Consider the following 72,089-nt stretch of genomic DNA (forward strand, 5'->3'; position numbering starts at 1 on the left):
ACCAAATTTAAAGGGATTTCCTTCCCATCTGGTCCATGTGGTCCTACTCGGGCCATATGATTCAGATCCAGTTTCGAGAAGCGTGTCTTCACCATGGCCCAGGCTTCTCGTGTGCCTTCACGGCAGGCATACGTCTTCCAGAGCTCGAACCGGCGCTGGACACCTTTGAACAGGTTTGCCAGGCCCTCCATACTTTCTGGAGGGGTATCAGATGGCCATAACACCTTCACCATACTCCTCATGGCTTTCCGGGCCCGAGCATGCACATCGGACAACTCCTTTAGCATGTCGCCTTGAAACCCGGACACTTCCTCCTCTAGTCGGCCAGTTAATAGACCTGCTGCAAAAAAATCATTATATTCCGCATTATGGACTAAACATGAGTACCTATGGTGGTCCTGAATAAGAGGGGAAAACATACCGGACATGCCGCCCTTTAGCTTTTCATTTTCCTTCTGAGCGGCTGATAGCTGAACCTTCAAGCTCTCTATCTCTTCTGATTGTTTGTCCTTTTCCTCCTCAAGTTTTCTCTCCCTATACGCGCCCATCGCAGTCTCTTTCAATTTCGCTAGTTCGGCGGTGACTGCACTCAGTTGCGTCTAGTTTGTGTTTAGCTCCTAAGCTAGCATAGTGTTCTTTTCTTGTAGAACCTACAAAAATTATCGATCCTTAAATCGGTTTGCTTCACCTTTTCAAGTCTCGGGGGCTACTGGCATATGACATGCAAAATTGCGTCAAATTTTACCTGTATATTCTTCGAGAACAGCTGAATAACTCCACAAGGCCGTCTCGAGCAACTCGGATATATGCATCTGTCGATCTCAGTGCGGCAAATTCTTGTTCGGACAAGGCCGGAGCACGCATAGCTTACTTTAATCGATGGTGATTCATCACGCTCTCCACTTCGGAATTCATGACCGACACGTCATTCGAATCCTCTTGAGGAGGCGGAACGGGCGTGGCGTTGGCTTGCGTCCTAGCTGACGAGTCTTGCATTGGATTAGTGGACATTTGGCTAATCGGGCGTTTTCCCACCGTTTGTCATGTACTCCTCCTGAAGATTAAAGACAAAAAGGGGAGACTCTTAACAATCTAGACTCGTGCCTAGGCATGCATTAAAGCACACATACCTCTTGGAAGACTGTGAGGTCTCCACAGTACTCCCGATCCCTTTTCGTTTTGAATGACGGCCTTGTGTAGGGGCCGCCCTCGAGGAGATACGGTCCCTGGAGCGCCGATCCTGTTAAAATCTGGATCAGTACACCGGGTAAGGATGCAGACGAGGATCTCTTCTTAGGAAGCCTCTGGATACTCACGATGCAGAATGGGTAAAGGCGAGGGTAGTCGGCGGTGATGGCCACTTTCGAACCGTCAAAGCTCGCCTGATAGAATACCTCATCGTCGAATTCTATATATATATATATATATATGTATATCTAGATCCTCGCCAAAGCCAGGATCTTCATCACGATTATGATCCTCCGGCTGGGAAGCAGGACAATGGACGTCCTCGGTCATCCTCCTCCATGACTGGTTGGTGGAAACAAAAAGTAAATACGATTAGAGTCTGCAATGCAATGAAATAAGCACAAACGATCAAGATCTTACCCATTCAATAGGGGTGTACATGGAATAAGCCTCCCGACAGTTTAACCAAAGAAAATCTTCTTTTTCGCCCTTGTACAGATCGGCCAAAATTGAAGCCAGTTCGGCTGGGGTGTTTGGACCCTGCCGAATGTAACGGGACGCGTCGTCTTCTCCGTTGTAACACCATAAGGGAGTTACTCTGGATTGGAGAGGCTGCACACACCTCTTTATTGCAATCGCCATGACCTCAACTATTGAGAGTTCAGAGTGGGCGAGCAGCCTGACCTTGCTTACCAACCTCTTTATCTCTGCACTGTCCTCTTCCTTCGGACTTCGGGGACGCCAGTTGAGGCTCTTCTTTAGAGGAGCACTGGAAAATTCAAGGAGTCCGCGCCTGACTGGATCCGGCAGCAGAACATCGTCCATACAGAACCACTCCGAAGACCACTGCGGGTATGCCTCTTTAGGTGTTCCTACAGGGTATCCGGATCCGGCAATATGCCATACTTCGGCACCGCCCACTTCAAATATGGAACCCCCTTGGTGGCGGGGAATGAGGCATAAGAATTTCCTTCATAATCCAAAATGGGCCTCGATGCCTAGGAATAACTCGCAGAGGGCAACAAAGCCTGAGATGTGCAGAATCGAACCTGGGGTGAGGTTGTGCAGTTGGATGCCGTAAAATTCCAATAACCCCCGAAGGAAGGGATGGATTGGAAATCCCAGGCCCCGCAACAGAAATGGGACGAAGCACACCATCTCCTCCTTATTTGGGTTGGGGAAGTTCTCAGCCATCACGTCATTTCGTATTGAATATAATCCCGCTCGAACGGGAACTAGATCTGCGAGGGGGAGGTAGCCCTGCGTCTGGAGCCGGCTTAGTTTAAGATGAGGCACATAGCAACTCTTCCAATCACCCTCTTGAGGTCCATGGGGGCGCGAAGAGGAGCCTGGGGTGCCGACCATGATGGAAGGCTTTGTTTGTGGCTAGACTTGGCCGTTTTTCTTCTGCACGATGTGAGATGGCATTTGGAGATCCATATCTCCTTATATAGGTGCCATCCGAGCGTGGTGAAGGGCTTATTTCGAAAAAGCATGGACCACTCGTATTCTCCAGGCGCGCGAAAATCAAAGCGTCGACAGTGGGAATCATTAAAGACATCGAGGTTATCGCCAGATTGTCATTGGTACGAATTATAATGAAGAACCCGCCTTGCAAAGCCGAATACATGGGTTGAATATTACATAGTCATTGAAGGCAAGTTCGGGGGCTATTGAGGGAGTCCTGGATTATGGGGTCCTTGGGTGTCCGAGCTGTGTAGCATGGGCCGGACTGATGGGCCATGAAGATACAAGATAGAAGGCCTCCCCCCGTGTTCGGGTGGGACTCTCCTTTGCATGGATGGCAAGCTTAACGCCCGGATGTGTAGTTTCTTCTCTTTGTAAACCGACTCTGTACAACCCTAGGCCCCTCCGGTGTCTATATAAACCGGAGGGTTTAGTCCATAGAGGCTATCACAAATCATATAGGCTAGACATCTAGGGTTTAGCCATTACGATCTCGTGGTAGATCAACTCTTGTAACCCCTATACTCATCAAATACAATCAAGCAGGACGTAGGGTTTACCTCCATTAAGAGGGGCTGGGTAAACATCATGTTCCCCTTGTCTCCTGTTACCTTCGATCCTCAGATGCACAGTTCGGGACCCCTTACCCGAGATCGGCCGGTTTTAACATCGACAACGGGTGCTACGGGCCGACGAGCTGGTGCCCCGGGCGGAGCTACACGCTGATGTCTACTATGCAACTTTATTCTTGTAGACACGTGTTGGGCCTCCAAGCGTAGAGTTTTGTAGGACAGTAGCAATTTTCCCTCAAGTGGATGACCTAAGGTTTATCAATCCGTGAGAGGTGTAGGACGAAGATGGTCTCTCTCAAAAGACCTTTCAACCAAATACAAGAAATCTCTTGTGTCCCCAACACACCCAATACAATGGAAAATTGTATAGGTGCACTAGTTCGGCGAAGAGATGGTGATAAAAGTGTAATATTGATGGTAGAAATATATTTTTATAATCTGAATAAATAAAAACAGCAAGGTAGCAAATAGTAAACGGGCACAAAAACGGTATTTCAATGCTTAAAAACAAGGCCTAGGGTCCATACTTTCGCTAGTGCAATCTCTCAACAATGATAACATAGTTGGATCATATGATTATCCCTCAAAGTGCAACAAAGAATCACTCCCGTGTTCCTATTAGCGGGGAACAAAAGATAGAAATTGTTTGTAGGGTACGAAACCATCTCAAAGCTATTCTTTCCATTCGATCTATTCAAGAATCCGTACTAAAATAACACAAAGCTATTGTCTCCGTTCGATCTATCCTAGAGTTCTTACAAGAATAACACCAAAGCAAATTCATATTCATAATACTCAATCCACACAAAGAACTACAAGGAGACCCCAAAGTTTCCGTCGAAGAAAAGATAATAAAAACGTGCATCAACCCCTATGCATAGATTACCCCAATATCACTGCGGGAATCCCCGAGTTGAATGCCATAGCATATATCAAGTGAATCAATAAGATACCCCAATTGTCACCTCAAGTATTCATACCACAAGACATATATCATGTGTTCTCATCTCTGAATATTCAACCCAATAAGACAAAACTTCAAAGGGTAAAGATTCAATTCATCACAACAAGAGTATAGAGGGGAGAAACATCATATGATCTGACTATATTAACAAAGCCCATGATATAGATCACGAGAGAGAGAGAGAGAGAGAGAGAGATTAAACACATAGCTACTGGTACAAACCCTCAGCCCCGAGGGTGGACTACTCCCTCCTCATCGTGGTGGCCGCCGAGATGATGAATATGGCCACTGGAGATGATTCCCCCCTCCGGCAGGGTGCCAGAACGGGTCTAGATTGGTTTTCGGTGGCTACGGAGCCCTGCAGCGGCGGAACTTCTGATCTAGGTTAACCCCGAAGGGTTTTGGAATATTTGGGAATTTATAGTGCAAAGAGGGGGTGCGGGAGGCCACCGAGGTGGGCACAACCCACCTAGGCACGCCAGGGGGCCCTGGCGCGCCCTGGTGGGTTGTGCCCCCCTCGGGGCACCTCCCAGGTGCAGCTCTAGCCCATTGGGTTCCTTCTGGTCCAAAAAAAATCTCCGTAAAGTTTCGCAGTGTTTGGACTCCGTTTGATATTGATTACCTGTGATGTAAAAAACAAGCAAAAAACAACAACTGGCACTGGGCACTGGGTCAATAGGTTAGTCCCAAAAATGATATAAAGTTGCTATAAAATGATTGTAAAACACCCAAGAATGATAAAATAACAGCATGAATAGTTCATAAATTATAGATACGTTGGAGATGTATCAACATCCCCAAGCTTAATTCTTACTCGTCCTCGAGTAGGTAAATGATAAAAGAAATAATTTATGAAGTGTGAACGCTAGCAAAGTGCATAAGTTTGATCAATGATAATTTCAATCACTTTTCCTAGCATCATAGTAGCAATTCTTTCTTATGAAACTTCTCATGTTATAGTGGCAACCAATTCACATGTTAAGGTTCAAACAATGAATTCTCTTGAAACCCAACAACCTATGTCCTTAGTCACCAAGCAATTGCAATTCAACTTATTCAACAGAGTTTAAGTAAGAGCTCCACATACTCAACCATCATATAGTCTTCTATAATTGCTAACACTCACCGCATACACATGAGCAAAACATTTCAACCAGACACATAGAAAGATATGGGCTTATTGTTTTGCCTCCCAACGTATTCACCTCAAGGGTGATGTCAACAATAATAACTCATGCTACCCATATTCAACTGCACATATGTGCTTAGATCTTTCCTCACCACATGATGCTTGCCAAAAGAGAAAAATAAAAAGGAATAGAGAGAAAAACTTTGACTCTTTGCATAAAAGTAAATACTGAAAAGTAAAAGATAGGCCTTCACAAAGGGAAGCAGAGGTTGCCATGCGCTTATTTGTTTGTATGCTCAACCCCTTAGTGCAAAAGAACGTCATGTTGTATTGCCCCTTATGATAGCAACCTTTATTATGAAGTCCATCGCTTTTATTACTTTGCCATCACAAATTCGTACAACGCTCAATTTTCTCTTACACTAAATGATCTCACACTTTTAGAAGCATTTTTTATTGCCTTATTGCACCGATGACAACTTACTTGAAGGATCTTGCTCAATCCTTAGGTAGGTATGGTGGACTCTTCAAAATAATATTTGGGTGTAAGGGTTTTTTGATGCACAAGTAGTATCTCTACTTGGTGCGGAATTTTTGGCTAGCAAAGATGGGGGGCAAGCACCACATGTTGAAGGATCTATGACAATATAACCTCTATGTAAATATGAACAAACATAAACCATTACGTTGTCTTCCTTGTCCAACGTCAACAATTTTGGCATATAATATTTTGATGGGGGCTCACAATCACAAAATATTTCCATGATAGTGTGTTTATATGTGAAAGTTCCCTTCCTTATACTAATTATTCGTGAATTGCTTGTATGACCAATATTGTGATTGTTAAGCCTCAAAAGATTTCACTTTCTAAACCCAATGTGAAGCTACCACTAGGCATGATATGATTTCAACTTCATGACATTCAATTTATTCAACAATTTACTCATAGGATATAAGTGAAGCACAAGAGTAAATGACATAGAAAAGAGCTTCGTTGACGGGATGTGAATGTCGCTTACTTAGCCTCTCTGGCAACCATTTGAGGACTCTATTTTATTTAAAAACTTACAGATCTATGTATCTTATTAAAACAGAAAGCAAAACAAAATAAAATGACATTCTAACAATAGCACAACTTATGTGAAGTAGCAAAAACTTAGGCTCAACCGATAATTGTTGAAGAAGAAAGGTGGGATGCCTACCGGGGCATCCCCAAGATTAGATGCTTGAGACATCTTGAAATATTATCTTGTGGTGCCTTGGGCATCCCCAAGCTTGAGCTTTTGTGTCTCCTTAATTCCTTCATATCGCGGTTTTCCTAAATCTCAAAAACTTCATCTACACAAAATTCAACAAGAACTCGCGAGATAAGTTAGTATAAACCAATGCAAAAACCTTATCAGTCTCTACTATAGCAAATCACTAAAATTATTACTCAACATTGCATACTAAATGCCTCTGCATATTTAATACTCCTATCCTCAAATAGAATCATTAAACAAGCAAACATATGCAAACATAACAGCAATCTGCCAAAACAGTACAGTCTGTAATGAATGCAAGAGTATCAATACTTATTCAACTCCAAACATTATGAAAATTTATCACACTGTAGAAAATTTATCAGGTCTTAATATGCAAAAAAATTCAACATTTTATCATATACTGACTTTTCTATGGCATTTTGGCAACAACGGTAAACTTTCTGTTTACAAACAGCAACATGTATACTTACAAAATAAGCATGGTAAAGGCTATCAATGTCACTTTTATTGAAATAAAAGATGTAAAACATTATTCTAAATAACATCAAGCAAATCCTAACAAAATAAATTGACGCTCCAATCAAAACACATATCATGTGACGAATGAAAAATAGCTCCGAGTGAGGTTACCGATAATGTTGGAGACGAAAGAGGGGATGCCTTCCGGGGCATCCCCAAGCTTAGTTGCTTGGATCTTCCTTTAATATTTCCTTGGGGTGCCTTGGCCATCCCAAAGCTTAGGGTCTTGTCACTCCTTATTCTCCTCATATCGACATCTCACCCAAAACTTGAAAACTTAATCACACAAAACTTAATGGAACTTTGTGAAATATGTTAGTATGATAAAGAGCAAACCGTTCCACTTTTGGCACTGTAAAATACAAGATTCATAATTGTTCTCACACAATGCCTACTGTAGCATATCATTTTCACAATTTATATTGAGCAATATAATCCATAGAAACTACAAAACAAGCAAACTATGCATTGAAAACAGAATCTGTCAAAAACAGAACAGTCTGTAGTAATCTGTACTCAAACCATATTTCTACTACTCCAAATTTCTTGAAACATTAGGACCACATGATAAATTTGTATATTAATCTTATGCAAAAATAATCAACTCAATAGCACTCTTCTATTAAAAACTAGAATTATTTTCGTGAGCACAAAAGTTTCTAGTTTTCAGCAAGATCAAAGCAACTATCACCCAACAAGATCCTAAATGCTTTACTTGGCACTTTATTGAAACAAAAGCAATAAAACATGATTACTACAGTAGCATAATCATGTGAATACACAAAAACAGTAGGTAAAAGTGTTGGGTTGTCTCCCAGCAAGCGCTTTTCTTTAATGCCTTTTAAGCTAGGCATGATGATTTCAATGATGCTCGCATAAAAGATAAGAATTGAAATGTAAAGAGAGCATCATTAAGCATATGACTAGCACATTTAGGTCTAACCCACTTCCTATGCATAGGGATTTTGTGAGCAAACAACTTATGGGAACAAGAATCAACTAGCATAGGAAGGCAAACAATATAGAGAAGAAACTTGATATTATTGAGATATGTAAGGGCATAAGTTCCTTCCTCATAATAGTTTTCAGAGACATCATGAATGGATTCAACAATGTAGCTATCACATACGTCACTCTTTTCATGATGCACAGGCATAGAAGATTTATTACTCTTTATGGCATACATGTCATCATAATAATCATCATAGATAGCAACCTTATCGTCATATTCAATTGAAACCTCTTCCAAAATAGTGGATGTATCACTAAGTAAAGTCACGACCTCTCCAAATCCACTTTCATCAATGTAATCATCATAAATAGGAGGCATGCTATCATCATAATAAATTTTCTTCTCGGAAGTAGAAGGAATCAAAGGATCATATTCATTAAGCAAAGCATCCCCAAGCTTAGGACAAGCATTATTTCCAGCAAATAAATCTTCAAACATATCATACTCATCAAACATAGCATCCCCAAGCTTGTGGTTTTGCGTATCATCACAATCATTCTTATCAATAGCATGAATGACACCAATAGTATAGCAAACATTATTATCATATTCTTCCCAATCATAATCATCACAACAAGCAATAGGCATAACAAAATAATCATCAATATCATCATCCTCTATCAACATATTCGACTCACTTTCATGAGGCACGATGGTGATGAGAACAACATTATTTGGGAGAGATACCTTTTTACCTCTATTTTTTCTTCTTTTCTTCTTCTTCACCACACCATGTGTGGGTTAAATTAATTATTTCAAGCTTCTTGTTGAAGAGATTGATTGGATAGGAAGCTCCTCCTCGTTACCTGATTCATCATAATAAACACTAGGAGGGTATTGGGAAATATTTTCCCTTTCATTAGTACTCTCTTCATATTATACTTGTTTTCTTGTCTTCAGATAGTTGGCAATATAAGGATTCTCAATGCAATTTACCGTACAAAACATATAAATTTCCTCTAGATCAAAATCAAGAAATCTCTCGGGATTTGGAAAACCCTTAGTTATACGTTTCATTTCTTCATACCCCAAAAGAAGGCTAAGCTCTTTATGATGCTCAAGGGTAATCAAGTTATCACAATTTTTGGACATGATTTGATCTTGAAAGAATTTGCATTGGAGATTTAAATGACCACATTCACTGCAAAGTTCACAAGGATGGCGAAAAAATTACATCTTTCAGCACAATCATCTAGCCTCTCTTGCAACCTTTTCATTTCTAAATATTTATGCTTCTTACAAAATCTATCTTCCCTTTTTGGTGTGCAAAGGCACTCCCAATTCACTCCGCAAAAATTGACATGCTTATAAGAAACATTTTTGTCATGACTTGTGCAATCATCATTAGCATTTTGGATATTCAGAGAATTAATACTAACAACATTGCAATCATGCTCATCATTCAAATATTTTGTGCCAAGCATTTTATTGACTTCTTCTTCTAATAATTGAGCACAATTTTCCGAACCATCATTTTCAAGAAAGATATTATAAAGATGACCAATAACATGATGCAACATAAATTCCATTTTTTGTAGTTTTCTTTTATAGACCAAACTAGTGATAAAACAAAAAACTAAAAGATTCAATTGCAAGATCTAAAGATATACCTTCAAGCACTCACCTCCCCGGCAACGGCGCCAGAAAAGAGCTTGATGTCTACTACGCAAATTTATTCTTGTAGACACTTGTTGGGCCTCCAAACGTAAAGTTTTGTAACACAATAGCATTTTCCCCTCAAGTGGATGACCTAAGGTTGATCAATCCGTGAGAGGTGTAAGATGAAGATGGTCTCTCTCAAACGACCCTGCAACCAAATACAAGAAATCTCTTGTGTCCCCAACACACCAATACAATGGAAAATTGTATAGATGCACTAGTTTGGCGAAGAGATGATGATAAAAGTGTAATATTGATGGTAGAAATATATTTTTTATAATCTGAATAAATAAAAACAGCAAGATAGCAAATAGTAAATGGGCACAAAAACCGTATTTCAATGCTTAAAAACAAGGCATATGGTCCGTACTTTCGCTAGTGCAATCTCTCAACAATGATAACATAGTTGGATCATATGATTATCCCTCAAAGTGCAACAAAGAATCACTCCCGAGTTCCTATTAGCGGGGAACAAAAGATAGAAATTGTTTGTAGGGTATGAAACCATCTCAAAGCTATTCTTTCCGTTCGATCTATTCAAGAGTCCGTACTAAAACAACACAAAGCTATTGTTTCCGTTCAATCTATCCTAGAGTTCGTACTAGAATAACACCAAAGCAAATTCATATTCATAATACTCAATCCACACAAAGAACTACAAGGAGACCCCAAAGTTTCCGTCGGAGAAAAGATAATAAAAACGTGCCTCAATCCCTATACATAGATTAACCCAATATCACCGCGGGAATCCGCGAGTTGAATGCCATAACATATATCAAGTGAATCAATAAGATACCCCAATTGTCACCTCAAGTATTCATACCACAAGACATATATCATGTGTTCTCATCTCTGAATATTCAATCCGACAAGACAAAACTTCAAAGGGTAAAGATTCAATTCATCACAACAAGAGTATAGAGGGGAGAAACATGATATGATCCGACTATATTAACAAAGCCCATGATATAGATCACGAGAGAGAGAGATTAAACACATAGCTACTGGTATAAACCCTCAGCCCCGAGGGTGGACTACTCCCTCCTCATCGTGGTGGCCGTCGGGATGGTGAAGATGGCCACCGGAGATGATTCCCCTCTCCGGCAGGGTGCCGGAACAGGTCTAGATTGGTTTTCGGTGGCTACAGAATTTCTGAACTAGGTTAACCCCAAAGGGTTTAGGAATATTTGGGAATTTATAGTGCAAAGAGGGGGTGCGGGAGGCCATCGAGGTGGGCACAACCCACCTGGACGTGCTAGGGGCCCCTGTCCCGTCCTGGTGGGTTGTGCCCCCTCGGGGCACCCCCTAGGTGCAGCTCTGGCCCATTGGGTTCCTTCTGGTCCAAAAAAATCTCCATAAAGTTTTGGCGGTGTTTGGACTCCGTTTGATATTTATTTCTTGCGATGTAAAAAACAAACAAAAAACAACAACTGGCACTGGGCACAGGGTCAATAGGTTAGTCCTAAAAAATGATATAAAGTTGCTATAAAATGATTGTAAAACTCCCAAGAATGGTAAAATAACAACATGAATACTTTATAAATTATAGATACGTTGGAGACGTATCACATGCGAGCATGCTCTGGGAGCTGGAGCTGTTATGGAGGCGTTGCAGAAAGAATGAATAGGTGGAGTTGGAGCAAGGGCGTGATCAACTCAACGGGAGATCAAACGGTCCTAATCAGGGCGAATCTACGGCTTGTGAGGCGGTTGATTCTTTCCCAGGATCAGCCGGCTTACGCCTAGTAGTGGCCCAAAGAATAAACAATTTGCCTCCTGCGTGCACTACGGTTGCCAAGTAGGATCGTGCACGGTCGGCCAGAGACTTGTCGTCTGTATAGCAATGCTCTTTTTTCTCACTACCAATTGGCCGGCCAAGCACCACCTATTTGTTGCACGACGTGAGATATATTAGCTCCCATTAGGAGGCAACAACATCAATTTCACCTTGAGAACCTTTCGACTCAAAATCAAGTTAAATGAAGATTTCACTCAATTCGTAAGTAATTTTCAAAATTACCATGGGTTCTGTAATCATTGGCAATTTTATTTACAGAAAACTTTCGATCTATTCATGTTGAATCATATCAGTACATCGAACACCGAAAATAATGAAATTACATCATAATTTGTAGACCACCCAGCGACGATTACAAGGACTGAAGCGAGCCACCATCATGTCCTTCCTTGCCAGAGCCGGGCACAACTTGTTGTAGTAGACAATCGGGAAAGTCGTCCTGCTAAGATCACATAGGACCAACACACCAAAACAACAACTGCCGCCGATGACGAAAAGAAGCTTAGATCAAAAGGATCGAACTTGAAGACATATGAACAAAGAGAGGATCCGAGCAGATCCACCAAAGACATGCACCTACAAGGAAGACCTCCGCAGAAGGGCGCGAGGATGAGTGAACCGTTAGGTGTACGGACTGGCGACTGCGCTGGCGACCGCGTGCTTTCGCCGGTGAGGGTCATGGGTGGGGCTGCCCCGGCGGGGTGGACCTTGGTGAGCCGCGAGGCGGGGTCTCCCCAGGTGCGCTCGTCGGTGGCGCGTGCTGGGGCGTCGCCGGCGAGGGCTGGGACCTGCCACAATCGATTTTGGGCGCTGTCGGCGGTGGCTTCTGAAGATGAAGAAGACGGGGACGAGCTCGCGGAGCAGATGCGTGCGGTGCCGGCGGGCCCGTAGATTGGGGACTTCGTGGCCTTCGCGGAGGACGCGCGAGGTCTGGGCGCCGAACGCAGGCGGCGATTTGCGCCGGGAGGGCGCGGCCCCAGGTCCACGGCGATGCGCATTTGGCAACCCTCGTCGGCTCGGTGTGTGGCCGCCAGCGAGGGGGATGCGACCGACGCGACTCGTAACATCAGAACCATGGCGGCGGCGAGCTTGGTGGTGGACAAGGCGGTGCCGTCCAGGGAGGACTGGCCGTGCCTGCCTGCCCCCTCGTCCCCGGCGCCAGCGGCGGCGGCGCCAGGTGGTCGGGCGAGACCGCAGTCCCTGTTGATGCCTAGGGTTGGTGCGGGCGGGCCGTGCTCTGTTGGGCCTGGGCCGGTGGGCGTGTCGGGCAGTGGGTCGGGCGTGTCTGCCGGGTCGGGACAGGAGTTGGCCCCAATTCCGTTTCCGCATGGGCCCCCAAGGCCCGTTTTGCCGCGGTCTGCCTTGCGTCCGGTCTCTAGCTATATATGGCTGAGACGCGGCTGCCTGGACCCTAATTTAGGGTTTCCAGCCACTGCAAGTGAGGTGCAGCGCCTCGATCACTCCGCCCTCACACTCCAGATCTCACTCCCTCCTCCCCCTCTCCACAGATCCTTTGCGGCGGTGGTGATGGAAGATCGGTGCACGGACAAGCGCCCCATGGAGGTCTCAGATCCGGAGGCGGAGCGGCGTCGTGAGTGCGAGCTGTGCGACAAGGCTAAGAGGGCGATGCGGGAGCGGTCGGATGGTCGGGAGGCCAGGGCTAAGCGCGGCGGATCCCGCGACCAGGGCGGGCGCGAGGGGATTGGGGTCCTCCTCCCTCGTGGTGGATTCAGCAGCAAGAAAGAAAGAAACAAGAAGAAGAAGAAGAAGAAGAAGGTTAACCAGCGATGGCGCGAGCTCGAGAAGAAGCCGGAGGCGCATCCTTATTGTGGTGGGGGCCATGGTGATCCGCTGGCTCAGAAGCAGCGGGCGGCTGCAGATCCATTGGCGGTTACCTTCCCCTCCTCCTCCAAGGGCACGGCGGAGGAACCCATTCTGGTGGAAGAAGGGCCCGATGTGGAGTGCTTCAAGTGCGGCCGCCTCAGACACTATCAGTCCAAGTGCAAGTTCCCTCCCCTCTGTGTGTTGTGTAACGAGGAGGGACATGCGTCTGCGCACTGCCCGACGCGGGGTCGACGGCTGCAATTGCAGATCATGGGGAACGCTATCGCCGGTGAGGGCTTTTTCTACTTGGAGTTCGACAAGGAGGCCGAGGGCGAGCTGCTAGTGGATGCGTGGATTGAGAATGGGGCCATCCTATCGGCTGAGTCAGGGCGGCTCAATCTCCGCATCCTCAAGCAGGAACTACAACACATGGTGACCGGATCTTGGGATTGTCAAGTGACACATGTGGGCGACAATGATTTCTTGGTGGTTTTCCCTTCCACAGATCTGCTTCACATGGCGAAAATGAGTGGGAAACTTTTTCTGTCAATCAATGACATCACGACATCGGTTCGGGATATGCTTCACGAGGAGGTGCAGCCAATGGCCATGCCAGAGACTTGGGTGCGGTTGCACGGCATCCCAAAGAAACACAGGCGTGAGGATCGCATAAGGGAAGGGTTCCGGATGCTTGGCCGCCCGATTGTGGTGGATGAATTGTCCCTTATCAGGTTGGGGCCTGTGAGGATGAAGTTAGCATGCAAGGCTCCGGAGAAACTGAATGGATTTGTGGAAGTGTGGTTCAATCATGAAGGTTAACAAATCAAGGTGGAGCGCGAGGTACTACCCAAGCGTGGGGGAGAACGTGTGATGAATGGCTCTGATCCTCCCAACCCCCCGCCAAAAGACTCTGCTGGTCACGGTGGAGCTTGGCCATCGGGTAGCGCTCCGCCTAAAGGGGCCGCCCCTGGTAATGAACCTCAGGGCGAGGACCGGGCGCCCGCCAAGGCCTCTGACGGTGACACCAAGATGCAGGATACGGGCGAAGAAGGGGATGACATCCAACATGACTACTCTATTGACACGGAGACTTGGGACAAGCTGGGAGCGGTGTCCACTGATTCGGGGGCCTTGGGTGTGGCGACCCAGGACACGACGGTGAGTGTGCCACCCCTGGCCAGATCCCTGACGCTATCCTTTGACGAGTACGTATCCAACATCCCGGCACTGGCAAGGGCACAGACGGAGACTCAAGAGGTGGTTGGGGCCATTGTGGTTGCGGACCTGTTGTCTTCCCTTCCTGTGGCTCCGGGGACCGACAATGACCTGACCCCTGCCAACAAGCGTGGTTCCAATAGTGCGGGACGTCAGGCTAAGAAGACGGCTAGGTGGAAGCCGGCCCCCAAGACAGTGACGACGGTGGCGGTGGCAACACTGGGTGGCGAGCTAGGGGAGGCGTTGGGCAAGGCAGACGTGGGAAGCAAGGAAAGACGCTCCAAGGCTACTCCGGTGACACTGCAGGCCCCCAGCGCCCGCGCCAAGGCCAAGCTGGGAGAATTGACGTCGTTGGAAAGCGCTAAACTGCGGCTCGCTGACAAGAACCTGGAGGATACAGGTAATCCCCTACCATCTTACCGTATCTTGAACGCTTTTACGGATGAACAGCTTGCTAGCATTCTGGATGATAGTGGCGTGGAGATTAGTGACCCTTGTAGCGAGATTATTTCTATGGTTCGTGCACGGGAGGAAGCTCAGGCCATGCTTGCGGCTACGGCTGCTCGTGGGGACGAACAGAATCGGCGAGCCATCGTTCCGGGTGCGGATGGCAGGGAGGCATTGCCCGAGGAGGAGACAGAGGCTAGGGAGGCCTCTGTTATTCCTTCTTCCAGCCGGATGTCGGCTAGGAAGTGCGTGGCGAAAGCGGTGACATCTAGGGGGTGCGCCTGCGCAATCGTATCATTTAAATGCGTTATCTTTTTTGGAACATTCGGGGTTGTGGCCACGGGGGGCGGCGTACACAACTCAAGGAGTATATTGCCAGAGAGAGGATTGACGTGGTAGCCCTACAGGAAACGATCAAAGCTGACTTCTCGTTCCGTGATCTTCTGGCTTTCGATCCTTTACATCGTTTCTCTTGGCACTGGTTGCCCTCAGCGGGCCACTCGGGTGGTATCTTAATGAGCTGTAATAATGATATCTGTGATGTATTGCAATGGGATGTTGGTGTATTTTTTCTTTCTGCTACCATTAGACACCGCGTCTCGGGCCTTTCGTGGGTAGTGGTGTGTGTGTATGGGCCGGCAGATCACTCACGCTCGGCTGTTTTCCTACAGAAACTAACTAATTTGGTAGGGGCCAAACGAGCTATCAATTTGCCCCTGGTTGTCGGTAGGGACTTCAATCTTATTCGCTCGGGTGCGGACAAAAGCAACACCAACATTGACTGGACTCGGGTGTCCATGTTCAATGCGGCCATAGCGGCATCGGCGTTGTGTGAGACCGCTCGGACCGGTGCAAGATATACCTGGACAAACAAGCAGTTGTGCCCGGTCCGGAGCGTGTTGGATAGGGTATTTTTTACCCCTGAATGGGAGGTTTTATTTCCCCTATGCAATCTGGTTGCTGAAACTAGAATCGGCTCGGACCATGTTCCGTTGATATTTTCTTCTGGGGAGGAATATATTAGGCGAAGCCCCCGATTCTATTTTGAAACGGCTTGGTTTGAGTCCGAGGGGTTTGCTTAGATGGTGTCAGATCGTTGGGATATGATCTGCCACCAGCTTGGGCTGCAGCGGGGACCGGCAGAGCGCTGGAACTTGGTGGCAAGCAAGCTCAGGGCTTCCCTGCGTGGTTGGGGGGCTAACCACGGCAGGAAATCCAAGCGAGAGCGGGCCCAAATTGTTGAGGCAATTGCCGCGCTAGACTTGGAGGCTGACCGGCGCTCCTTCTCGGAGAGTGAATGGGCCGTTCGTTACGACTTGGAGCGCCAAGTTCCTGCCATACTCCGGGCCGAAGAGGAGTACTGGCGCCGCAGGGGCGGGATCAAGTGGGTCACCAAAGGAGACGCTAATACCAGCTATTTTCATGCTTACGCTAACGGTAGAAAATGAAGAAGTACGATCCTTAGATTACAATCCGAACAAGGGCTCTTACTCTCCAACGAGCTCATCGTGGCTCACATTTATGAGTTCTTCATCGGGCTGTTGGGAACGGCCAAGGAGAAAACTCTATGCCTCCGGGACGACCTTTGGGATCCTGTTGATCGGGTCTCACAGGAGGAGAACGATGGGCTCGTCCTCTCTTTCCTTCCGGAGGAAATAGACCGTGTCGTTCATGATATGAAAACGGGCACGGCGCCTGGACCGGATGGGTGGCCGGTGGAATTTTTCAAGAAATTCTGGACTAAGCTCAAATATCTTTTCTACTACTTAGTGAATGGCTTTACGCTAGGTACCGTTGACCTATCACGTCTCAACTACGGGGCTATTAGTCTGATACCTAAGGTTAAAGGGGCCGACGACATTAAGCAGTTTCGGCCTATCACTCTGATTAATATCCCTTTCAAGATTTGTGCAAAAGCATACGCCTACCGCTTGGCGCCCGTCGCTCAACGAGTGATTAGCCCTAGCCAATCCGGTTTCCTCAAGCAGCGTAATATCCTTAAAGGGCCGTTAGCGCTTCTCGAAATCGTTCATGAGCTCAAACATACCAAGTCTAGAGGTGTTCTCCTTAAGTTAGATTTCGAGAAAGCTTATGATCATGTGAACTGGGAGTTCGTGCGAGAGGTCCTCATCAAAAAGGGTTTTGATGTGGGCTTTGTCCACCGTATCATGCACCTTGTGAGTAGTGGACACACGGCTGTGACTATCAATGGTGTAATGGGCAAATTCTTTCACAACAAACGCGGCCTTAGGCAGGGAGATCCTAGCTCTCCTTTGATCTTCAATTTTGTTGCGGACGCTTTGGCGGCTTTGATCAGCAAAGCCAGGGCTGCGGGGCATATCAAAGGGTTGATCTCCCACCTCATCCCCGGTGGCGTGACTCATCTACAATACGCGGACGACACGATGTTGCTATTCGAGCCAGACGACCATAACATTGCAACAATTAAGTTGCTTTTGATTGCTTTTGAGATTCTTTCGGGTCTAAAGATTAACTTCCTGTAACACCCCGGGTGTAACTTTCCCTATTTGTACTCCAACTCTTACCGTTTCTGGCGTTAAGTTACATTTATTTCCTCGGGTTCAGGTCTTTGCCTCCGTGTGTTGTTGTCGTTGTCATGCATCTCATATCATGTCATCATGTGCATTGCATTTGCATACGTGTTCATCTCATGCATTCGAGCATTTTCCCCGTTGTCCGTTTTGCATTCCGGCGCTCCGTTCTCCTCCGGTGGTCATTTCTAGCTTTCTTTCGTGTGTGGGGATTAAACATTGCCGGATTGGGCCGAGACTTGCCAAGCGGCCTTGGTTTACTACCGGTAGACCGCCTGTCAAGTTTCGTATCATTTGGACTTCGTTTGATACTCCAACAGTTAACCGAGGGACCGAAAAGGCCTCGTGTGTGTTGCAGCCCAACACCCCTCCAATTTGGCCCAAAACCCACTAAACTCTACTCCATGTCCTAGAGCGTTCGATCACGATCACGTGGCCGAAAACCGCACCTCATCTGGACTCTCCTAGCTCCTCCTATGCCTATATATACACCCCCCATTCCAATTCGCGGATCCTCTCCCCCCTAACCCTAAAATTTTCCACCTCGCGCAGCCGGACGTTGTCCGCCCCGCGCCGGACATCGCCGCCGCCCCAACCGGGAGCCGCCACGTGGCGCTCCACCGCCAGCCGCCGCCGCGGCCCGGGATCCCAGGTCCGGCCCCCGCGGCCCGCTCCCGCTCCCCGCCGCCTCGCGCCGTCCCCGCCGCCGCCGCCGCCTCGCCGCCTGCCTCCTCCACCGGCCGCCGCCTCCCGCCGCCTGCCGCACTCCGCCGCCTCGCCGAGCCTGCCGGCCGCCGCCGCCCGCTCCGCCACGGCCGGGACGCCGCGCCGCGCCACCCCTCGCCCCGGCCGGCCCCATCTCCGGCCCGGCCACCGGCGACCTTCCCCTCGCCGGATCCGGTGCCTCCATCCCCGGCCGCCGCCGTCCTCGACTTCTCCGGCGAGCCGCACCGCCGTCCTCGGATTCCGTGCCGTGAACAGTAAACCCTAGATCCAGATCTGAGGGTTGTTTTTTTCTCTAAGTCCCAGATATTTTAGCTCATATGCCCATGTTCGCGGCTCCGTAACTTTGCATCGGTAGCTCCGATTCATGCATATAGCATATCAAAATGTTCACCTTAGAGAGTACATAATTTCATTACATTGCATCATTTTCATTTGAGCTCATATTGATGCCCAAAATGCTGTTAGAAGAGGGCAACTTGAGTTAATTGTTAGATCTGCTACTTCATCTTAGACTTTTGTCATTTTTGCCATGATTAATGTGTGCATGATATGGCCGTGAGTTCTTCATATGTTTTGTTAAGGGTTTTGTCATCTATCCAGAGGTGCAACCCATGTATTTTTAGGATGTGTGTGGTGACTTGTGCAAGCTTGCAAAGTGGTGCACTTGCTAATTCTATTTTCAGGGACTTAGTGATTTCACTAAGTCCTGGGATTGTTTAGTTCATGATGCCATATGTTCTTGTTGTTTCCTAGTGATCCGTGCCTCTTTTGAGGATGATCAGTAAGGGAGTTTTGTTAATCTTGTAGTGCTCTATCCATCCATGTCTTTGTTTGCAATTATGGAGCACCCTAGCTTGAGTCAATCGAGCTCTACTTTTGCTTCGTGGTGAATCTGGGCAGATCGTCAACTTGTTTGCGATTTTGCCGATGTTATTATAATTGATCCGTGCATGCTATGCTATTGTTCTTGCCATGTTTAGCTTGTGTTTTATGCCTTCTTAAGGGATGTATGCTTGTCTTGCCATGACTTGCACCGTGGTGAGTGCATCGAGCTCGTAAACATGCCTTCGTGAGTTATGTTTCAGCATGTCCCAGTTTTCACTAAGTCTGAAAACTGATTATGTTTTTGCTATGTTCGTGTGCTTGTTAGTATATTTTGTGATCCCTTTTGGCTCAAGGTCACTAAGGGACTTTTGTTAAGATTTTTGAGTAGCTCCATGCCATGTCTTTTTTTGTCATGTTCAGGTCCTGTAGCATGTTGTTTTGTTGCTCCGAAGAGGGCTATATGATCTGAAATTCCAGACAAGTGTTAATTTCACTAAGTCTGAGATCTGTTTTACCATTTGCGTTTTTGCCATGCTTGTTTGAACCTGTTATTGGATGAATTGACCGTAGCTCAGTGCTAGACTTTTGTTAAGCATCTTGTGTGCATCCCTGCCATGTATTTTGATGCCATGTTTGAATGCTGTAGCATGTTCATCTCGTCGCATTTAGATGCCTACTTGCTGTAAATCGCAGACCGGTGTCATTTTTGAATCGCTTGCCATTTCCAAACCGTAACTCCGATTCCGGCGTTCTTTATATCGTTTTCAAGCGATTTCATCTCATCTTTCCAGTGGCACCCTTGGAATTCCAAGTTGAGGCCAGGTTCATGCATTTCCTGTCATATCTTGCATTTTGCATCCCGCATCACATCCCGCATAGCATATCATCGTTTCATCATATTGCTTGTTCTTGCACGTGGTTGATTGTATCATTGTTGCTTTTTTGTCTTGTTTGGGTAGAGCCGGGAGACGAGTTCACTAACGAGGAGCCCGTTGAGTTTGCGTTTGAGGATCCAGTAAACTCTGACAACTGTGCAGGCAAGATGATCATACCTCGAAATCACTACTATCTTTGCTATGCTAGTTGCTCGCTCTTTTGCTATGCCATTGCTACGATGCCTACCACTTGATTGAAAGCCTCCTATATTGCCATGTCAAACCTCTAACCCACCATTGTCCTAGCAAACCATTGATTGGCTATGTTACCGCTTTGCTCAGCCCCTCTTATAGCGTCGCTAGTTGCAGGTGAAGATTGGAGGCCATTCCTTGTTGGAACATCTTTTATTTACTTATTGGGATATCATTATATTGCTATGTTATCTTAATGCATCTATATACTTGGTAAAGGGTGGAAGGCTCGGCCTCTCGCCTAGTGTTCTGTTCCACTCTTGCCGCCCTAGTTTCCGTCATATCGGTGTTATGTTCCCGGTTTTTGCGTTCCTTACGCGGTTGGGTTTTAATGGGAACCCCTTGATAGTTCGCCTTGATTAAAGCTTTTCCAGCAATGCCCAACATTGGTCTTACCATTCGCCACCTAGCCTTTTCTTTCCCTTGGGTTCTGCAGACTCAAGGGTCATCTTACTTCACCCCCCCCCCGGGCCAGTGCTCCTCTGAGTGTTGGTCCCACCGAGCAATGTCCGGGGCTACCAGGGGCAACTCTGGGCTGGCCTACCCGACGTCTGGCTCATCTGAGTGTGCCCTGAGAAAGAGATATGTGCAGCTCCTATCGGGATTTGTCGGCACATTCGGGCGGTGTTGCTGGTCTTGTTTTAACCTGTCGAAGTGTCTTGAATTACCGAGATACCGAGTCTGATCGGAACGTCTTGGGAGTAGGTCTATTCCTTCGTTGACCGTGAGAGCTTGTCATGGGCTAAGTTGGGACTCCCCTGCAGGGATTAAACTTTCGAAAGCCGTGCTCGCGGTTATGGGCAGATGGGAATTTGTTAATGTCTGGTTGTAGATAACTTGAACCTTAACTTAATTAAAATGAATCAACCGAGTGTGTTACCGTGATGGCCTCTTCTCGGCGGGGTCCGGGAAGTGGACACGGTGTTGGAGTAATGTTTGCGTAGGTTGCTCTCTAGTTTCTCGCCCGCGCTTTGCCTCCTCTTCTCGCTCTCTTTTGCGAATAAGTTAGCCACCATACTTGCTAGTCTCTTGCTGCAGCTCCACTCATATTTTACCTTGCCATACCTATAAGCTTAAATAGTCTTGATCGCGAGGGTGCGAGATTGCTGAGTCCCTGTGGCTCACAGATTACTATTACACCAGATGCAGGGCCTGATGATTCCGCTCCAGGAGACGCGTGCGAGCTCAAGTGGGAGTTCGACGAAGACTCTCAACGATACTACGTTTCCTTTCCCGATGATCAGTAGTGGTGCCCAGTTGGGGGTGATTGGGACCGTGTCGCATGTTGGGTTCTCTTTATTTTGGCGCCGTAGTCGGGCCATGAGTGTTTGGATGATATAACGTTATTTATGTACTTGGTTGACGTGGCGAGTGTAAGCCAACTATGTTATCTCCCCTTTTATTATTATTACATGGGATGTTGTGAAGATTGCCTAATTTGCGACATATGCCTTCAATGCGATTATGTCTCTAAGTCGTGCCTCAACACGTGGGAGCTATAGTCGCATCGAGAGTGTTACAAGTTGGTATTAGAGCCTTCCCCGACCTTAGGAGCCCCATTGCTTGATCGTTTTAGCGGCCGAGTTGTGTCTAGAAAAATGTTTTGAGTCTTTTAGGAATTATATATCGGAGAGATTAGGAATTATTTTTACTTCCCAGTCTCCTCATCGCTCTGGTAAGGCTTCCTGACGTAGAGTTTTGACTCTTCTCTTCTCAAATTTCACTAAAAAAAATTTAGGATCACGCGGGTATCTTGGAATCATTCCGATGGTTTTATGATGAGAACATTGTCTTGGTGCCTCCTGTCAGGGGTTTAGTGGAAGTGTCCCGGGGAGTTGAGCTCTGAGGTGTTGTCATCATAATTTTATCGTTGCAGTTCTGGAATACCTGAGTTTAGTACGCCGACATCGAAAATCTCTTTTATGCAGTTCGTTGGTGAGATAACCTCGACGCCACCCAGTACTGCGGTGGGAGTTCGGGAGTATCGCCATAACTTGTATAACGGATGCTTTTCGAAGGTTGGGGTAGATGGTTTCCGACGGTTTCTTGGTTATGTGTTGAAGGATGGATACAGCTGGATGTAGGATTTGCTAGATTTGGGTGAGATATTATGCTTCCCCTGTATCCCCAACACCTGATTGCATAACCGGAAAGGTTCGGGAGTTTCATAGGTGGGAATTCTAGTAGCTCTAGTTCTTCTTCCACGGATATTGGTTTGAGATTGGGATTTCTTACCGATTATTCGTTCTTGATCTGTACCTTGTTGATTTATTTCTCTACCTTAATTCTACGTGGCTTCTCAATTTATGGATATGTGACCATTTCAAGAGGAATGCATTCGTTCATTTTGTTTGGATGTGAAGACTATATGTTGCAATTTTCATTCCGTCAACTTCAATATTTGTCTATCAATGTGCTAATGGTGGTCAACCTCTTCAGGATGGCTCCTCCAACACGCACGACTCCGAATCCTGATCCGCCACCACCTCCACCTCCTCCAGAGGCATGGCAAGCTGTGATGGCCGCAACCAATGCAAACACACAGCTGATCATGCAAATTCTTCAAGGGTGCAATCAAGGCAGTCAAGGGAATCAAGGCAGCAATCAGAGTCACTTTGCTACACTCAACCAGTTCCTTGCTAATGGGCCAAAGACTTTCAGCAATTGTGTTGAGGCAACCGATGCTGACGATTGGCTTGTGGATCTGTGTAAGCATTTCGAGTGCAGTAACGTCAGGCCTGAGGACTTTGTCAAGTTCGCTTCCTTCCAACTCAAAGATCAAGCTGCAGAATGGTTCCAGCAGTACAAGGACTCCATAGGTGGACGTGTTATCACTTGGGATGATTTCCGTCGAGATTTCCGAGATCATCATATTCCGCAGAGCGTGGTTGAAAACAAGCATGAGGAATTCCGCAATCTGAAGCAAGGCTCTTTGTCTGTCTATGACTACAACAAGTTGTTCCAGAAGCTCGCCTGCTTTGCCAAGCAGGACATCCCTGATGAGAAGAGCATGATATATCAGTTTAGGGGTGGTCTTAGAGAAGAAATTCAGCTCGCTCTTGTTCTCTTCGAGCCCTTGAGATACGATGAGTTCTACAACATGGCACTGAAGCAAGAGGCTGCTCAGTTGAGGTGTGATGCTTCCAAGAAGCGAGTCAGAGATGTTACTCCTTCCTCTACTCAAGTGGCCAAGCAGCAGAAGTTTTGGCTTCCTCCTCCTCCGTTCCGTCAGCCATATCAGCAGAAGAGTAAAGGTGGCAGTGGTTCTTCCCACCCACCCAACCCTGGCTTTCAGAAGAAGACTTCGTCTCAACCTCCAAGATCGAGTGCTCCGTATCGCCGTCCGCTTTCTGAGGTCACGTGCAACAAGTGCCAACAGAAGGGTCACTATGCCAACAAGTGTCTCAACCAGAGGCGTCTTCCTCCTCCTCCTCCTGTGAGATCGGCAAGTACAGCTGTGGTCAAGCATAACCCCAAGTCCGCCAAGGTCAACTTGATGAATGCAGCTCAGGCAGAGGACTCGTCAAATGTGATCATGGGTAACCTTCCTGTTAATGATATTCCTGCAAAAGTTCTTTTTGACACGGGTGCATCGCATTGTTTCATCTTGAGGCCATTTGTTTCTAAGCATGAGTTGCCTTTGCAAGATTTGCCTAGACAGTTATCTGTTGTTTCTCCGGGTAAATTCATGAATGCAAGCGCTATTGCCCCAGATGTTTCTATCTCATTGGGTGATTACAAGTTTCTCTCTTCTCCGGTGGTTCTTGGTAACTCGGATATTGATCTTATTCTCGGAATGGATTGGCTTTCTAAGCACAAGGCACATCTTGATTGTGCAGCCAGGCAGATTCAATTGACTCATTCGTCTGAGGATGTAATTGTCTTTGCCGCTCATGATGATACTATCCGTCTGTTTTCTCTCAATGAGAAGGGTGAATTGGATGCTATCGCTCAAGTCCCGGTCGTTTGCGAATATCAAGACGTCTTTCTAGAAGAGCTTCCAGGAATGCCTCCGCACCGGCCAGTTGAATTCGTTATTGATCTTGAGCCTGGCACGGAACCTGTGTGCAAGCGTCCTTACAAGCTCGGACCTGAAGAGTTGAAGGAGCTGAAGAAGCAACTCGATGAGCAAGAAAGATTGGGTCTCATCCGGCCTAGTTCTTCTCCGTGGGGTTGTGGTGTTCTTTTTGTGAAGAAGAAGGATGGAACGGACCGACTTTGTGTTGATTACCGTCTAGTGAACAAGAAGACCATCAAGAACAAATACCCACTTCCCAACATCAATGAGCTGTTCGAACAACTCAAAGGTGCCCAAGTATTCTCCAAGCTTGATCTCCGTATGGGTTATCATCAGTTCCGAATCCATGAGCAAGATATTCCCAAGACGGCTTTCAGGACAAGCTATGGTTCATATGAATACGCTTTCATGTCTTTTGGCCTCGTCAACGCTCTTCCGACGTTCTCTCGCATGATGAACTTCATCTTCAATGCCTACACCAATGACTTCGTTTTGGTCTATCTCGACAACATTCTGGTTTTCTCCAAGAACAAGGAAGATCATGCTAAACACTTGCGTTTGGTGCTTGATAAGCTCAGGGAACATCAGTTCTACGCCAAGTTCTCCAAGTGTGAATTTTGGCTCGATGAGGTTCTTTATCTTGGTCATATCATCTCTGCCAAGGGCATTTCCGTGAATCCTGAGAAGGTGTCTGCAATTGTGAATTGGGAACCTCCTCAGAACGTGAAGCAACTCCGTAGTTTTCTCGGTCTCGCAAGCTATTGCCGAAGATTCGTTGAAAACTTTTCTAAGATCGCGAAGCCTCTCTCTAATCTTCTCCAGAAGCACGTCAAGTATGTTTGGTCTCCGGAGTGTGATATTGCTTTCAACACTTTGAAAGATAAATTGGTCACTGCTCCAGTTCTGACTCCACCTGATGAATCCAAGCCGTACGAGGTCTTTTGTGATGCCTCTCTCCAAGGTCTTGGCGCAGTTTTGATGCAAGAGAAGAAAGTGGTTGCTTATACATCTCGCCAGTTGAAGCCCAATGAGAAGAACTACCCCACTCATGATCTCGAGTGGGCGGCAGTTGTGCATGCTCTTTTGACTTGGAGACATCTTCTATTGGGAAGAAAAGTGAACATTTTCACTGATCACAAGAGTCTCAAGTACATCTTCACTCAGCCTAATCTCAACCTCAGGCAAACTCGATGGGTCGAAATGATTCAAGAGTATAATCCGAGTATTGAGTACACTCCAGGCAAGGCTAATGTGATTGCTGACGCTTTGAGCAGGAAGGCTTACTGCAACAGTCTGATTCTTAAGCCTTATCAACCCGAGCTTTGTGAAGCTTTCCGCAAACTTAATCTGCAAGTTGTTCCTCAAGGTTTCCTCGCCAACCTTCAAGTCTCTCCTACCTTAGAAGACCAGATTTGCCAAGCCCAGCTTCTTGATGCTATGGTGAAAAAGGTGAAGATTGGGATTGCCAAGAGTCAGTCCAAGTACAAGTGCTACCGCCTTGATGATTGGGACACTCTCTTCTTCGAGTATCGTATTGTTGTACCCAAAGGTGACCTCCGTAAAGTGATCATGAACGAGGCTCACAATTCTCTCCTCTCCATCCACCCTGGGAGCACGAAGATGTATCAGGACCTTAAGCAAGCTTATTGGTGGACTCGAATGAAGCGCGAGATCGCTCAATTCGTGAATGAATGTGATGTCTGCAGAAGAGTGAAGGCAGAACACCAAAGGCCAGCAGGTCTCCTCCAACCTCTTGCCATTCCAGAATGGAAGTTTGACCACATTGAGATGGACTTCGTGTCTGGGTTTCCAAAGTCCAAGCGTGGCAATGATGCTATATTTGTTGTCATCGACAAACTCACCAAAGTGGCTCATTTTCTGCCTATCAAAGAGTCGATCACTGCAGCTCAATTGGAGGAACTCTATACCTCTCGTATTGTCTCTCTGCATGGTATTCCTCAAGTGATCTCTTCGGACCATGGCAGCATCTTTACCTTGAAGTTTTGGGATTCTTTTCAGAAGGCCATGGGCACCAACATCCGCTTCAGCACAACTTTCCATCCTCAAACAAGCGGTCAAGTCGAGCGTGTCAACCAGATTCTTGAAGATATGCTGAGGGCTTGTGTGATCTCCTTCGGCATGAAGTGGGAGGATTGTCTTCCTTATGCTGAATTCTCCTACAACAACAGTTTTCAAGCAAGTTCGGGCAAGGCCCCATTTGAAATTCTGTATGGCAGGAAGTGTTGTACCCCTCTCAACTCATCTAAAACCGGTGAACGTCAGCTTTTGGGTAATGACTTAATCACAGAGGCAGAAGAAATGTGCAAAGTCATTCGAGATAACCTCAAAGCAGCCCAATCCCGCCAGAAGAGCTACTATGATAGTAAGGACCGTGATTTGGCATTGGAGATTGGAGATCATGTTTACCTCCGTGTCTCTCCTATGAAAGGCACTCGTCGCTTCGGTATCAAAGGGAAGCTTGCCCCTAGATACGTGGGACCTTTCAAGATTGTCAGCAAGAGAGGCGACCTCGCCTATCAACTTGAGCTTCCTTCAAACTTTGCAAATGTTCATGACATGTTCCATGTCTCTCAGCTTCGAAAGTGCTTCAAGACTCTTGACCGCACCATCAACTTCGAGGACATTGAGCTCCAAGAAGATCTCTCTTATCGTGAGCACCCAGTTGCTATTCTTGAAGAGACTGAACGCAAGACTCGCAATAAGTCAATCAAATTTCTGAAAGTCAAGTGGTCACACCATTCCGACCGTGAAGCTACCTGGGAATGCGAGGATCACCTCGTTCTGAATACCCGGCGTTCTTTCAGTCCTAGATCTCGGGACGAGATCCTTTCGTAGTGGTGGAGTGTTGTAACACCCCGGATGTAACTTTTCCTATTTGTACTCCAACTCTTGCCGTTTCCGGCATTAAGTTATATTTATTTCCTTGGGTTTGGGTCTTTGTCTTCGTGTGTTGTTGTCGTTGTCATGCATCTCATATCATGTTATCATGTGCATTGCATTTGCATACGTGTTCATCTCATGCATTCGAGCATTTTCCCCGTTGTCCGTTTTGCATTTCGGCGCTCCGTTCTCCTCCGGTGGTCATTTCTAGCTTTCTTTAGTGTGTGAGGATTAAACATTGCCGGATTGGGCCGAGACTTGCCAAGCGGCCTTGGTTTACTACCGGTAGACCGCCTGTCAAGTTTCGTATCATTTGGACTTCGTTTGATACTCCAACGGTTAACCGAAGGACCGAAAAGGCCTCGTGTGTGTTGCATCCCAACACCCCTCCAATTTGGCCCAAAACCCACCAAACTCTGCTCCATGTCCTAGAGCGTTCGATCACGATCGCGTGGCCGAAAACCGCACCTCATTTGGACTCTCCTAGCTCCTCCTATGCCTATATATACACCCCCCCATTCCAATTCGCGGATCCTCTCCCCCCTAACCCTAAAATTTTCCACCTCGCGCGGCCGGACGTTGTCCGCCCCGCGCCGGACGTCGCCGTCGCCCCAACCGGGAGCCGCCACGTGGCGCTCCACCGCCAGCCGCCGCCGCGGCCCGGGAGCCCAGGTCCGGCCCCCGCGGCCCGCTCCCGCTCCCCGCCGCCTCGCGCCGCCGCCGCTGCCTCGCCGCCTGCCTCCTCCATCGGCCGCCGCCTCCCGCCGCCTCGCCGAGCCTGCTGGCCGCCGCCGCCCGCTCCGCTGCGGTCGGGACGCCGCGCCGCGCCGCCCCTCGCCCCGGCCGGCCCCAGCTCCGGCCCGGCCACCGGCGACCTTCCCCTCGCCGGATCCGGCGCCTCCAACCCCGGCCGACGCCGTCCTCGACTTCTCCGGCGAGCCGTGCCGCCGTCCTCGGATTCCGTGCCGTGAACAGTAAACCCTAGATCCAGATCTGAGGGTTGTTTTTTCTCTCTAAGTCCCAGATATTTTAGCTCATATGCCCATATTCGCGGCTCCGTAACTTTGCATCCGTAGCTCCGATTCATGCATATAGCATATCAAAATGTTCACCTCAGAGAGTACATCATTTCATTCCATTGCATCATTTTCATTTGAGCTCATATTGATGCCCGAAATGCTGTTAGAAGAGGGCAACTTGAGTTAATTGTCAGATCTGCTACTTCATCTTAGACTTTTGTCATTTTTGCCATGATTAATGTGTGCATGATATGGCCGTGAGTTCTTCATATGTTTTGTTAAGGGTTTTGTCATCTATCCAGAGGTGCAACCCATGTATTTTTAGGATGTGTGTGGTGACTTGTGAAAGCTTGCAAAGTGGTGCACTTGCTAATTCTGTTTTCAGGGATTTAGTGATTTCACTAAGTCCTGGGATTGTTTAGTTCATGATACCATATGTTCTTGTTGTTTCCTAGTGATCCGTGCCTCTTTTGAGAATGATCAGTAAGGGAGTTTTGTTAATCGTGTAGTGCTCTATCCATCCATATCTTTGTTTGCAATTACGGAGTACCCTAGCTTGAGTCAATCAAGCTCTACTTTTGCTTCGTGGTGAATCTGGGCAGATCGTCAACTTGTTTGCGATTTTGCCGATGTTATTATAATTGATCCATGCATGCTATGCTATTGTTCTTGCCATGTCTAGCTTGTATTTTGTGCCTTATTAAGGTATGTATGCTTGTCTTGCCATGACTTGCACCATGGTGAGTGCATCGAGCTCGTAAACATGCCTTCATGAGTTATGTTTCAGCATGTCCCAGTTTTCACTAAGTCTGAAAACTGATTATGTTTTTGCTATGTTCGTGTGCTTGTTAGTATATTTTGTGATTCCTTTTGGCTCAAGGTCACTAAGGGATTTTTGTTAAGATTTTTGAGTAGCTCCATGCCATGTCTTTCTTTGTTATGTTCAGGTCCTGTAGCATGTTGTTTTGTTGCTCCGAAGAGGGCTATATGATCTGAAATTTCAGACAAGTGTTAATTTCACTAAGTCTGAGATCTGTTTTACCATTTGCGTTTTTGCCATGCTTGTTTGAACCTGTTATTGGATGAATTGACCATAGCTCAGTGCTAGACTTTTGTTAAGCATCTTGTGTGCATCCCTACCATGTATTTTGATGCCATGTTTGAATGTTGTAGCATGTTCATCTCGTCGCATTTAGATGCCTACTTGCTGTAAATCGCAGACCGGTGTCATTTTTGAATCGCTTGCCATTTCCAAACCGTAACTCCGATTCCAGCGTTTTTTATATCGTTTTCAAGCGATTTCATCTCATCTTTCCAGTGACACCCTTGGAATTCCAAGTTGAGGCCAGGTTCATGCATTTCCTGTCATATCTTGCATTTTGCATCCCGCATCGCATCCCGCATAGCATATCATCGTTTCATCATATTGCTTGTTCTTGCACGTGGTTGATTGTATCCTTGTTGCTTTTTTGTCTTGTTTGGGTAGAGCCGGGAGACGAGTTCACTAACGAGGAGCCCGTTGAGTTTGCGTTTGAGGATCCAGTCAACTCTGACAACTGTGCAGGCAAGATGATCATACCCTCGAAATCAGTACTATCTTTGCTATGCTAGTTGCTCGCTCTTTTGCTATGCCATTGCTACGATGCCTACCACTTGCTTGAAAGCCTCCTATATTGCCATGTCAAACCTCTAACCCACCATTGTCCTAGCAAACCGTTGATCCGCTATGTTACCACTTTGCTCAGCCCCTCTTATAGCGTTGCTAGTTGCAGGTGAAGGTTGGAGGACGTTCCTTGTTGGAACATCTTTTATTTACTTGTTGGGATATCATTATATTGCTATGTTATCTTAATGCATCCATATACTTGGTAAAGGGTTGTCGGAGTAATCGACCACGGGTACCCCGAGGACGGCAAGACGATATTTCAAGACATCGGGGCTAGCAAAGCCCCTCAGTCCGACTGCCCGGCTGCTCCTGCCGGCTCCCCGTCCAATTGCTCTGCCCAGCCGGCTACCGACTACGCCAACTAGCCGGCTGCCGACTGCAGCCCGACTCGACATCGACGAGACACCGACGAGACAGATGTACCCGAACACTATTCGCGCGTCATCTCAGCCATCATGTATAGTGTCACTTGTCCCCTGGCACTATTTATGAAGTGACCCAGGGAACAAGGATGACACCCACCATGCCTTTGCCCATGCCACTAGCTACCTAGCTACCATACCTACATAGCTTACATACTAAGCTACCTCACACTATAAAAGGAGGCCTCATCCATCCATCCAGGAGGATGGACACTCTCAGGGCCACATTCATTTGGCCACAAGGCCACTCACGGCCACAAGCCATGGCCACACATGGCCACTAGAGCTGGCCATACGCATGCATATACTAGATCAGATGCACTTGGCACTGATCCCAGATACAGCTCCAGGAGCACTTTGTACTGCCCGATGTACACCCCAGATAGATACCCTCAGACATGCAGCAGTAGGAGTATTATCTCTCCGGAGAGCTCTGAAGCTGGGTAAACCTCCGCGTGCTACTCGCATACCCGCTCCCGGTCCTATCAGCAGCAGACTTACCCACACACTAAGCCCTTGTGGCATCTGTCTACTCGCAAGCCCCCCGTGAGAAATATCACGACAGTTGGCGTCCACCGTGGTGTGGTACTACTATTATGCTACCACGCTGCTGCTGGTTTCGCTGTCCGGGCGGGACCATCTTCATCTCCCCCGCCGCGGCGTCGCGCCGTCTCTCCGGCAGCGCTCGGGGGCTCGACTTCGACCCGCCCCTGGAGCGGCCGTGCAGGACGGCACGCCCTCGTCCTCGCCGTCGGCCTCTTCGTCATCACCGTTGCGATGCCGGCCGTCAGTCCGTGCGCGCGCCACGCACAGGGCCTCGCTTCGGTCGGCCGTGTCCATCCACATGCCGCTCGTGTCGGCTCCCCTCCGCACTGCGCCTTGCTCTGGCCGGAACACGCCTTCGCTCCTCCATACACGCTAGCCAGCAAGCCAAACACTGCCTATACACTATCCAATATCCACTACAACACGAGTGTGCGAAGCGTGCAAGCAAACAAGCACCCTGGCACCTCGATTGATTCTATATAGCTAGCTAGCTCTACGTACTTATGTATACTTGCTACTGCTATCTCACTTTTGCGTCGCCGCGTCGCCCCGCTCCGGGCCTCCGCCCGCACGCGGTTTTGCCCGCGCTCGTCCTCATCTCAGGCAGAGGCTCGCGCTGCTCGCCAGCCCGCTCCGCTGTAGCCGCGCGCCTCTGTCTCCGTGGCCGCTCGTCCGCGCCCCCGCGCGTGCCTTCTCCTCTGCGCTGCTCCGCATCTGGTGCGACTTCCAGTGGTCTGCGCGCTCGCGTGCTGCAGCTCCTCGCGCGCGGCTCGCCTCCGCGACAGCACCACCCGGGCCGAGCCTCTTTTCCGCGCTCGTGCGGGCGTCCACCGTGCCGTTCCGCTAGCCACCCGGGTCAACGCACCCCGGCCGGCTCCGCCCGCCTCTGCTCCAACCTCCCGCGAGCCGGCCTCCCCCGCGCCGGCTGCTCCTCCGCCCGTCGCCGGCTGCCCCGGGCCGGCTCCGCTCGTCGCCGGCTCCCCTGACCACGCTGCCGCGCGTCCGCCCCGCACCAGCTCCCGTGGTGCCGCCTGCCGCGGCCGGCTGCCCTGGCACCTCCGCCCTGCGCCGGTTCCCGCGTCGCCGCCTGCCGTTCGCCTGCTGGACACGGCCGGCTCCTGCGTCCGCCTGCTGGCCCCGGCCGGCTCCTACCCTGTGCGCCCACCAGGTTGCCGCCCCGCGCCTCCGGTTCCTCCTACGAACGCACCCGCCTGTCGGCCCGGTGCCCCGCCTCCTTCCGGCCAGCTCTGTTCGCTGCTCCGGCCACCTTCGACTTTGCCTCACGCGCGCCCCGTGCCAGCTCCGCCTCGCCGCTGCTGGCCGGCTCCGCTTCGCCGAGCCACTTCCTGCGCCGCCCCTATGGGTTCTCGAGCAGCCGGCCTCCGCCCCACTCCGGCTGCGTCCGGCCTTTGCTGCCGCCGCGGTCGGCATCCGGCGCCTCCGCGCACCCGGCCCAGGCCGGCTCCAGATAGCCGACTCGCTGCCCTGCCTTCGGCCGCGCCTGGCGCCCCAGTCGGCCCCTACTGTTCCTTGCTGCAGTCTGCTGCCGGTTGGGAGAAAGAAAAATAAGTAAGAAGAGGCCGATTGCAAAGAAAAGTAAGAGGTCCGGCTGACCGAGTTAACAGCCGGTTGCTACAAAAAAAGGGGAAGGAAAAAGTCCAAGGGTCGGCTGCTTGCATAGAGCCGGTTGGAGAAAAATCCGCGGGCCGGCTTCTCGTGAAAAAAGAAAGAGAGAGGCTGGCTGGGATAGAAAGAAAGAGGCCGAGTGCCCAATCCGTCCGAGAAAAAGGCTGTGTAATAAAATAAAATATGTGTGTGCATCCGACTGCCCACATCCGGCTAAAAAAGAAAAGGCCGGGTGCCCACGGCCGGCTGATTAAAAAGAGAGAGAGAGAGAAAATAAAAGAGAAGGAGGATTCGACTTCGCAGACTGTGGTCCAGCCGTCCGCTTCGGTCAACAGCCCGCGTTGCCGCTGGGCTGGCTGGTTCGTCTACCCGCTTCGCTGCCTGGCAGACCGACGAGTCGGTCCGTCTGAGCACAGCCGGCTGACGAGAAAAAGAGAAAACAAAGTAGTCGCTGAGAGACCCGGCCCGACTGCTCAGCAGTCGGCCTGAATCTCGGGGGCTACACCCAGCGGGTGCGCTGACGCGCCCCCGCGAAGAAGAAGACAAAATAGTCACCGGGAGATCCGGCCCAACTGCTCAGCAGTCGGCTCGAATCTCGGGGGCTACACCCAGCGGGTGCGCTGGCGCGCCCCCGCGAAGATTGCAGACAAGAGAAGAGTTTTGTCCGGCTCCCCCAGCCGGCAGAAAAGAAGAAAAAGGACGTTGCAAGACGCCTCGCCGCCTGGCCGGTCGAGCCTGACTGGCCGGAACCCCCCTTCGAGCACCCGGGGGCTCGAAGGCTACACCCAGCGGGTGCGCCGACGCGCTCCGCGAGCGCCGAGTCGTGCCGGCTGTTTTCGACGACCGCGACTACACAAAAATCAATGTAAGCTCCTCACCCGCATATTTTTTGCATCACGCAAGCACGGATAACCTCGAGCGATGCTCGGCAGGCCATCTCCGCATTTTATTACAGTTGCATCACTATTCGCCCCGGCGTCAGCCAGAGTTGGCCCGGGGGCTAGCCGCTTGGCCTGAGACGTTTGTTCCCGCGGACGGCTTAGTAGCGTGCGCAGTACCAAAGGCTCACTCTTAGTCACAGACCGCAGAGCGGCTGTCCGGCTAGCAAGGGTGAATGCTGGAGGCCACCCATGCGAAAAACGTCCGGGAAGAAAAACGGTTCGGGCGACCCGGCCGTTTTCCTTTACAAGTATCTACTCGGTTGAATCTGCTCCTAGACTCTGAGTACTGTACACTCCACTTCGCGGCCCACTCTTAGCCACAAACCGCAGAGCGGCTGTCCGGCAAGCAAGAGCACAAGCCAAAAAACGGAGGGAACACGAAAAAGATTAAGGGGGCTCGGACGAAACCGAGTCGGCACCCTCCGTATAAAACTTGCAGTGCTAAAAGCAAACATTTGATATATCCGATGGACTAAATTTGTCTTTTTTCATGATCATCTCCATGAACACTCGCCAAAAAACCTCCGCCCAACTTTGCCAAGTTGCCCGGAGGCTTGGGGGCTACTGTCGGAGTAATCGACCACGGGTACCCCAAGGACGGCAAGACGATATTTCAAGACATCGGGGCTAGCAAAGCCCCTCAGTCCGACTGCCCGGCTGCTCCTGCCGGCTCCCCGTCCGATTGCTCTGCCCAGCCGGCTACCGACTACTCCAACCAGTCGACTACCGACTGCGCCAACCAGCCGGCTGCCGACTTCAGCCCGACTTGACATCAACGAGACACCGACGAGACAGATGTACCCGAACACTATTCGCGCGTCATCTCAGCCATCATGTATAGTGTCACTTGTCCCCTGGCACTATTTATGAAGTGACCCAGGGGACAAGGATGACACCCACCATGCCTTTGCCCATGCCACTAGCTACCTAGCTACCATACCTACATAGCTTACATACTAAGCTACCTCACACTATAAAAGGAGGCCTCATCCATCCATCCAGGAGGATGGACACTCTCACGGCCACATTCATTTGGCCACAAGGCCACTCACGGCCACAAGCCATGGCCACACATGGCCACTAGAGCCGGCCATACGCATGCATATACTAGATCAGATGCACTTGGCACTGATCCCAGATACAGCTCCAGGAGCACTTTGTACTGCCCGATGTACACCCCAGATAGATACACTCAGACATGCAGCAGTAGGAGTATTATCTCTCCGGAGAGCTCCGAAGCTGGGTAAACCTCCGCGTGCTACTCGCATACCCGCTCCCGGTCCTATCAGCAGCAGTCTTACCCACACACTAAGCCCTTGTGGCATCTGTCTACTCGCAAGCCCCCCGTGAGAAATACCACGACAAGGGTGGAAGGCTCGGCCTCTCGCCTAGTGTTTTGTTCCACTCTTGCCGCCCTAGTTTCCGTCATATCGGTGTTATGTTCCCGGTTTTTGTGTTCCTTACGCGGTTGGGTTATAATGGGAACCCCTTGATAGTTCGCCTTGATTAAAGCTTTTCCAGCAATGCCCAACATTGGTCTTACCATTCGCCACCTAGCCTTTTCTTTCCCTTGGGTTCTACAGACTCAAGGGTCATCTTACTTTACCCCCCCCCCCCCCGGGCCAGTGCTCCTCTGAGTGTTGGTCCCACCGAGCGATGTCCGGGGCTACCAGGGGCAACTCTGGGCTGGCCTACCCGACGTCTGGCTCATCTGAGTGTGCCCTGAGAAAGAGATATGTGCATCTCCTATCGGGATTTGTCGGCACATTCGGGCGGTGTTGCTGGTCTTGTTTTAACCTGTCGAAGTGTCTTGAATTACCGAGATACCGAGTCTGATCGGAATGTCTTGGGAGGAGGTCTATTCCTTCGTTGACCGTGAGAGCTTGTCATGGGCTAAGTTGGGACTCCCCTGCAGGGATTGAACTTTCGAAAGCCATGCTCGTGGTTATGGGCAGATGGGAATTTGTTAATGTCCGGTTGTAGATAACTTGAACCTTAACTTAATTAAAATGAATCAACCGAGTGTGTTACCGTGATGGCCTCTTCTCGGCGGGGTCCGGGAAGTGGACACGGTGTTGGAGTAATGTTTGCGCAGGTTGATCTCTAGTTTCTTGCCCGCGCTTTGCCTCCTCTTCTCGCTCTCTTTTGCGAATAAGTTAGCCACCATACTTTCTAGTCTCTTGTTGCAGCTCCACTCATATTTTACCTTGCCATACCTATAAGCTTAAATAGTCTTGATCGCGAGGGTGCGAGATTGCTGAGTCCCTGTGGCTCACAGATTACTATTACACCAGATGCAGGGCCTGATGATTCCGCTCCAGGAGACGCGTACGAGCTCAAGTGGGAGTTCGACGAAGACTCTCAACGATACTACGTTTCCTTTCCCGATGATCAGTAGTGGTGCCCAGCTGGGGGTGATTGGGACCGTGTCGCATGTTGGGTTCTCTTTATTTTGGCGTCGTAGTCGGGCCATGAGTGTTTGGATGATGTAATGTTATTTATGTACTTGGTTGACGTGGCGAGTGTAAGCCAACTATGTTATCTCCCCTTTTAATATTATTACATGGGATGTTGTGAAGATTGCCTAATTTGCGACATATGCCTTCAATGCGATTATGTCTCTAAGTCGTGTCTCGACACGTGGGAGCTATAGTCGCATCAAGGGGGTTACACTTCCTCAAAAGCGAAGTGATAACCATAGGGATGGATGATCACGAAGGTCGGAGAGTCGCAAACTTGCTCAATTGTAAGATTGGGAAGTTTCCGATCAAATACTTGGGACTACCGATAAACCACAAAAACTTGACGATTGCCGACTGGGCGCCACTTTACGACAAAGTGGTGAACCGGGTTAGTCCGTGGAGAGGTAGGTTCATGTCCTCTGCTGCTAGGTTAATTTTGACCAATTCTAGCTTATCCTCCTTGCCTATCTTTACGATGGGTATGTTCCTCCTAGCAGATGGAGTGCATGCCATGCTTGACACGCCTCACGCGCGGTTCTTTTGGGAAGGAACTGGGATAAAGCGCAAATACCATCTGGTTAAGTGGGCTGCGGTCTGTCGCTCTAAGAAGTTCGGAGGTCTGGGGATCATGAATTCGAAGCTGATGAACGTTGCACTACTTACCAAATGGTGGTGGCGCCTTGCCCAAAACGAGAAGGGTCTCTGGGCTGATATTCTCTGGGCCAAGTATTTTCCGGATGGCAACCTCTTTAAGGCCAAGACCAAAGGATCGTCCTTTTGGAATGGCATTCAAGCGGTAAGGCCAGCGTTTGCGGTTGGGGCCCAGTTTGCAGTCAACAACGGCAAGTCCACGCATTTTTGGTTGGATTGCCGGAAGGGTCAAACTCCGTTGTGGCAGGCCTACCCGCAGCTGTACCAGCTTGCCACGGACACGCACATTATGGTCGCTCACACTCTCAGAGTGCACCCCCCGGCGATCTCCTTCTTCAGACCTCTGGAAGTGGGAGAGGCGACGGCTTGGGAGGCATTGGTAGTTGAGCTCGAGGGATGGAGTCTCAGCCACGATCAAGATCAGATTGATTGGAAGCTTACGACTTCTCGTAAATTCTCGGTGAAATCCTTATACGAGAAGCTTACGGAGGGGAATGGGCTTGATATGGCCAGGGGGTTGTGGAAGGCTGGCATTCCCCTCAAAATCAAGATATTTTTGTGGTAAATGTTCCGCAACCGTCTTCCAACCTCGGATAATGTGGCCAAACGCAACGGGCCGGCGAACGGGACATGCGCCATCTGCGGTCTTGGGGAGGACGCTAACCATGTCTTCTTCAAGTGCTGCCTTGCTAGATTTGCGTGGAGCGCTGTTAGGGATACATTTAAGCAGAATTGGAACCCGCATAATAGCTCGGACCTTCTTTCTTTGTTAATCGCATAGAGGGGTGCGAATGCGCGTGTGGTGTGGCGCTTCGTTGGGGCGCTATTTTGGTCCATTTGGACTGTGAGGAACAAAATTACTATCGAACATAAATTCCCTGCTCACCCAGCTGAGATTCTTTTCAAATGTCATATTTTCCTACAGGCTTGGGCGCCATTGGGGAAGCAGCGTGACGAGGGGCGCATGAACGAGATCATGGAGCAGATCAAAGCATGCACGACAAGAGCAAGACTTCAAGATTCGTCAGATTGAGCTTTTGCGTCTAGTATCTTTATGGTTATGTGCTTTTAGTGTCCTTGTGAACTTTAGTACTCTACTTTGCCGGGACTGCGAGCCCGCTGAACTTATGTGTCATGTTGTTACGAATTATGACTGGTTTGGATGCTGCCTTGTGGCTTTATTAATTTAAAGCCGGACGCTTCGTGCGTCTTCGTTTAAAAAAAAAAGACATGCACCTACTGATCCCGCGATATCTCCCGTAGACATACCTCCACATGCTCTCTGACAATACTAGACGCAGTCTAAGCGGGAAGAACCTTATTCTATCTTCAGAAAATCACACAAACGCTAATAAAATTTGAAGAAGCACCTAAAAATGAAAGCAATCCTTGGCAGTTTTTTGTTGTTGGCAGTTGATTGAGCTACCTGATGAAATTGTTATTTGGCGCCGTCTTGATTGTCCCATCCCCTGCCGGCTGCCCTATTGCTTTCATTATTTGGTGAATAAGTCGAATATGTTTGAAAAAAAAGACAAGTCGAAAACTCTGAAAAAACTTTGAGCTAGTGTCGGTCTCCGCCTCCACTCTCGAGTGATCTTGTGTTCCTCATCAGGAAAAAAAAAAGAGTGCTCCTGTGTACTCCGCGGAATGCAACTTTTCCCGCCATATATTCCATCCCCCTCTCGTTTCTCTTGGTCAAAAGGCGGGAAGAGGCAAAGGACTTCCTAGGGTTTACTGTGCTCAATGGAGGTCGACGCCGCCTACCCCGCCGCCGCCACTGGTGATGAGCTCCGGCGGCTCCTCACCGCCACCCTCAGCGCCGACAAAGCGTCCGTGGACGCCGCCACCGCCGGCCTCGACCGGATCTCCGCGGCCGGCGACCCCAGCTTCCCCATCGCCCTCCTCGCCGTCGCCGCAGGTACCCTGCCTCATACCACTCCAGTAGATCTCGTGCCCTCGTGCAGGCTTAGTTGCGCGCGATTTTGCGGTAGCCCATGGCTCTTTGCTGCTGGGGAATTCAGCGGCAGCGTCGCGGCGCTTCATTTCAAGGCGCTTGATTGAGCGATACATCAGGAATTTTGGTTGCGCGCCCGTCGCTCTGGCGATGCCACAAGCATGCTTTAGCTATGAAGTGAGTTTGATGGCTGTATTCGGATTATTCGAATTGCGGTTGTAGGGGATGGTGATCAAGGGACAAGAATAGCTGCTGCGACTTACTTGAAGAATTTCGTCCGGCGCAACAGGGAAGGGGGGCTCTCGTCGTCCGATCTCTACAGGGAGTTTCGCGACCAGCTCGCGCAGGCTCTGCTTCGAGTGGAACCTGCAATTCTTCGAGTGCTGATTGAAGTTGTATGCGCAGATGTGCCCCTGTATCTCCAAATATTACATGCTGCATCATCCGTAAGGTTGTTTCTTAACTGCTTATGACGCTACCGTTTGTTGCTGGCAGTTTGGCCAAGTCGTGGAGAAAGATTTTGTCAAGGAGAATTCGTGGCCTCAACTTGTGCCTCAGTTGAAGCTGGTGATCCAGAGCAGCGATGCAATTAGTCCAGGCCAGCATCCTGAGTGGAAAACCATTAATGCTCTCACGGTACTCCAGGCCATCCTTCGCCCCTTTCAGGTATATTTCAATTTCCAAGGACGAGCGCTACATATTTACATGTGCTTTGCACTTGTCCAACATGTTTCTGAAATCCAACCTCTTACCCTCTGGGTTTCTCTCAAGAAGAATGCACACTTACTCTGGCTTCAGAGCATTTTGCCCCCTGCATTCTAAATAACAGGAACATTCCTGTTTCAGAATTACTCTGCCCACCTTATCTGTATAAAGAACTAAAACAGAAAGTTAACCTCCCTCTGTTGTTTGTTTCTTTTAGGAACTTATTTTCTCTGGGATTTCCTGTTCAAAATGCGCAGCCATTGTTTGACAATTCAACCCACTAGAGAATACTTTACTTTCATGACTTCCTGAATCAATTTCTGGACTTCATCATCAGCGTGCCTGTATGACATATCAACTTCTACTTGAGAGTTGTGCCCCATTTGGATCTCTTTAGTTAGATTATTTGATAATGATTTAACACCCGTCAATAAAACATATATATTAATGAAACCAATGTTTCTTACCTAACCGTGTTTATTTTACAGTATTTCTTGAACCCGAAAGTTGTAAAGGAGCCTGTTCCAGAGCAGTTGGAGCAAATCGCAGCTGAGATTCTTGTACCACTGCAAGTGACATTCCACCACTTTGCTGACAAGGTCCTTCGCTAATGCACTCTGATGTTCTCCAAAGATTATACGCACCCTGATCTTTGTTGACTATTTTATGGTGTGTGCAACAGGTTCTACTACCGCAGGATGGGAATAAGCTGGCATATGAGCAGCTCCTACTTATCACATGCAAGTGCATGTATTTCACTGTAAGTCCTGTTTCTGTTTCCTCTTTGTGATGTATTAACAGTATAAATATCACATACTGAAAACATATGAAATGAAAGGGTAGGCTGAATACTAAATAGCGTATATTTGTTGAACAAAGCTCAAAACAATATTTTCTTTTTTGTTTAGGCAATGTGAGAATGCTGTGCATACCTAGTCCATTCTTTTGCTTCCCAGTGCTGTGCTTGCCCTGTATATTTACATTGTCATAGTGCTACGTGATAGACTTCTTTTTGGCATGCTTGGTTGATTGGCTGTTAACTTCCTATAATGTGTGACTAATTATGGTACTCCTGCAGGTGAGGTCATACATGCCATCTGGGGTGAAGCAGATCCTGCCTTCCCTTTGCAAAGACATGTTCCGTGTACTGGATTCATTGGATTTCAACAGTCCTCCTGAAGATTCAGCTACAGCAAGGCTCAAGATTGCAAAAAGATGTCTTATTATATTTTGCACACTTGTTACTCGTCACAGGAAACATGCTGATAAGTATGTACATTTGTCTCTGCTGTTGTTCTTTTCTAGTATATTTTCCAGAATGCTTACTCTTCATTGTTCTCAGCCAGATGCTACATATTGTCAACTGCGTAATCAGAATATCAAAACAAAGCATTCATTTAAGTGTAAGTTCTATAGTGCCGAAGACCAAGTATTATGAGCCTGTAACATTTTCTAGATTATTGAATGGTGTGATGGGCATTGTTATCATTATTGATTATTGTATTTGATAAGATTCTGAATTACAAATGAATAAATGATTGCAGAAACTCAATTCTCTCTCGGACCGGATTTTTTCATTAACATTTGACGTGATTTCCCGTGTATTGGAGACAGGCCCTGTAAGTGTACACCAAGTAATTTGACTGCATTGTCGGAACAGAAATGTTTGAACTTGATGGCCATGTGTTCTCTTGGTTGCAGGGATGGCGTCTTGTTTCACCCCATTTTTCTTCACTTATGGATTCAGCAATTTTTCCAGCATTAGCATTAAATGAAAAGGTTAGCTCCCTACCTTTTTGTTGATAAATAACATCTTTCCAATATGTACTTATTTTGACCCAACTTTACATGTTACTTAGGATATAGCTGACTGGGAGGAGGATACCGACGAGTATATGCGGAAGAATCTTCCCTCTGAACTTGTAAATACATGATTCCACATTACTCGTTTATCTCTTGTGTTCATGTTGTCTGACTGATTTTTTTTGGCAGGATGACATTTCAGGGTGGGCTGAGGATTTATTTACTGCTAGGAAAAGTGCCATCAATTTACTTGGTGTTCTAGCCCTCTCAAAGGTTGTAATTTTCTTCCCTTTTTTCGGGAAATAGAAACTTTTATTAATTCTTTGCCATGTATCTAGGTGATACAAGAACAATAGAGTTGGGCCTCTGGCCTCTGCATCATAAACACACACAGCGAAATATGCACAAGCACACGCAGGGGAACAAACCTGGTAAAAGTATAAGTTGCTAGAGATAACATTTTTTTTTGGAAAAGGAGGTTTGGAAAAGGAGGCTCACCTCTGGCCTCTGCATCTGAAAGATGCATGCGGCCATAAAAACAACACAATCATAATGCGTCTGGAAGGCTCAAGATGCCACAGTATGGAGATTAGGCCGCTGCTGGGAGAACGGGTCACTGACAACCTGCTGCAACTATGTGCATGCCACTATCAGAAACTCTTGGTTTTTCTGTCACTGAAGAATTGACCAGGAACGGAGCCAGCTTGTCTTGTACATATGCACATAATTTGCACACGGGAGTTAATGTTCCTTTTTATCAGAAACAATATCACTACGACTAAGCAATAGTGATCAACATAGAGCACCTGCTCCAAGTAGTACCATATCCGGCAATTTTTTTGAGAGCCCCCTCAACCAATTATTAAACATATTAGCAACGGCTCGAGGAGGTGATGGTTGGATGCTACGCTACACGGCTCTAGCAAAATGACAATTGAAAAACAGATTCTGAATAGATTCATCATGGTTACAGAAGCTACACCTTGGACTCCCTTGCCAATATCGTTTAAGAAGATTATCTTTTAGCTAGTATATGACGCCCTTGCGCATATACCACAAAAAAATCTTGGATTTTGAAAAGATTTTTATTTTCTGTAGTAGCTTATTTTTCATTGGAATATCGGATTGCAACAACGATATATACATCAAATTGATGGATATTGACCATTTTCATGCAAATTCCCTCTAAAAACTGTCTCAGTCATCTAAGTATTTTTCTTTCATAGTGCACTGATGCACATAATATCTGTTAGAATAAATCCAAGGCACTCCGTCGATCATTCGAGGACCAAGCAATCACACGAGCACGACACCGAGATTTGTTAACGAGATTCACCGATATGGCTACATCCCCGGGGCTTGACTATGGACGCTCCTCCCCATGACACCACTACAATACCGCACACGGTTGCCCTGGACACCGGCACATGCCGCCGGCTTCCCCTGCGTTCCGATGCTATTATGTTGGCATAGGTTACATCGTGTGTCTACCCCTGCTATATAAGAGAGGCCTAGGATATAAGTGCCCTACTAGGACACGATTCCACATCCTATCTAAACACAATATTACTCAGAGTCCAACTGTAACCTACCTTGTACACAATATTCGACACAACTCTAACAAACTCCACCTTGGCGAATATTCTTCACCACTTTGAATTCGTTAATGCGTCAAACTTCCATGTACATTGGACTTGAGCTTATCCCATGAGCACCGCTGCTACTCCAAAGACTCCATATGACTCCACCTGCAACTTGTAGTCCCTTCTTTTTTTGACCACAGTCAACACTCGAGCAAAATTAAGTTCCTCTTTACTCTAGTCTGTGCTCCCAACTTCCAGAGTATCCGTCCAACGCCATCACACACTGATCACTGACCTGCGTGTAAGTGAATAACTCACATATTGAGTGTCACACATAAGAGTTACCTGAACTCAATATCACCGCTCCTTTCTTGACCGCCTATCTGAAAGTTGAAGGAATTTCACCATTGCTTGTAGTCACCCTGAGTCAAATTCGCAGTTGTCTCATCACATGTATGACCACCAGAGCCCTGGCCCGTCTCCATGTCCCGTGCGTACCGCACGCCTCGCCGCTATTACCGCGTCGAGCCTCCGCTGTCCTGGTTGAGTCTCAAGGGTCGTGAAACCACACCACTCAACCCCCATTGCAGAGTCCCACCGATCACCACCGACCGATGACGAGTTTCACACTTCCATCAGACCATTGGGCTCCAGTCCGAACTACATGTCACTCGCTTTTCCCGCTGAATAGGCTTCGATTCTCTGGATCCTTACACCGTAGCCCCTCAATCCAACTCCTCCTTCAACATGACTCCATGGTAGATGATCAGTCCACCCTCGCGCCCCGTCGACTTCAAGCTCTCATGTGCGCACCGTCTTGAATCAACCCCGCACCATAGTCTTGTCGAAGCCGCCAAGCCCTCAGGATTGCGCCACGTGTTTCCACGTCCCAGAAGTCGGTCACCATCAGCATCACGCTCCTACGTCGTCGTCGCCGATCCCATCACCATCTTCTGTACCAACCGACTCGCGTCGATCCGTCAGACTGTTCAGGACAACTGCCCTAATTGTCTGACCCGAGCCGACATTTCTGACTGCAACCATCTGCAACTCCTCACAGTCCTCATCGTCCGTCTGGCTTGACATCCAACAACGCCTTCAAGCATCTCTCTTGTGCCAACAAATTTTCATCCTTGTCTGTCATAACCCAAAGTTTTCAGTTCTGCCAAACCTCTCCACCTCAAATCTGATACTTGTTGGCACCAGATTCTTTGTATGACTAACCCTGTGAAAAAAACAACTGAGCTTCCTTCCACGATGCCAAAGTACACGAAGCAAACCTATGTGCTCGCGTCCCAGTAGTAGTAGCAATTTTACGTGGCGTAGCTCCTGGCTCAATCCCAATGCTAGCTTGCTTTGTCTCCTAATGGATTTTTCTTGGATCTGCTTAGGCTGCCTTGATGTTGCATATCTCTGGCTCGGAACGAGGAGAATCTCCTCCAGGGACTCCGTCCCTTTTCTTTTTGTCCATAACAAATCCTACGATGCTGTTTTGCTGTACAACCTGAGTTGCGATTCCATGAGCACAACGTGCGTACCACACACCACCTTCGGCCTGCCCGGCCACAACACGCCACCTGGGCCTGGCATAGGGCTAGGCCAGCCACGTGCACCTTCCAGGACTCTCCAAGCGCTGCGCCGAGCGCTCTGCCGTGTTGTGCATGCATTACGCCGCCGCCGCTCAAACGGATCGAGCCGCCTGATCCGATTCCACCCGCAACTCGCCGAGATTGCTCTTCGCCTGATTTCTTCCAATCGATCTCAACCGTGCAACACTTATTTCTTTACGCAATTTCCGTGTAGACGATACCGATCTAAAATCAAGCCGTCCACTCAATCAACATGATCCGCCTTGATCTCAAACCTTGCTCATGCTACCACTTGTTAGAATAAATCCGAGGCACTCCGTCGATCATCCGAGGACCAAGCAATCACACGAGCACGACACCGAGATTTGTTAACGAGGTTCACCGATATGGCTACATCCCATGACACCACTACAATACCACACACAGTTGCCCTGGACACCGGCACATGCCGCCGGCTTCCCCTGCGTTCCGGTGCTATTATGTTGGCATAGGTTACATCGTGTGTCTACCCCTGCTATGTAAGAGAGGCCTAGGATATAAGTGTCCTACTAGGACACGATTCCACATCCTATCTAAACACAATACTACTCAGAGTCCAACTGTAACCTACCTTGTACACAATATTCGACACAACTCTAACAATATCCTTTAGGCACACCAGGTCATTGTTTTAGATTAGATTGTTATATCAGAGTGTGTGACTTCATATTGTTAGGCTGATTCCTTGTATAGACAATTACAAGTCAGTTCAGCATCTGAAACTATTATTTCGTGCATATATATGCATTTTAAATGCTTTCAGCGATTGCATTGCACAAGCTACAAAGTTCATGCATTTTTCTGTTTCTTTTGAATCCAGGGAACTAATTAAATTAAAACAAGACTTGCATGGGTGTTTTACTTATACTAACACATGTTTCTTGTTTCAGGGCCCACCCGTTGTATCTGCAGCTTCCAAACGCAAGAAGGGTGACAAAAGCAAAGGAAAAGGAGGAAGCTGCATTGGGGAGCTATTGGTCATCCCATTCCTGTCAAAATTTCCTGTACCTTCTCATGGAGAAGATGCGTCATCAAAGGCAGTGCAGAAGTAAGATCACATGGCTTATTTATTTTGGCCCTTAAGAAAGGATTGTGGAAATCTAGACATATCTGTGCCACATGCATACATGTGGACTCTGGACTATTTGCTTTTCTATTGTTTCATACTTATGAAATAGTCACTTTACTGTCATTCATTTCAGTTATTTTGGTGTCCTAATGGCATATGGAGGCCTCCAAGATGTAAGAATGTTCTCTGATAAGATGTGTATTTTCTGAACCTCTCTTCCTACGAGAGACACAGCCCCTGGTTCCATTATCCTCTGAACTTATATTAGAGTAGTTGCTGATTTATTAACCCATTTTGCAGTTTCTGAGTGAGAGGAAAGATTTGGCGGTTACTTTGATCAGGAATCGGATTCTTCCATTGTATTATTTAGATCCGTGTAGTCCATATTTGATATCTACTGCAAACTGGATTATAGGGCAGCTTGCCCTGTGCCTACCAGAGGTACATCCTTTCATTGTGTTCATCCTTGCATCATGTTGTAGGATGGGCTAGTTAACACACGAGACTTCATCACTGTATTTCATTATATCATCATATATTTAATTTCTGATTCCTTTTTTGCTTATCTGCAGGCTATGTGCACGGATATTTATAATTCTTTAATGAAGGCATTAAGCATGGAAGATGCCGAGGATGTAACTTGTTATCCGGTTCGTGCTTCTGCTTCTGGTGCTATTGCAGAACTCATTGAGGTAAGAGTTGACATGGTATTGTCAATGGAATCTACTTGTCGCCTGTAAATATGCCACTGACATATTTTTGTGTGCCTTTTGTAGAATGGTTATGCTCCGCCTGACTGGGTTGCCCTTTTGCAAGTTGTTGTGAAAAGGATAAGCGCTGAAGATGAAAACGAGTCTGCTCTTTTGTTTCAGCTTCTGGGAACAATAGTCGATGCTGGCCAAGAGAAAGTTGTGGCTCACATTCCTGGCACTGTCTCTAACGTTGCCAATACTATTATAAATCTACTGCCCCCTGTACCAGATCCATGGCCTCAGGTAATATTGCTTTATTCATTTCTCAGATTTCCACGGTCAACACTTTCATGCTTTCTGCAGACAATACAGGCACAATAGTACTCACTACTATCATTTTCACATACTAGTGGGTGAGGCTCAAGGATTAGAGCCTAAGTCCACTCAGTGGCCTTGTTTCTTAATACAATGTGTTCCCTCCGTCCGGAAATACTTGTCTTAGAAATGATTGAAAATGGATGTATATATAACTAAAATAAGTCTAGATACAACCATTTATACAACAACAACAACAACAACAAAGCCTTTAGTCCCAAACAAGTTGGGGTAGGCTAGAGGTGAAACCCATAAGATCTCGCAACCAACTCATGGCTCTGGCACATGGATAGCAAGCTTCCACGCACCCCTGTCCATAGCTAGCTCTTTGGTGATACTCCAATCCTTCAGGTCTCTCTTAACGGACTCCTCCCATGTCAAATTCGGTCTACCCCGCCCTCTCTTGACATTCTCCGCACGCTTTAGCCGTCCGCTATGCACTGGAGTTTCTGGAGGCCTGCGCTGAGTATGCCCAAACCATCTCAGACGATGTTGGACAAGCTTCTCCTCAATTGGTGCTACCCCAACTCTATCTCGTATATCATCATTCCGGACTCGATCCTTCCTTGTGTGGCCACACATCCATCTCAACATACGCATCTCCGCCACACCTAACTGTTGAACATGTCGCCTTTTAGTCGGCCAACACTCCGCGCCATACAACATTGCGGGTCGAACCGCTGTCCTGTAGAACTTGCCTTTTAGCTTTTGTGGCACTCTCTTGTCACAGAGAATGCCAGAAGCTTGGCGCCACTTCATCCATCCGGCTTTGATTCGATGGTTCACATCTTCATCAATACCCCCATCCTCCTGCAACATTGACCCTAAATACCGAAAGGTGTCCTTCTGATGTACCACCTGGCCATCAAGGCTAACCTCCTCCTCCTCACACCTAGTAGTACTGAAACCGCACATCATGTACTCGGTTTTAGTTCTACTAAGCCTAAACCCTTTCGATTCCAAGGTTTGTCTCCATAACTCTAACTTCCTATTTACCCCCGTCCGACTATCGTCAACTAGCACCACATCATCCGCAAAGAGCATACACCATGGGATATCTCCTTGTATATCCCTTGTGACCTCATCCATCACCAATGCAAAAAGATAAGGGCTCAAAGCTGACCCCTGATGCAGTCCTATCTTAATCGGGAAGTCATCGGTGTCGACATCACTTGTTCGAACACTTGTCACAACATTATCGTACATGTCCTTGATGAGGGTAATGTACTTTGCTGGGACTTTGTGTTTCTCCAAGGCCCACCACATGACATTCCGCGGTATCTTATCATAGGCCTTCTCCAAGTCAATGAACACCATATGCAAGTCCTTCTTTTGCTCCCTATATCTCTCCATAAGTTGTCGTACCAAGAAAATGGCTTCCATGGTCGACCTCCCAGGCATGAAACCAAACTGATTTTTGGTCACGCTTGTCATTCTTCTTAAGCGGTGCTCAATGACTCTCTCCCATAGCTTCATTGTATGGCTCATCAGCTTAATTCCACGGTAATTAGTACAACTCTGAACATCCCCCTTGTTCTTGAAGATTGGTACTAATATACTCCGTCTCCATTCTTCTGGCATCTTGTTTGCCCGAAAAATGAGGTTGAAAAGCTTGGTTAGCCATACTATTGCTATGTCCCCGAGACCTTTCCACACCTCAATGGGGATACAATCAGGGCCCATTGCCTTGCCTCCTTTCATCCTTTTTAAAGCCTCCTTCACCTCAGACTCCTGGATTCGCCGCACAAAACGCATGTTGGTCTCATCAAAGGAGTCGTCTAGTTCAATGGTAGAACTCTCATTCTCCCCATTGAACAGCTTGTCGAAGTACTCCCGCCATCTATGCTTAATCTCCTCGTCCTTCACCAAGAGTTGGCCTGCTCCGTCCTTGATGCATTTGACTTGGCCAATGTCCCTCGTCTTCCTCTCTCGGATCTTGGCCATCTTATAGATGTCCCTTTCACCTTCCTTCGTGCCTAACCGTTGGTAGAGGTCCTCATATGCCCGACCCCTTGCTTCACCAACAGCTCGCTTTGCGGCCTTCTTCGCCATCTTGTACTTCTCTATGTTGTCTGCACTCCTATCCAGGTATAGGCGTCTGAAGCAATCTTTCTTCTCTTTAATCGCCTTCTGGACGTCATCATTCCACCACCAGGTATCCTTATCTTCGCTTCTCCTTCCCCTGGACACTCCAAACTCCTCCGAGGCCACCTTACGAATGCAAGTCGCCATCTTCATCCACACATTGTCCGCATCCCCTCCTTCCTCCCAAGGGCCCTCCTTAATGACCCTCTCCTTGAACACCTGAGCTACCTCCCCCTTGAGCTTCCACCACTTCGTTCTAGCGACTTTGGCACGCTTATCCCGCTGGACACGAATCCGAAAGCGGAAGTCAGCAACCACCAGCTTATGCTGGGGTACAACACTCTCTCCGGGTATCACCTTACAGTCTAGGCACGCATGCCTATCTTCTCTTCTCGAGAGGATGAAATCAATCTGGCTAGAGTGTTGGCCGCTACTAAAAGTCACCAGATGTGATTCTCTCTTTCTAAAGAGGGTGTTAGCTACAATCATGTTGTAGGCTAGAGCAAAGCTTAAGACATCTTCTCCTTCTTGATTCCTGATGCCATGGCCAAAGCCCCCATGCGCCCCTTCAAAACCTGTGTTAGATGTACCCACGTGGCCATTGAGGTCTCCTCCTATGAAGAGCTTCTCATCAATCGGTACACTCCTAACCATCTCTTCCAGGCCTTCCCAGAACTCCCTCTTGGTGTTCTCATTGTGGCCTACTTGCGGTGCATACGCGCTGATAACATTGAGAACCAAGTCCTCAACTACCAGCTTGACCAAGATAATCCGGTCCCCACGTCTCTTGACGTCTACCACTCCATACTTGAGGCTCTTGTTGATCAAGATGCCTACGCCATTTCTGTTTGCAGCCGTCCCCGTGTACCACAGCTTGAAGCCGGTATCCTCCACCTCCTTCGCCTTCTGTCCTCTCCATTTGTTTCTTGGACGCAAAGGATATCAACACCTCTCCTCACCGCTGCATCAACTAGCTCCCGAAGCTTCCCTGTCAGAGACCCTACGTTCCAGCTACCTAAGCAAATCCCCCTAGGCTCGGCTAGCTTCCTTACCCTTCGCACCCGTCGAGTCAAATGCTAAGACCCTTGCTCATTTTCCACTACACCCGGGCGCCGATGTAGCGTGCCACTAAGGATGCGACGACCCGATCCTCGCTCACTTGCCACCGTATCCGGATCAAGATACGGCGCGCCACTTGGGGGGTGACGGCCCGGCCCTTGCCCACTTTATAGGACAAGTATTTCTGGACGGAGGGAGTAACATATAACAAAGATTATAAACCTGGTGTGGAACTACTGATAGATTTTTTCTGAAGGAAATACATGTTTGCATGTTGCTATGGATGTCTGTTCTTTTAACCCACCGTTTTGTCTCTAGTATCCCTCATTAACTAATCCCTAGAGGGAAAATCCTAATAGCTCTAACTGGTTTACATGTACGTATTGTTGTAGGTTGTCGAACAGGGTTTTGCTGCACTGGTAGCTATGGTTCAAGCTTGGGATAGCTCTGCACCAGATGAAAACAAGGAACATGAGAAGAGTGCGTGGCAATTAGGCCAGACTGCTATCACTCAAACTTTTTCAACAGTATTACAAAAAGCTTGGCTGTTGCCAGTTGAACAGATGGTATGTTGGCAAAGTGGAAGTCAAGTTCGCTATCTAGTGATGTCTGTAGGTGGCTGTGCAATAAAATCTGTCTGACTGTTTGTTGACGTTCATTTCAGGAGCCGACTTTAGATTCTGCACTGCCACCACCTTCATGTGTAAATGATGCATCCGTGTTGCTTGAATTCATCCTGAGGTCTATTACTTCTATGGAAGAAATCACACACATGAAGGTCTTTGAGCTAGTAGTTATATGGGCAGACATCATTGCATACTGGGACTCTTGGGAGGAGGAGGAGGATCAAGGAGTTTTCAACGCAATCAAAGAAGCTGTCAGTTTCCATCAAAGATTTGACTCCTCTGGTTTCTTTCTGAAGATGCTTCCTTCCCAATCTGCAAATGGATCACAAAGTTCAGTCATTAGTCGGGTTTCTAGTTTTGTGACCAGGGCCATTGCAGCCTACCCCTCTGCAACATGGAGGGCATGCTCATGCATCCATACACTATTGCATGCTCCAGATTTTTCCTTGGGAGCAGAAGATACTAGAATGACTCTTGCTGTAACCTTTGGGGAAGCAACATTTTCCTATTTCAAGGGTGTATCTGACAGCCCTGCTGGGATATGGAAGCCACTACTCTTGGCCATTTCTTCATGCTACATTTGCTATCCAGATGCTATTCAGCAAGTTTTATGCAAGGATGATGGCAATGGTTATACAGCATGGGCATCTGCACTGGCACAAGTCTCAAGTAGCTCGTTTACTCCTGGGCTCTCGTCTGAATCTGAGATCAAACTGGCCAGTAAGTAACTATATATCTATTGATCATTACAGTTTGAGTCTTGTTGATGTGTGCTTTCTTGACTAAGAAAGATGTGTCATCTTATTACTGCTTGCAATCACCATGCAGTATTAACATTAGCAACTGTGATTGAGCGACTGCTGGCCCTTTCCATGGGTGGCACCAAGGTGTTGCAAGACTGCTATACATCATTGATGGAGTCCTGCATTCATCTCAAGGACGTTCAAGAGGACGGGGACGATGGTGATGGTGGTGGAGCAGAAGATCTTGATGACGACGATGATGAGGAAGACACCGATGACGATGATGAGGTAATGTACCATAGAACCGTGTTTTCTATATTCTCTCTAAGCTCAAACACATTGCTTGAAGATCGTGAGCATGCAATCAGGATTCGGAGGATGATGATGTGCGAGAAGAGACGGAAGAGGAATTCCTTGCAAGATATGCTGCTGCTGCTGGCGAGTCAATCGAGGTTGTTGAGGAAGGAGACATAGATGAAGAAACCCAAGACATTGAACTGGGTGAACTTCTGGAACCATTTTATTTATCTGATATTTACGCAAAATAGTTTTTCTTCTGATATTAACCTCAAATGGTTGTTTTTGAACATTTGTTTCTGGGGCTAATGCAGGTTCCCTGGACGAAATGGACATACAACAAGTGGTTCTTTCACTGATTCAGAAACATACTGCTCTCCTCCAAGCGCAGGTTTTGCCAGATGACCTAATTGAGAGAATTGCAGAAACATTTCCTGAATATGAGCAGCTGTTGCATGCTCACCAACTTAGGTGTTAGACTTGTGCAGATTTTCTTTTCCAAACATGTTTTCTATGCTAGCTTTGCGGCTTTTATTAGCTTTATTTTGTTTGTCGTTCTTTTTGGATACTCTGCTTGTTCTTTGTGCTCGTGTATGAAATGATGGACTACAATGTGTTACTGGGGTTTCACACTTTTGGTGGATGAAAAATATCATTTGTTTTATCGTGTGACTCAATGGTGCAATATTTATCATTTTTTATCCAGTGAGCTGTATATTTTTCTGACCCACTTACTCCTAGGGTCTCAACTTTAATATTTAGCCTGCCTTTTGGCTAAAAACTTTAATATAACCAAACTGTTGAAATTGTTCACTAGTTTGATTTTGAGGCTGTTTTTACGGGCATTGTCAAATTTGAGTTGGATTTGTGAGATGAAAGTCAGCAAACGAAAAAGACCATGAGCTGCATTCTACAAACCAGGATTTGGAATTCTGTTGATGCAGTATATCAGTTATATTCCCTTCTCACCCTAGGTTCCATTTCATAGAAAGAAACCACGGTCTCAAGCATTTTGTCTTACAAACCAGATACCTCTTACTCCCTTCGTCCGGAAATACTTGTCATCGAAATGGATAAAAGGGAATGTATATAGATGTATTTTAGTTTTAAATACATTTTTTTTATCAATTTTGATGACAAGTATTTTCGGACGGAGGGAGTACTTCACTAAACATCTGCCGACGCTTACCAAACCTCTCACGTTACACAATTTGCTGCCAGATGGATCGTAGGCCCCGTGGTCAATCAGCAAAGGCCTGAGAACACCAGATGGATCGAATCCTCTTATTTAGGATGTTTCATCTGACTAGCTATTTGCCCGTGCGTTACAACGGACCATACATATTTCAATAGTATAACATCAATTGTGTATGTTTATAGGATACTCATGCACAACAGACAACATTGTTCTCCCACAAAAAACAACAACATTATTGATTATTGTTTCACCACTCAATCACACTCTTCTTCTTTCACCACTATTCCCACCTCTTCGTTGCCCTACTCCAAGTAGCCTCCCTAGTCCAATCTATCCATACGGTTCTCAATAGTGCATCCGGGTCGCATCCTCAACCACTTCCACCCTCACACACACACACTGGAATTTCAAGCACGCAACCATGTAGTTGGGGTATATTTTCACAATGTGCTTCTCTTAGCAAGGAGTGGTTGGTGGAGGTTTTGATAGTTCAAGATTTCCTATATTGCATCCTAATTGGTGATTAGAAAGAAGCCAAGGATCAATAGAGTCATATTATTCCAGAAGCAGAAACAGTAAAACAGAAACAAATATTCTAGAGGTTAAAGATTTGTACAAGTTCAACGAAGACTAATGCATGCTACCACATCAAATTCCTTTAGCAAGATAATACTTTCCCAAAATACGTTTAACATCTAACTTTTCCAATAATTGTACGACGGCTCCATGAAAATAAACTGAGCAGTGCTACATGGACAATAATATTGGACGATTGCGGACAACAATTAAATGCAGCGGAGAAATCTTGTCCATGGCCGAGCAACGACCGCTGGATTCTCTAGTCGTGCACATATCGCCCTAAGTTTGACGTGTCTGGATCACCTTCGAAATTAAATTGGATTGAATCATTTGTACTCTGATTCAATTTTGTGAATTTTGCACCTCGAGCTTTAGGTCGAACAATATGAGATAGTCCTAGAATATACTGGGAGATTGGATGATTTGCCGCACTTTACTTGGTGCTTAGATGATTCGCCCTGCTTTAGTTAGGATTAGATGATTTGCCCCATTTTTCTTTTATCTTTTGATCATTTGCCCTAATCTGTATTCTAATTAATTCTTAATTATTTTAATTCAAAGAATCAACATGAAATGACCTTTGTGCCCCTATGGTAGTTTTGCAATTTCTATGCCTAATCTACCTGGTTCGACCCTTCATAGTTCATATTGAACCTGCTGCTCGTCCTTCTCGCTACTCTTATTACTGAAACATCGATGCAGCAAGAACACGAAAGCAGCGCTGCAGCTCAGTGGCCCGGTGGCTACTGCTGCCGCTCGGAGGCCCGGCGGTTCCCGCTGCTGCCCGACGGCTCGACTGCCGGCAGCTTCCTCTCCACCCTAGTGGCTCCCACTTCTGCTCGGCGGTCCGGCGGCTCCCGTTGTTGTTCGAAAGCCGGAGGCTCCTGGTGCTGCTCAACGGCCCAGTGCCTCCCTCTGCACCTGGGTGGCTCATGCTGCTGCTTGGTTGACGGCCGCTCCCTCTACTGCTCGGTGACACGGCGCCCACCCGGCGACCAAGTGCCCTGTATTTCCTTGCTCCTTTCGATCCCCTTGCTCCACTCGATTCCTCCGCAAGGCAGCATGCAACTTACAGCAGGGGAGAGATTTAGTGTTTGACCAGTGCATTTTGAGCATTTTCCTCTGATCCCTTACTCTGAACTTGTGCATAGAATTTTGAGAGATCCCATTATCCCATGTAAGCATAGGTTCTGCATCAGTTACTAATGTTTCTATCTTGAACAGGAATACATGGACAATCAGTTAAATGATTTTTTTGCCTGTTAGATAGGAGTCATATCTCATTCAATAGATGACTCTGTGTTCACATTTAGAATTAATGCATATCTTCACACAAAATAAATGATTCAGAGTTCACATCTCACAATTTATCACAAGTTGCCACACGAAACAAATAAATGATTCAGAGTTCACATCTCCTAATTTAAAATAAGTCATCACATCATTGAAATCAACCTAGCATCTTAATGCAATAAAATTTCAGCGTTTTTTCTTCCTTAGGGTCAATTTCTTCCTGGATGCTATAGAGCTTGAAGGCATGTCAAAAAGAGTTGCTGGAGAAGAACATTTTTTGTTCAATATGTTGGTCAATCACAGGATGAGACATTGTCAAAGAGACCCAGGACAACATATTAGTCCCACCCATCTGGAGCGGCAGCCGTTGTAGGTTTGTTGTCCTTGCCACCGCTGTCACCGTGGAACATCGCGACTCCTGCGAAGTTGCCGGAGTCGCCTCGCCTTGCCCGTCATGATTGCTGGAGTGGTTGTGCCCATATGTGACTACTTGTGGCTGGCAATCTGCTTCTCGTCCTGGTCCATAGCGGTGATGGTGGCTCCGGCGATCTTGTGCTCGTGAGGACGGTGCAATGCTAATGGCGTGCTGTCTTTTTACCATAGAAGAGAGAGTTTATGGCCTTATACATAAGAGATTCGGTGAGTTTATGACAGAGATAGATTGATTATTTGGTTTCCGTGTGTTTATAACCTTACCATATGTGAATTGATTTATTACCATAATTGTCATATTTGCGATTTTCGTGAGGTTATGGCCTTACCATACGTGAATTGATTTATTACCATAATTGCCATATTTGATATTTTCGTGAGTTTATGGCCTTACCATACGTGAATTGATTGATTACCATATTTGAGATACGTTGGGTTTTCACGTGAGACGAAAAAACTCAGTAAGAGAGAAAAACCGGTTGAAGGGGGAGAAAAATCAGTGGAAGGGGGAGAAAAATCGGTGGGAGTGGGGGTTCTCGTACGTAGAGGGGTGGACGAAAGGTGGGACGACGTAAGAGGGGAGAGGGAACGTTACATTTCTTTTAGATAGTAGAGATACTCCAAAGTGGTTCTCCCTCTGTAAGGGTATAGTTGGGGATCTCTCTTCCTTAGGTAGCAATCACTCCAGAGGAACAATTTGGTGTAGCGATTACAACCGAATACAAGTATCAGGAGGAACAAGGATAAACAGAGAGGAGCAGAGAGGAAGGTAGCCGCCACCGGGTTCGTTTGTGATCCACTAGATGCCCGTCTCTTCTTGCTGCGAAGCTTATGTAGCTGTGCAGCTGGGCCGGGCCTTCACTTGCAGGGCCGTGCTGGGTGCCGGCCTGGCGAGAGACAGGCCGATTCACCAACAGGTGGGGTCGCCATGGCAGGGGGCTGACATCCCCCCTTTTTAAGATGAGGCTTGCCCCCAAGCCTCAGCACCAAGGAAGTGAGCTGAAGGAGTAGTTTTGTCTGCTCATGAACCAGCCATTGTCGTGCCCCTGAATTGGCGTACCAGCACTTACTCACCTCTTGAGAGACATTTGTTTGTAGTTTCCCAGGGTCCCATGGAAAACATCGGATAACTGTGTACCGAGCTGATCTGATGACAACATTGCCAGTGAAGCATCTGGAGTCATGACACCCGAGCTCGCTGGACTCTGAGCGCCTGGTACACTCTGAACTCCATTTCTCATTTCTACCGGACCTGAATGTAGAATAGCAAATCGACTGCAATATGTTCACCGAGGGTGCGAATGCAGTGGTGGTCTTGTCGCCCCCTCCCCCCGGATGCCATGACTTGTGCACATAAGTTGCAGCTTGAATGACTTGTCCATTCCGTTGATTCCCTCCAGACCAAGACATGGTACACTCTTACTGATACAAACAGATGCTTTTGCTCGAATTCGAGGGTTCCTGTACTTGAGGTAGGGCTGCATTTTGGTTATAATGGTTGCCTCGGCAGCTTCACAAACAATGCGATTGTCTTGTGAAGATTTCAAAAATAGTGGCATTAATAGCAGATCAACCGAGTCGGTCATTTGTTTACCATATGCCTGAAAGATGTCAGCACAAGTGATGAGTGCAGTTCTACATGCAACACTCCTTAGATTTGTAACAGATTTCACACTTAGGAGAATTAGAGGATCCAGTAGCTCGTGGAACCTTTGCTCTTTGCTTTTTTCCAGCACCACAGATTGAGCAGCGTTGAGATCTTGCAAGACAAGAACAAGCATATGCACAACCCCCGTAGCAAGATAAGAGCGATGTTGATCGGAAGCAGTGGGAAGCTTGACATGCTTAATAAAACTTGAATCATCATTGTCATGCTTCAAAGGACCACAAATGCAAGAACTTGTCGGTGAGTATCCCTTCGTAGCGTCCACTGAAATTGTACTGCTGGTGCCATGATTCATACACAAAATCTCCTGTTGCAGTATATTCGTACAAGTAGAGAGGAATTCCATCAATAAGATGTAGAGTCACCAACCCAAACTGATGTAGCTGAAGACAAATCCTGTTACAAGAGACATGTTGCTGAATAGTCGATGTATTCACACTTCCGTAAGGTAATGTCCAACTCCAGATTATGCTAGCAGAGGTAAGTGAACATAGTGCCAGATTTGCTATCGTTTGAACACCGGGATCCCAGAACCCCCATGAAGGATTGTTACTTGGGCAAATATGGAAATGTAATTGGCCGGCTTACTATTGCATGCTAAAAGTGCAACTATCCCTAGGTGGTTTTGGTAATTCCTAACAACATATAGCTCATTGAGCTAATGCTATTTCAAGATTAATATCTCAGGAAAGCTCAATGATTGGCATGGCATGGATGAGAAAAGTGGACCCCTCAAAATGCTAAGGACAAAAGGATTGGCTCAAGCTCAAAGCTCAAGACTCTACATTTTCTATTTTAGTGATCCAAGATCACATTGAGTCTATAGGAAAAGTCAATACTATCAAGGAGGGATGAGGTGTTGCTTAATGAGGCTCTTGCTCGAAATGCTTAGTGATATGCTCCAAAGCCCTCAACTACTTTCTCACATCCACATATGACCTAAACCAAAAGTCAAACTCGGCCCCACCGATTCTTTCTATCCGACGCCACCAAGTTCAGATGTCGTAGCCACTGCCACAAACCCTAGGCAAATCGGTCTCACCGATACGGATCTTGGTCTCACCGAGATGGGATTGTAATCTCTTGGTTTCCCTTCGTAATGTTTCGGTCCCACCGAGATGAGAGATCGGTCCCACCGAGATTGCAATGTAAACTCTCTGTTTCCCTTTCATAACATTTCTGTCTCACCGAAATGAGCGAATCGGTCCCACCAAGTTTACCTGACCAACTCTTTGGTTAGCTTATTACCAAAATCGGTCTCACCGATTTTGTGTAATCGGTCTCTCCGAGATTACGTTATGCCCTAACCCTAACCATATCGGTCCTATCGAGTTGCATGTCGGTCCCACCAAAAATCCTAACGGCCACTAGATTTGCTGAATCGGTCCGATCGAGTTTATTAATTCGGTCCCACCAAGATTGGAAAGTTGTGCGTAACGGTTAGTTTTTGTGTGGAGGCTATATATACCCCTCCACCTCCTCTTCATTCGTGGAGAGAGCCATCAGAACGAACCTACACTTCCAACTTACCTTTTTCTGAGAGAGAACCACCTACACTTGTGTTGAGGCCAAGATATTCCATTCCTACCATATGAATTTTGATCTCTAGCCTTCCCCAAGTTGTTTTCCACTCAAATCTTCTTTCCACCAAATCCATATCCTGTGAAAGAGAGTTGAGTGTTGGGGAGACTATCATTTGAAGCACAAGAGCAAGGAGTTCATCATCAACACACCATTTGTTACTTCTTGGAGAGTGGTGTCTCCTAGAATGGCTAGGTGTCACTTGGGAGCCTCTGACAAGATTGTGGAGTTGAACCAAGGAGTTTGTAAGGGCAAGGAGATCGCCTACTTCGTGAAGATCTACCGCTAGTGAGGCAAGTCCTTCGTGGGCGACGACCATGGTGGGATAGACAAGGTTGCTTCTTCGTGGACCCTTCGTGGGTGGAGCCCTCCGTGGACTTGCGCAGTCGTTACCCCTCATGGGTTGAAGTCTCCATCAACGTGGATGTACGATAGCACCACCTATCGAAACCACGACAAAAACATCTGTGTCTCCTATTGCGTTTGAATCCTCCAAACCCTTCCCTTTACATTCTTGCAAGTTGCATGCTTTACTTTCCGCTGCTCATATACTCTTTGCATGCTTGCTTGAATTGTGTTAAGATTGCTTGACTTGTCCAAAGTTGCTAAAATCTGCCAAGAACTAAAATTGGGAAAATGATAAGTTTTATTTGGTCAAGTAGTATAATCACCCCCCTCTAGACATACTTTCGATCCTACAAGTGGTATCAGAGCTTTGGTCTCCATTTGCTTTTATTTCCATAGCTTTTGGTAGTCATAGCCTTGGTTTCACAACCTAGGAGAGTATGGCATCTAGCGAGGGAAATTACCATCCTAGAGGTTCTTACTTTGATGGTATTAATTTTGTTAGTTGGAAGCATAAGATGAAAATGCATATTCTTGGACATAACCCTGCCGTTGGGCTATTGTGTGTATTGGCTTGCAAGGTGAATTCTTTGATGGGAGAGAACCGAACCGTGAAGCTACCGCGGAAGAGTTGAAGATGCTGCAATACAATGCTCAAACTTGTGATATCCTCTTCAACGGATTGTGCCCCGAAGAATTCAACAAAATCAACCGTCTTGAGAATGCAAAGGAAATTTGGGATACTTTGATTGATCTGCACGAAGGTACCGACTCTGTCAAGGAATCCAAGTTGGATGTGCTTCAAAGTCAGCTTGACAAGTTCAACATGAAGGATGGTGAAGGTGTCGCTGAAATGTACTTTAGGCTTGCTCTTATCACAAATGAGATCGCCGGCTTAGGAAGTGAAGAGATGACCGACAAATTCATCATCAAGAAGATCCTAAGAGCTTTGTACGGAAAATATGATACCGTATGCACATTGATCCAAATGATGCCCAATTACAAAGATCTCAAGCCAACGGAAGTCATTGGAAGAATTGTTGCTCATGAGATGTCACTCAAGGATAAGGAGGAGCTCCATAACAAGTCAAGTGGTGCTTACAAAGCCTCATGTGAAGCTCCCACATCATCAAGTGAGAAACAAACCTTCAATGAAGAATTGAGCCTAATGGTGAAGAACTTCAACAAGTTCTACAAGAGTAGAAGCAAAGAGAGAAGTTTCAAGTCAAGGTCCTACAATGACAAAAGATCTTCTAGTCGAGAGCAAAATTGCTACAATTGTGGAAGACCCGGACACTATTCCAATGAATGTACGACACCCTACAAGAGAAGAGAAGATTCTCCAAAAAGAAGAAGTAGAAGAGAAGAATCACCATCAAGAGAGAGAAGGAGTAGAGATGATCGTTATGAACGAAGAACATCCCAGAGAAGCAAGGATTCGGAAAGAAAGGATGAGTCATCAAAGAGCTACACAAAACAAAGGCATCAAGCTCATGTTGGTGAATGGGTATCCGGCTCCGACTCCGACAATCACTCCGAGAGAAGCTATCACTCCGACTCCGAATATACTCAAGATGAAGGTGTTGCCGGTCTAGCACTTGTGTCAACCAACTCCTATGACATATTTGATTCACCAAATGAAGGACTTGGAAGATGCTTCATGGCTAAAGGCCCAAAGGTATCACACCCCGAGTATGTTGATTTCAATAGTGATGAGGATGACTTGTTAGGTGATGATTTACTTGTTTACAATTCTAGTGATGAATACTATGATGAAACGTCAATTAATCATGCTAATCAAGATAAAACGAATGAAAATGATAAGGAGAATATTGAGTCTCTAACTAAAGAATTAAACACTCTAAAGTTAGCTCATGAAACTATCTTAGGAGATCATCGAGAGCTTTTAAGGACTCATGAGAAATTACATTTTGAAAAGCTCAACCTTGAGCAAGAGCATGAGTTCTTAAAGGCAATCAATGATGATCTTCGCAAGAAAAGTTCTTCTTACATTGCCAAGCGTTTACTCTTATCCACTTACATGCCTCAAGTCAAGTCTAGTAACAAGAACAAGAAGATTCTTCCTCTAGTAGTAACAATAATCATGCTAAATCCAATGTTGTTGCTTCTAGTAGTTCTCTTGATTCCACTAATGATTCTCTTAGCCAAGTTACACTTGAGCAAGAAAATAGCTTATTGAAGGGAATTATAGAGAAAGGTGTTTACAAGAGACTTGCTGGGAGTAAGCAATTCGAGGAAATTGTACGCAAGCAAGGAAGGCACCGGAAGAACCAAGGTGTTGGTTTTGAACGAAAGTTCAATGCCAATGGAGTTGAGTGGGAAGAAGATCAATACCCCAAGACGAAGTTTGTTCCTCAATAAAAGAAGTATGATCCTACTTCCTTCAAAGGGATACAAGCTCAAGATGATCTTCCACCACAAGACCACGAGCAAAAAGGTAAGGATAAGCTTCAAGAGGAAATTGATGCATTTGAAGAAGCACCCAAGGCCTTGGTCAAGTGGGTTCCCAAGACTACATCAAGTTCTACTTCATCAAGTACGACTACAACTCCAAGGATTCCCATCAAGATGATGTGGATCCCGAAGAAGAAGAACTAGAGAGTTCTTGAGGATGACCCCGCCAACATACTTCACTCTTATCATTTTGGCAAGAACAAGTGCAATCAACTTGTAACGCCCGGGTAATCAAGCTACAGTAATTCCACGCTAATGGTGCCACGTCACCACGGTTACTGTTGCTAATCTACCGTTAGTTCGAAACCAAGTCAAAACCGAGTCAAATTCAAACTCAAATTAATGTCAACAATAAAAGTTTTCAAAAGTTGAAACAAAAATGTTCGGTGGGTGCCGAATATTACAAGGGTAATTATAATAAAGCAAACACATTTTTATAAAATGTCTAAATGATTTAAAATGAAATAAAACAGAAAAGAAAATAAATAAAAGAAAGAAAATAAGAAAAAGATAAAAATAGAAAACTAACAAAAAAGGAAAAAAGGAAAAACCCCACTGGGCTCTGGCCCAGCAGGCCATTGGGCCACCCACCTGGCCGGCCCACCCCCACTCCCCTAGTCAACCACCGGCACCCCCACTCCCTCCCCGGAATATCTCCTCCCCCTCTCCCCGATTGCATCGGGATCGAGGAGGAGGTCGCCGCCTCGCCGGAGCCCCTCCCTCGCCGGACTACCTCCTCAACCCTGCCGGCCTGCTTCTCCTCCTCCGACACCGTCGTTGCCGTCGTCCTCCCCACGCACCGTTGCCCCGATCCCTGCAACCCCCCTATGAGCTGCCCCCTCTTCCCCTCTCTGCCTGCACCGCTCCCACGCCCGTGCGCGCGCTCATCGCGCCCCTAGCCGCGTCCTTGCGCTGCCTTCTCACGCACGCGCCGCACCCTGGCCTCCCTGGCGCGCACCCGCGCCGGCCACGCCTGCGCCACTCGCGTCCACCCCTGCCAAACCTCCCCGCTTGCGCCCCCCGCCTGCTCCCGTCCGCGCCTGCGTTGCCTTGCCGCTGCTGCCCCGACCCCCTCCCCCGAGCTTCGCCTTCGCTGCTGCTGCCGGACGTGCGCCGCTGCTCCCGTGCCGCATGCCGCCGCTGCCTCCTACGGCTCTGCTGCGCCGCCGCTACCGGCCATGCCCCGACCACAGCCCCACTCTCCCGCCACTCGTCCACACGCACTCGCGACCCCTGGCCTCTCCGGCCCACGCCAACCTCTCTCCGCCGAGCCCCGCCGTGGCTCGCCGAGGCCACCCTGCTCCCTCTGCAGCGCCCCACCGCCACTCGCCGGTGACTGTGCCCGCCGCTGCCTCGGTGGCTGCCTTGCCTCGCAGCGCCTTATCGGGCGGGCTGGCGCCCGTCGCCTGGCTCCGCCCGTTCGCTAGCACTCGATGCCCGCACCCGCTATGGCCCTTTGGCCCACTGACAAAGGGGCCCCAGCCCCAGAACGTTTTAACAAAAAAAGAGATTAAAAAATAATAATTAAAAATAATAAATAAACAAATAACTTAATTAATCTTAATTAATTAATTAAAGAATTAATTAAACTATTTAATCCTGATTAGATTAACCTAGCCATTAATTAAACTAATTGACCCTGTTTAATTAACCTGCTAACTAAATGTGTCAATGACGAACGGGACCCACCTGTCAGGTTGACCAAGTCAACTGCTGATGTCATGATGACGTTAGCAAACACTATTCTGGATAATGTTGATTTAATTAATTAAATAAATCCTACAAATGATTTAAATCTTTTAAAATTAATATAAAATAAGCCGTAGCTTGGATGAAAAAACTTTGTACATGAAAGTTGCTCAGAACGACGAGACGAATCAGGATACGCAGCCCGTTCGTCCGCCACGCATCCCTAGCATAGCGAACTCACAACTTCCCCCTCCAGTTCATCTGTCCGAAAATGCGAAACACCGGGAATACTTTCCCGGATGTTTTCCCCCTTCACCGGTACCACCTCGTACCGCGTTAGGGCACACCTAGCATCACGCTTTGTCATGTCATGCATCGTCATGCATTTGTTTGCGTTATATTTATTGTTTCTTCCCCCTCTTCTCTCGCTAGACACCGAGACCGACGCCACTGCTACCCAGTATGACTACAGTGTTGATGACCCCTCTCTCTTGCCAGAGCAACCAGGCAAGCCCCCCCCTTGATCACCAGATATCGCCTACTCTCCTCTATACTGCTTGCATTAGAGTAGTGTAGCATGTTATTGCTTTCCGTTAATCCTATCCTGATGCATAGCCTGTCCTTGCTACTACTATTGTTACCTTTACCTACAATCCTAATGCTTAGTATAGGATGCTACTTTATCATCAGTGGCCCTACATTCTTGTCCGTCTGCCATGCTATACTATCAGGGTGTGATCACTCGGGAGGTGATCACGGGTTTATACTATATACTTTATACATGATACATGTGGTGACTAAAGTCTGGTCGACTCGTGGAGCACCCGCGAGTGATTCACGGATTGGGGGCTGAAAGGACCTTTGTCCCAACGGCCCTCTGTGTGGATCTTTCTGGCGAAACGATAGGGCAGGTTGAGACCACTTAGGAGAGAGGTGGGCCTGGCCCTGGTCGGCATTCGTGGTTATTCAAAGATAACACGTTTAACGAGATCTTGGTATTTGATCTGAGTCTGGCCACTGGCCTATACGCACTAACCATCTACGCGGGGACAGTTATGGGCACTCGACGTCGTGGTATCAGCCGAAGCCTTCGTGACATCAGCGACTGAGCGGCGCGCGCCGGGTTGGACCGCGTAACGCAACTTCCTTTATAATGGAGGTTGCTAGGTCTACTCTCCGGCCGCGTTCGCAACATGCAGGTGTGCAATGGGCGATGGGCCCAGACCCCTGGCCCATAGGATTTAGACCGGCGTGCTGACCTCTCTGTTGTGCCTAGGTAGGGCTGCGACGTGTTGATCTTCCGTGGCCGGGCATGACCCAGAAAAGTGTGTCTAGACAAAGGGGATCGAGCGTGTTGGGAATGTGGTGCACCCCTGCAGGGAAGTTGATCTATTCGAATAGTCGTGTCCCTCGGTAAAAGGACGACCCGGAGTTGTACCTTGACCTTATGACAACTAGAACCGGATACTTAATAAAACACACCCTTCCAAGTGCCAGATACAACCGGTGATCGCTCTCTCACAGGGTGGCGAGGGGAGGATCATCGGTTAGGATAATGCTACACGATGCTACTTGGTGAACTTACCATCTACTCTCTTCTTCTGCTGCAAGATGGAGGTTACCAGAAGCGTAGTCTTCGATAGGACTAGCTATCCCCCTCTTATTCCGGCATTCTGCAGTTCAGTCCACATATGATACCCTTATTCCATTTGATACCAATGCATACATATGTAGTGTAGCTCCTTGCTTGCGAGTACTTTGGATGAGTACTCACGGTTGCTTTGCTCCCTCTTTCCCCCTTTCTATACCCGATTGCTGCGACCAGACGATGGAGCCCAGGAGCAGACGCCACCGTCGACGACGAACTACTACTACTCGGGAGGTGCCTACTACTACGTGCAGGCCGCTGACGACGACCAGGAGTAGTTTAGGAGGATCCCAGGCAGGAGGCCTGCGCCTCTTTCGATCTGTATCCCAGTTTGTGCTAGCCTTCTTAAGGCAAACTTGTTTAACTTATGTCTGTACTCAGATATTGTTGCTTCCGCTGACTCGTCTATGATCGATCTCTTGTATTCGAGCCCTCGAGGCCCCTGGCTTGTAATATGATGCTTGTATGACTTATTTTATTTGTAGAGTTGTGTTTTGATATCTTCCTGTGAGTCCCTGATCTTGATCGTACACGTTTGTGTGTATGATTAGTGTACGATTGAATCGGGAGCGTCACAAGTTGGTATCAGAGCCGACTGCCTGTAGGAATCCCCCTTCCACACTCCTTGGCCGAAGTCGAGTCTAGACATTACATAAACTTTTACTAACATGGTTGTGTGCCTTACGGGCCCACGTCGCCATCTGGGTGGTATTAGTATCTTTTACTCCTCGACCCTTACTCTGGGACTCTGAACTCTCTCCTACTCGGGTTAAACGATTTTACTAACTCTAACATTAGGATCCCGTGACCACGTTCACCCCAAAGTTGGATAAGCCCTAGTTATTCTTCATAGTAGTATTGGAACATTATCCACATTATCATTTGACTCCTGTGAAAACATCTTTGTTTTCAGATGGAACCCACGAGACAGGTCATGCGCCACACGACGGCCATTGGTGCCTTAGGATCACCTGCTGTGTTGGTTGAGATGATGACCTATCTGGGTTATCGCTGGAACCCTGAGTACACCGTCTATGAGGAGTATCAGGACTTCAACCAGGAGCAGTACCGTGCCATCGTCCACCTCTACTCTCGGGAGTATGACTCCACTACCGTGCTGCACACTGCTCGTGGTGTTGGAGTGACTATCGATATGGCGGTCCACGATGCTGCTTATGATGTTCTGACACATCTTCGTGGAGAGTATCAGGAGTTGGACACCTCCCCCTTCAGGCACATTGCTATCGTATCCGATGTTGGTGTGGAGGGATACTACACTGCTGCCTACTCCACTGTCACCCGAGAGCCCTTCTACCATCAGAACCTGGTTCTGCATGCTGATGGGCTGGATAGAGCTAATCGAGCTCTTCGGCACGAGTTGTACACCACCCGTCAGCACCTATATCATGCTCTGACGCTGTTGCACCCCTCTGTCCGATCTGGTGATCTGTCGCGTTCTGCGATCTACCCTGCCAGGATCGTGATGCCCCAGGGCGTCGACTGGCCAGATGTGGGAGGCTACTCTCTCGCACTTGGTCCTCTCTTGCCACCTGCGCATCGGGTTCCGCACCAGAGTATCCACGGACCCCAGGCTACTCGCGTGGAGGTCTTCCCTTTGCGCCACTACCAGCTGTCAGGCTACACCTACCCCCACAGTTCCTCCTGGGACTGATGTAGGCTTGCTTGTTAGTGTTAGATGCATTTGCCGCGAGCCTGCGTGCCGCCTATGATGTTCTTAGTCTGTGTACTGAACTCTATGTACCGAACTCTATGCATGATCTCTTTTGTAATCTATGCCAACTACTAAGTAGTGTCTATCGTGTCCCTTTCATTATGCATGTTTCATCATGAATGATTTTTGCCCTTGCAAATTCTCAATGCTGAACTACCCCTGTTATATATTAGCAGGATGGTTAGACCAGGTGGTCGTGGTCGTGGTAACCCTCCCCCACCCCCGCCTGAGTACATGGATGGGATGATGCAACAATTTGAGTTGAATCGCCAGTTTATGGAGAATATTATGGCTCAGTTTCCTTGCCCCAATATGAACCAGCAGCCAACCCCAGTAACTTTGCAGGATTTCATGCGTCTGAACCCAACTGTGTACCGCAGCTCAACTCAGCCTCTGGATGCTGATGACTGGCTCCGTGACATCACCTATGAGATGGAGTCTACTGATGTAGCCCCTGCCAGCTATGTCACCTTTTCTTCCTTCTTCCTGAAGGGACCCGCAACTCAATGGTGGGACAGCCACAAGCGTACTCTGCCAGTTGGAACAATCACCACCTGGCCAGACTTCCAAGTTACCTTCTGTGCTTGCTTCATTCCTCAGGGAGTCATGGACCGGAAGAAGCGCGAGTTTCGCAACCTCACTCAAGGCAACAAAACTATGGAAGCTTATCAGCGGGAGTTTCTGGATCTGTCCCGCTATGCTGAAGAAGACATTGCAACTGATGCACGCAGACATGAGAAGTTCCGTGATGGCCTTCAAGCTGATATCAAACTCGCACTTCTAGTGCATGACTTTGCTGATTTTGCCACCTTGGTGAACAAGGCCATCAATGCCGAAACTGTTCTACAGGAACACCAGAGCTCTCACAGGCGCAACCATGACACGGGCTCATCTTCGGGCCCGTCCTCGCAGAAGCGTAGGATATGGATTCCCAACAGCATGTACCAACCAACTGCACCTGCTCCAAGGCAGTCCTATGCTGCACCGCGTCTGCCTCCCCCACCAACTAGGCAACCAAGGCTTCCAGCTCCACCACCCCAAGCTCCTGTTCCCACTCCCAATAATGGTATGTGCTACAAGTGTGGCCAACCAGGTCACCTTGCCAGGAACTGCTTTCAGAATCAGAATCAACTGGCCCTTCCCACAGCTGGCCGTGGAAGCAACCAGCCTCGCAACAACAATGCCAAGTCTTATGGTCGTGTTCATGCCAACCACGTTGATCTCAATGAAGCTCTAGACCAGCCTGCTACCGTGATGGGTACACTCCTCGTAAATTCAGTACCAGCATCTGCTTTATTTGATACAGGAGCATCGCATTCATTCATATCAGCTGAGTTTGCATTCATGCATGGCATTAAATACGAAGAGATGAACACTGCGATTGTGGTACACACTCCTGCGGGCCAGTGTCAAACCTCTATGGTTAGTCACAACGTTCCCGTTGAAATTGAAGGACTAGAATTCCTTGCCTCTCCCACCGTACTGAAGTCCTGCAGCATCGACCTCATTCTGGGAATGGATTGGTTGAAAGCGCATACTGCTTCCATAGTTTGCGCCACTAAGGTCGTCCATCTGCTACACCCTTCTGATGAAATAATTGCTTACCAAGCTCATCTAGTTCAGAACGCCGAGGCACGACTTTATGCCTTGAATGCGTTGAACGCTGCACCACTCGAGGGCATTGAAAACATTCCCGTCGTTCGTGAATTCCAAGACGTCTTCCCAGAAGAACTTCCAGGGATTCCCCTGCTAGAGCTGTCAAATTCGTCATCGACTTGAAACCCGACACCACCCCTATAGCCAAACGACCCTACAAGATGCCGCCGCATGAACTCATTGAGCTTAAGGAGGAAATCGACAAATCTCTTGTCAAAGGTTTCATTCGCCCTAGTTGCTCTCCTTGGGGAGCACCTTCTCTCTTTGTTAAGAAGAAGGATGGGACAAACCGATTAGTCCAAGACTACCGTTCTATAAACCAAGCTACCATTCAGAATAAATATCCTCTTCCTCGGATCAATGATCTTTATGATCAACTGGCTAGCTCATCAGTGTTCTCCAAACTCGACTTGAGGTTGGGTTACCACCAGATCCGTGTTCGTGAAGAGGATATCCCAAAGACCGCCTTTGTGACTCGGTATGGGTCTTACGAGTACACCGTCATGTCATTCGGCTTAACGAATGCTCCTGCCACCTTCTCTCGTCTGATGAACTATATATTCATGGATTACCTCGACAAGTTCGTTGTGGTTTATCTGGATGATATCCTTGTATTTTCCAAGAACAAAGAAGAACATGCTGAACATCTTCGTCTTGTGCTGGAAAAGCTTCGAGAGCATCAACTGTATGCTAAGTATTCCAAGTGTGAATTCTGGATCCCCGAAGTAACCTATCTTGGGCATGTCATATCCAAGGATGGTATTGCTGTCAACCCTGAACGAGTTCAGGTTATTCTCAATTGGACTCCTCTGAAGAATGTCAAGCAAGTCCGAAGTTTTCTCGGTCTCGCCAGTTAATGCCGTCGATTCATCGAGAACTTCTCCAAGATTGCCAGGCCTCTGACTAATCTGTTGCATATGGGTGTCAAGTTCGAATGTACAGACAAGTGTCAGGAAAGTTTCCAGGCGCTCAAAGACAAGTTGACTTCTGCCCCAGTGCTTGCTCCACCTGATACTAAGAAGGACTTCATCATTTACTGCGACGCTTCCCGTCAAGGATTAGGCTATGTCCTAATGCAAGAGCGCAGAGTGATTGCTTATGCCTCTCGTCAACTGCGCCCTCACGAAGAAAACTACCCAGTTCACGACCTCGAGCTTGCTGCTGTCATTCATGCACTGAAGCAGTGGCGACATTACCTTCTCGGTAATCGTTGCGAAATCTTCACCGACCATCAAAGTCTGAAATATCTGTTTACTCAGCCAGACCTGTGTTGGGGAACGTAGCAGAATTTCAAAATTTTCTACGCATCACCAAGATCAATCTATGGAGTCATCTAGCAACGAGGGAGAGGGGAGTGCATCTACATACCCTTGTAGATCGCAAGCGGAAGCGTTCAAGAGAAGGGGTTTGATGGAGTCGTACTCGTCGTGATCCAAATCACCGATGACCGAGTGCCGAACGGACGGCACCTCCGCGTTCAACACACGTATGGTTGGGAGAGACGTCTCCTCCTTCTTGATCCAGCAAGGGGAGAGGAGAGGTTGATGGAGATCCAGCAGCACGACGGTGTGGTGGTGGAAGCAGCGGGATCTCGGCAGGGCTTCGCCAAGCACCAACGAGTGGGAGAGGTGTAGGGGGGGAGAGGGAGGCGCCAGGGACTTTTTGTGCGGCTGCCCTCCCTCCCCTCCACTATATATAGGGGCTAGGGGGGCGCCGGCCCCTCTAGATCCCATCTAGATGGGGGGGGGGGGCGGCCAAGGGGGTGGCTTGGCCCCCAAGCCAGGTGGAGGTGCCCCCACCCCTAGGGTTTCTAACCCTAGGCGCAGGAGGAGGCCCAAGGGGGGCGCACCAGCCCACCAGGGGTTGGTTCCCTTCCCACTTCAGCCCATGGGGCCCTCCGGGATAGGTGGCCCCACCCGGTGGACCCCCGGGACCCTTCCGGTGGTCCCAGTACAATACCGGTGACCCCCAAAACCTTCCCGGTGGCCGTAACTGATCTTCCTATATATAAATCTTTACCTCCGGACCATTCCGGAACTCCTCGTGACATCCGGGGTCTCATCCAGGACTCTGAACAACTTTTGGGTTACCGCATACTAATATCTATACAACCCTAGCGTCACTGAACCTTAAGTGTGTAGACCCTACGGGTTCGGGAACCATGCAGACATGACTGAGACAACTCTCCGGCCAATAGCCAACAGCGGGATCTGGATACCCATGTTGGCTCGCTCCCACATATTCCATGATGATCTCATCGGATGAACCACGATGTCGAGGATTCAATCAATCCCGTATTCGATTCCCTTTGTCAATCGGTACGTTACTTGCCTGAGATTCGATCGTCGGTATTACAATACCTCGTTCAATCTCGTTACCGGCAAGTCACTTTACTCGTTCCGTAACACATCATCTCGTGACCAACCCTTAGTCACATTGAGCTCATTATGATGATGTTTTACCGAGTGGGCCCAGAGATACCTCTCCGTCATGCGGAGCGACAAATCCCAGTCTCGATTCGTGCCAACCCAACAGACACTTTCGGAGATACCCGTAGTGCACCTTTATAGTCACCCAGTTACGTTGTGACATTTGGCACACCCAAAGTATTCCTATAGTATCCGGGAGTTGCACAATCTCATGGTCTAAGGAAAAGATACTTGACATTAGAAAAGCTCTAGCATACGAACTACACGATCTTGTGCTATGCTTACGATTGGGTCTTGTCCATCACATCATTCTTCTAATGATGTGATCCCGTTATCAATGACATCTAATGTCCATAGTCAGGAAACCATGACTATCTGTTGATCAACGAGCTAGTCAACTAGAGGCTCACTAGGGACATGTTATGTTCTATATATTCACACATGTATTACGATTTCCGGATAACACAATTATAGCATGAACAATAGACAATTATCATGAACAAGGAAATATAATAATAACCATTTTATTATTGCCTCTAGGGCATATTTCCAACAATCTGAACCTCCGTCAGCAGAGATGGATGGAGACTGTTGCAGACTTTGACGTGGGTATATCCTATACCCCCGGCAAAGCTAATGTAATGGCTGATGCCTTGAGCCGCAAGTCTTACTGCAATCACCTCCAGGTTCACAAAGTTCAACCCTCGCTTATCGAAGAATTTAGAAAGCTGAACCTTCATATTGTTCCCCCTGGTGCACTAGCCCCCTCCCCCAGAGTTCCGCAAGATGAATCTTCATGTTGTTACTAAGGGTTCTCTAAATACCCTGGCTGTCGTATCAGATCTCATAGCTGGTATAAAGACTATTCAAGGTTATGACTCTGAAGTCCATAAGATTAAACGCCATCTAGCAGAAGGAAAGCCCTCATTCTTCACTATCGCCGATGATGGCACCTTGTACTTCAAAGGCCGCCTAGTTGTACCATGTTCGAAGAAAAACCTGGATAAGACCAAAAGGGTTATGAAAGAAGCTCATGACACGCCTCTGTCCATCCATCCTGGTAGTACAAAGATGTACCAGGATATTTGTCAAAGATTCTGGTGGTCTAATATGAAGCAGGACATTGCTCGTTATGTTGCTGAGTGTGAGGTTTGCCGCCGTATCAAAGCATAGCATCAAAGGCCTGCTGGAACTCTGCAACTTATCTCTATTCCTGAATGGAAATGGGACCATGTTGAAATGGACTTCGTCACTGGATTTCCCAAATCGCAGAAAGGTAATGATGTTATTCTTGTCGTCATTGACCGGCTTTCTAAAGTTGCACATTTTCTAGCGGTCAAAGAGACAATCACTGCTAGTCAGCTTGCTACTCTCTACATGTCCAGAATTGTTTCACTTCACGGTATTCCACTGGTTATCAGTTCAGACCGTGGCAGCTTATTCACTTCAAGATTTTGGGCAAGTTTCCAAGAAGCTATGGGAACTCATCTATCGTTCAGTACGCCGTTTCATCCTCAGTCGCAAGGACAGGTTGAATGTGTCAACCAAGTTCTCGAAGACATGCTTTGAGCTTGTGTAATTTCCTTCGGCAAGAAATGGGAAGAATCTCTTCCATATGCCGAGTTCTCTTATAATAATAGCTATCAAGCTAGTCTGAAGATGTCCCCCTTTGAAGTGCTATATGGACGAAAGTGTCGAACCCCTCTGAACTGGTCAGAAACTGGGGAACGTCCACTCTTCGGTCGGGATATTATCCAACATGCCGAAGAACAAGTCCGCATTATTCGCGAGAATCTCAAGACCGCTCAGTCACATCAGAAAATTCAGTATGACCGTGATCACCAAGACATGGTCTATCAACCTGGCAAAAAGGCTTATCTTCGAGTTACACCAGTGAAGGGTGCTCACCGCTTCGGGATCAAGGGCAAGCTAGCTCCTCGCTATATCGGTCCCTTCACTATTCTCGAAAGGCGTGGAAAAGTGGCATATCAACTGGAGCTTCCGCCAAACCTTTCCCAGGTTCACGATGTGTTCCATGTGTCACAACTCCGCCGTTGCTTCAAGGATCCAATCCGAGCAGTGGATCATGAAGTGCTCGAATTGCAACAGGACCTCTCCTATAAAGAGCATCCGGTCCGCATTCTTGAGCAAGCTGAACGCCGCACACGTCAGAAGGCGATCAAGTTCTTCAAAGTCCAGTGGTCCA

At 47.6% G+C, this 72,089-nt stretch overlaps 1 protein-coding gene across 1 annotated transcript; it reads left to right on the forward strand.

Moving 5' to 3' along the window:
• The first annotated feature begins 38,219 nt into the window (after window positions 1–38,219).
• On the forward strand, window positions 38,220–51,824 carry LOC123086237 (importin beta-like SAD2 homolog). Its single transcript, XM_044507957.1, has 21 exons — window positions 38,220–38,459; window positions 38,718–38,890; window positions 38,991–39,161; window positions 39,689–39,799; window positions 39,883–39,960; window positions 40,279–40,469; window positions 40,543–40,603; window positions 40,745–40,819; window positions 40,902–40,979; window positions 41,060–41,122; window positions 41,193–41,276; window positions 45,105–45,262; window positions 45,417–45,456; window positions 45,584–45,724; window positions 45,856–45,975; window positions 46,060–46,278; window positions 49,887–50,060; window positions 50,159–50,840; window positions 50,949–51,151; window positions 51,232–51,364; window positions 51,475–51,824. Exons 1-21 carry the CDS (start codon window positions 38,285–38,287, stop codon window positions 51,636–51,638), a joined length of 3,294 nt encoding a protein of 1,097 aa, XP_044363892.1. The 5' UTR covers window positions 38,220–38,284; the 3' UTR covers window positions 51,639–51,824.
• The last annotated feature ends 20,265 nt before the right edge of the window (window positions 51,825–72,089 follow it).

Source organism: Triticum aestivum, chromosome 4A (assembly GCF_018294505.1).
Source record: "Triticum aestivum cultivar Chinese Spring chromosome 4A, IWGSC CS RefSeq v2.1, whole genome shotgun sequence".
Taxonomy (NCBI): Eukaryota; Viridiplantae; Streptophyta; class Magnoliopsida; order Poales; family Poaceae; genus Triticum; species Triticum aestivum.

What these genes read in the sequence shown, in the direction of transcription:
- LOC123086237 (XM_044507957.1), top strand. Translation starts at nt 38,285, where the DNA reads ATGGAGGTCGACGCCGCCTACCCCGCCGCCGCCACTGGTGATGAGCTC. An exon ending in AGAATCTTCCCTCTGAACTT is followed by an intron (nt 41,123 to 41,192) that starts GTAAATACATGA and finishes TTTTTTTGGCAG; the next exon opens with GATGACATTTCAGGGTGGGC. An exon ending in TTGCCCTGTGCCTACCAGAG is followed by an intron (nt 45,725 to 45,855) that starts GTACATCCTTTC and finishes GCTTATCTGCAG; the next exon opens with GCTATGTGCACGGATATTTA.